At 40.1% G+C, this 70,917-nt stretch overlaps 9 protein-coding genes across 9 annotated transcripts in view; 7 read left to right on the forward strand and 2 right to left on the reverse strand.

The window, feature by feature from the left end:
* Positions 1-8,559: 8,559 nt before the first annotated feature.
* LOC128741261 (nidogen) lies at positions 8,560-20,498 on the forward strand. The gene is made up of 10 exons (XM_053836940.1): positions 8,560-8,994; positions 16,019-16,498; positions 16,555-17,034; positions 17,094-17,606; positions 17,669-17,968; positions 18,029-18,176; positions 18,244-18,922; positions 18,985-19,142; positions 19,194-19,908; positions 19,968-20,498. The coding sequence occupies exons 1-10, from the start codon at positions 8,803-8,805 to the stop codon at positions 20,218-20,220; spliced, it is 3,918 nt and encodes a 1,305-aa protein (XP_053692915.1). The 5' UTR covers positions 8,560-8,802; the 3' UTR covers positions 20,221-20,498.
* A 2,323-nt stretch (positions 20,499-22,821) lies between these two features.
* Positions 22,822-34,092, forward strand: LOC128741797 (mitochondrial uncoupling protein 4). The gene is made up of 5 exons (XM_053837848.1): positions 22,822-23,658; positions 31,169-31,416; positions 31,701-31,810; positions 31,878-32,363; positions 32,420-34,092. Exons 2-5 carry the CDS (start codon positions 31,225-31,227, stop codon positions 32,592-32,594), a joined length of 963 nt encoding a protein of 320 aa, XP_053693823.1. The 5' UTR covers positions 22,822-23,658; positions 31,169-31,224; the 3' UTR covers positions 32,595-34,092.
* A 3,429-nt stretch (positions 34,093-37,521) lies between these two features.
* LOC128741507 (C3 and PZP-like alpha-2-macroglobulin domain-containing protein 8) lies at positions 37,522-44,659 on the forward strand. The gene is made up of 3 exons (XM_053837377.1): positions 37,522-37,685; positions 43,421-43,695; positions 43,756-44,659. The coding sequence occupies exons 1-3, from the start codon at positions 37,673-37,675 to the stop codon at positions 44,350-44,352; spliced, it is 885 nt and encodes a 294-aa protein (XP_053693352.1). The 5' UTR covers positions 37,522-37,672; the 3' UTR covers positions 44,353-44,659.
* A 2,513-nt stretch (positions 44,660-47,172) lies between these two features.
* Positions 47,173-48,435, forward strand: LOC128743274 (uncharacterized). Its single transcript, XM_053839819.1, has 2 exons — positions 47,173-47,353; positions 47,414-48,435. Exons 1-2 carry the CDS (start codon positions 47,341-47,343, stop codon positions 48,415-48,417), a joined length of 1,017 nt encoding a protein of 338 aa, XP_053695794.1. The 5' UTR covers positions 47,173-47,340; the 3' UTR covers positions 48,418-48,435.
* Positions 48,436-48,671: 236 nt separating this feature from the next.
* LOC128743413 (uncharacterized) lies at positions 48,672-50,039 on the forward strand. The gene is made up of 2 exons (XM_053839976.1): positions 48,672-48,756; positions 48,819-50,039. The coding sequence occupies exons 1-2, from the start codon at positions 48,744-48,746 to the stop codon at positions 49,361-49,363; spliced, it is 558 nt and encodes a 185-aa protein (XP_053695951.1). The 5' UTR covers positions 48,672-48,743; the 3' UTR covers positions 49,364-50,039.
* A 996-nt stretch (positions 50,040-51,035) lies between these two features.
* Positions 51,036-53,989, forward strand: LOC128741882 (cysteine protease ATG4B). Its single transcript, XM_053837984.1, has 5 exons — positions 51,036-51,428; positions 52,163-52,508; positions 52,568-52,647; positions 52,709-53,269; positions 53,333-53,989. Exons 1-5 carry the CDS (start codon positions 51,308-51,310, stop codon positions 53,395-53,397), a joined length of 1,173 nt encoding a protein of 390 aa, XP_053693959.1. The 5' UTR covers positions 51,036-51,307; the 3' UTR covers positions 53,398-53,989.
* Positions 53,990-57,649: 3,660 nt separating this feature from the next.
* On the reverse strand, positions 57,650-60,279 carry LOC128742840 (protein asteroid). The gene is made up of 2 exons (XM_053839318.1): positions 59,025-60,279; positions 57,650-58,966 (listed from the first exon to the last, which is right to left on the reverse strand). Exons 1-2 carry the CDS (start codon positions 60,183-60,185, stop codon positions 57,650-57,652), a joined length of 2,478 nt encoding a protein of 825 aa, XP_053695293.1. The 5' UTR covers positions 60,186-60,279.
* An 814-nt stretch (positions 60,280-61,093) lies between these two features.
* LOC128743423 (mediator of RNA polymerase II transcription subunit 30) lies at positions 61,094-62,232 on the forward strand. Its single transcript, XM_053839997.1, has 2 exons — positions 61,094-61,247; positions 61,305-62,232. Exons 1-2 carry the CDS (start codon positions 61,127-61,129, stop codon positions 62,120-62,122), a joined length of 939 nt encoding a protein of 312 aa, XP_053695972.1. The 5' UTR covers positions 61,094-61,126; the 3' UTR covers positions 62,123-62,232.
* Positions 62,233-62,605: 373 nt separating this feature from the next.
* LOC128740875 (uncharacterized) overlaps positions 62,606-70,917 on the reverse strand; it is a 10,264-nt gene continuing 1,952 nt past the window's right edge. Inside the window, 4 exon segments of the mRNA XM_053836448.1 lie at positions 62,606-63,080; positions 63,374-63,461; positions 67,478-67,576; positions 68,638-68,718. Coding sequence (XP_053692423.1) covers positions 62,606-63,080; positions 63,374-63,461; positions 67,478-67,576; positions 68,638-68,718 — 743 coding nt within the window.

A 70,917-nucleotide genomic window follows, 5' to 3' on the forward strand; every position in this document is an offset into this window, starting at 1 on the left:
GTTTACTGGTTCCTTGCTTCTCGGTATTTGGCCAAGTTCTCTCTACTGGCAATGTTCAGATAATTTTTTCTAGCATTTTTTTTCTCTTTACCGGCCGATGTGTTTCACCTAGTGCCGCAGTAGCGGCTTTTCCAAAGGCCGAGTGTATTCTGCCTCAACCGGCTTCGAGGTTTGAAGCTCTCCTCGGAAGAAAGCAGTGCCTAATCCAGTACTCGCCCGTAATTCTTCGCGAGATTGTGGCTTATCTTAGTGCCTGATGTTCAACAGAGAAGGACGGCTCTTACGTGTCTGCTATACGGTTGACACTTTGAAGCACACATATACTGCTACTAGGTGATGTTCAGCGATAATATTCGCACCCCGTAGGGAACGTATGTTCGTGATGTTAGAGAAGAACCGGCCATCTATGAGAACGTGGTTAATTTGGTCCATTGTACGTTAGTCAGCTGATCTCTAGGTGGCTTTGTGCTTCGAATGACCGGGTCTCGGGAAGCTGCGAAGCTTATACAATGCGAAATTCAGCGAGCTGCAATTCCAAGTACCGAATTTCCAATCGTCGTCCTTGTTTCGCCGCCTAGGCCGTTGCCGAATATTCCGATTCGAGTTTGCTTGAATGTTCGTAGTAGTTAGGTTAAGGCAAGTTTAATCTAACTTGTTCAGATAAGCTACCTTACTAGGGCCACGCTGCCGAGTCTAGTGATGACTGATGAGGCAGCTATCTTAGCTTTAGTACAGAGGCACCACATTCTTTAATTGAGCCGCCCACTCTAGATCAGACGCTGTCGTGAGCTGCTCCAAACCTGAACTACAATTGATCATTTGCTTGAGGAATCGTTTTGCCATTAAGAACCGCCCATGACATGAGAACAGGCGCTCAAGGTTGACACGGCTTTTACTCGTTACTACAACACGACTGTAGTTTCCACCAGGGTGGGTTACTCAACCTCCGCTATGAAGACAGTTTTAGGGCCGGACGACCGGCAATATTTTAAATCTTTGTGTCGTGTAGGATACTGTCGTGAGAGAGTATCGTGAATGTTAAATCTTTACACACCACTTCATTAACCTTAGAGCGGTCGCGTTAAAAAAAGTTACATAAGCGGTCGCGTCGTGTACTGAGTACACGGCGAATAATACTGCCTATATCTCAGGACTGACATGAAATAGAAGGTTGCGGTTTTCGACAAAGTTGTTTATCAATTTAAGACGCATCTGGAAACGAACAATAAAGTTTGAAAACTGATCCGCTAGATGGCGCAAATGGCGACCAAAACAAATGATTCTAGAATCTCGATACTAGAATCTCTAATATCTCGGGACTGAGAAGAGATAGACGATTGCTGTCTTTGGCAAAGTTGTTTATCTGGACGAGATCAATCTGACTGCGGATAACAAAATTCGGAACTGATACGGTAGATGGCGCTTATAACGAGCATATTGAGTTTTTTTGGAATATCTCAGAGTCGTGACGAGATAGACTGTTATTGTGTTCTACAAAGTTATTTGTTCGAACAAGACACATTTGGAAATTCATAACAAAGTTTGAAACTGTCTCAGTAGGTGGCGCGCGTGGTCAAATTATAATCTTATGATGATATCTCATGACCATGATACGATAGAAAGTGGCGGTTTTTGACAAAGTTGTGTGTCTAGACAAGACGAATTTGAAAATGATCGGTCAAATTCAGAACTGTCCCGCTAGATGTCGCAGTTGGTAAAATCATATTTCTTTTTGCGATATCTCAGCTTATGTCGAATAAACGGTAAAATGGCTTATCTGGTCTGGAAAAGAACACCAAAATGTTTGTAAATAGTATTCTTTTGACGATTTTCCCAAAACAGAGTTTGTGAATCATCGACAATGTTGACAAACTGAATAATGCACATATCACCTAGGGATACATGATACTTATTCAACTTACCCAAGTAGCACACTTACGATACTTTTATTTAAATCAATTTATTAATGACTCACATTAGTTGTATAACAATTAGTTGTACAGTTTTATAATGAGTATGTTATTAGGGAAGCTTGCTATGGTATGTTGAGGTAATGCTTTAAACATTAGAATGTTAGAATTATGTTGACACTAAAACACCATAAAACAATACAAAACGAGCATTTGTTTGTTTTATTTCCTGCTATGATAATGAGAATGAAAAATGTACATTAGATTCCTAACAATTCTATAATATTCTTATTACGGTCACTTATATCATACAGGAAATAACACACACGTAATACAAGGAAAGAGTAAAGAATTCGAGCCCAATGAAAAAAGCAAGCTGTTTTGCAAATGAGTATCAAGAGAGTGCACTTCAGTCGTGTTGTCGCGTTAGCAAAACAAATAGCTTTGGTTTTATCATCACGCCTACGTTAATAATTGCAAGCATCAACGTTGCCATTATGCCTGTCTGCCAAGTTAACTCCGGGATACGTTGCTGGCCCAACAAGCCACTCGTCGTATGTTCGAGTCTCGACTGGGCGGTGCCGCTTCAGAGTTAATAGGATCTTTGCACTAGCCCAGTGATTTTCCTGTACTCTAATAACCGGCAGCGATATCTATCGATAAAGAAGGGTCAAGTTCTGAAGGACGTTTATATCCATGCATGGTTTTGCTTTGCTGATAAATCTAGATTTTACCAGATTTTTTATTGCATGCCAGACAAAGTTCTAAATCTTCCAGATATTTGGTAATGTCCCAGATTTTTGCCAGATTTTTGCCAGATTTTTGTTTTTCCGTTCTGCAAAGGAGTCATCGCTCCTAATTTCAGACAACATTTTGTACCGGCGTTGATCAAAACTGGCAAGACGTTTCCCGAAAAAGTCCTCCCCATCGGTCAAATTGATCGCCAAATTTTGACATTTATTCGTGTTTGCCAGGTTTTCGAATAAACCTATTAGCGACCCTGGGAAGAATAGGGACTCAAACACTCTAAAATATTTTTTTAAGAATGTGATGGAAACGCAGCACGGGTTTCCAGGAATCTTGTTCTGGTGATATTTCTATATAGACGATGTAGACGACGAAATTGCTTCGTCAAAAGCATTTTGATCAGTCTGTGCTCTTCATCTTGTCTTTTGATAAAAGTTGAAGCAATACGTATCAATTGCTTCTTTCAGGAAACCATAAAAATAGCTGTTGATTGACTGGAATTGACAACGCAATCGATGATGAAAAGGACAACGATACGTTATCTAACGTGTTTTGACTACAGAAACCACTTTGTAGCGAACAGCAGTGTTCTATGCCATCATGGTTCCGCAATATTCCGAAAATAATTTGATTTTCTCATCATCTCCACCTACTACTACTTCATTCCGAATTTAATTTACCTTCATCGGAAGCATATTGACATGATAAACAACTTTGTCGAAAACATCAACCTTCTATCTCGTCACGGTTCGGAAATATCGCCAAATGAATTAAATTTCACCGTATACTCCTTCTAGCGGACTAGTTCCAAACTTCAGAGTTCGTTACCAAATGCGTCTTGGCTTTACAAACAACTTTGTAGTAAATAGTAACCTTTTAGCTCATTACGGTTTTAAAATATTCTTAAATGAATTTAATTGCTTCATTATTAGCGCCATCTAGCGAATCAGTTCCGAATTTTGTTGTATATCACGGGATGTGTCTTAACTAGATAAGCAACTTTGTCGAAAGTCGCAACCTTCTATCTATTCACAAACTTGAGTTATTGCCCGCCGTGTACTCAGTACACGACGCGACCGCTTGCGTAACTTTTTTCATTTCAAAAAAGTTACGTTAGTGGTCGCGCTGGTGTACTGAGTACACGCCCGCGGACACACCATTTTTACAAGCATCTTTCGACCACTTTTTTTATTTCTTTTTTCTATATTTTGGCATCATTAGAAAGAGGAAGAGTAGATCTTCGAATACAACCAAAACCTGGTGTGATTTGATTAAAATTTCGATGATTTTTTCGCGTTTTTCGAAAACGCGTGTACTCAGTACACTAGCGCGACCGCTCTAGGGTTAATTTTAAAGCCACCTCGAGGAACCGTGCACTATTCTTTGGTGATCATTATCTTTGGCGGGGTATATGAGAACCGTGTGCAGGAGCCGTGGAGGAGCAGGTTGAGTCATGAGTTGACGTCACTCTACGGTGAACTTAGTACCCAAAAAGTCACTAAAGCTAAAACAATACAAACTACAGTGGTTTACCGATTTTATCTACCCATCCGAAAATTTTTGGTAGATATATTTGGAAAGTAGATAAATTTGGGGAAAAATAAATTGCTCCAAAATAATTTAAATGAACGAAAAATATTGTTAATGTTGACCATTTTCTTCAATTTTGCGCTTAGGGCTCATTTTATTCATATCAACCATTAGCCATAATGCACGTCAACTCAGCATATTACGAAAAAAGACATATCGAAATTCAAAATTGCTCCGATTTTATTGAAATTTTGTGTACTTATTCCTTTGCAGTAAATTTTAGAACCGTATTTTTATTTGGCACTTAGAGTTCTCTTTTCTGAGTCAATGTGGTCCCAAAAGTTACCACTTTTTCCACCTTTCTTTCTTTAAAAATTCATAACTTTTGATCTATTGAACCGATTTGAATGATATTAATACCAAATGGAAAGTATTTTATTTTATTTTATTTTTTCAGAAAAAAAATATTGGACTGAAGCCCAGTTTTTTTATTATCGCAAAAACATTGAAAATATTCACTTTTTGTGTTTACATGGTGTGTAGACGGCGTTACGATATAGAAAAATCACACAAAGGATCATTGTGAAATGCTAAAATTATGCGTTACAAAATAAATGGAAGTTACCGTCAAACGGGGTAACTTGCAACACTTCTCAACTATGAGTGCAAGTGAAAACTTATCTGTAGTACATTTGAGGACGTTTGATTAATACGTAGTTATTAGGTCTACCATAGAACAATTTCACATATTGAGAAAAAATATGCGATTAATATTGGCTGTTGTAGAATTTTTTAACTAATTTGTTACTAGTAACCCCTTAAACGGGGTAAGTTGCAACAAGTAATATTTTTTAAAAATTGAACGAATTTAAAGATTTGTATGAGTTTCTTTTGATTTGAATATGCAAATGATAATCCGACTTGCGATTTTTAATGCTTTTGCTATGAATATACGCATAAATGCCCTATGTCACGTTGGTAAAAACAATTTATGAGCCCCGTAACGGAAATTACAGAAATAACTTTTTATATTATTCATGCAGTTAATATTCCTTGTCTGGATACAATAGAGCTGCCTTTTTAAGGACCATTCACGTATTACGTAACGCACTTAGTGAAGTGGGAGTTGTGTAACAACGCATTACACGTCGTATATCCATTATGCAAAATCGCGTCATGAAGTGGGGCGGGAAAGTTAAAAATCATCGATATCTCGGTTACGTAATATACGATTGTTCATTACGTTACGAGTGATCGTAATTAGACACTGCCAGGGCCTTTAATTATCACCGAATTTCAAACAAAACAGAAAATCTTTTTTCTTAGCATACATTGTTTTTTATACCTCTGAGTTTCGTATGTACAACTGCACAGTGATTTTCATCATAGTATACAAGTTCAATATATCGTGAAAATAGAACAGGAGAAAGTGATTTTCAAACCCAGAAGGTGATATTCACTTCAGGAAAAAAACAATTTTAAATGCAGTAAATGAAAAGAAAAATCTTATATCCAACATCTGAACGCAATAGATGCTAAATAACAACATAAATTTTTTTTAATGATTTTCACTGCTCAAACGTGAATATCAGTTTGTTACAATATCACAGGGCGCTGATATTCTATATTCTCGTGCATGAAGTTCATGCTTGCTGTATATAGTTATTATGTACGTTTGGTCAAAGCAAGCAGATTTTCAATGCAAGGTAGACTGATAATCCAGAAGTTTGAACGTTCTGCTGATGAATATTAACAGCACTGGACACTGCCATATTGCTGGTCGATTCTCTCAGTGACCTTATTTTCGTTTTGGCCGCTTCTATGGCCATTTTCAGTATATCCAGAGAAAAACTGGCATATTTCCGACTTACCGAAAGTCTCTTACACTCTTCAGGTGTGCTTTAGTTTTGATTGATGCAAAATTAAATGATAACGCGCCTCTTGAAGGTAACGGAAAACAGCTTTTTATATCTACCAGCTGTTGCAAGTTACCCCGTTTAAGTACTTGTTTTACGAATAACGTGGTAACAAGTAAGATAAACAAAACTAGTCATCATAAATCAATTATTTTGTTTCCTTATTGTTCATTTTACTATAAAAAATGGTTGTTAGGCTTCTTTTATTTGAAGTTCCTGTTGGCGACACAAACGTTTTACTGACGAAAAATTGACGATGAATTTGACACCATCTTGTGGGATTTTTTAAAAATCATCAAAACAGCAGAAAATCAACATAACAGTGTCAATGGCTTCTTTGAAGTGTTAACAACAAGATTCAGTGACTGATATAGATTAAAAACTCAAGTAACAGATCAAAAAGTACATTAAATTGGATCGATATAGCGTTGTTGCATGTTACCCCGCTGTTGCAAGTTACCCCGTTTGACGGTACTTTGCGTATTTGACTTCAGCATTATTATACCCATTCTGTGTATAATTACACACCACAGATGCCATATAGTAAACTATAAAATACAAAAAAATATTCTCTGTTATGCATAAATCCATGAAATCTTCTTAATTTTCATGCCACACGGTTAAAATAACAATTTAAAAGAAAGGTAGATAAAACCGGGTCAAAATGGTAGACAAAATCGGGGGTACTTAAAATCGGGTGTAGATATAATCGGAATAGCACTGTATATCGAAAAAGGGGAGACAGACAACCATGGATGCACCAGTATAAGTAAGTAAGTACTAAAAATTGTTTCAAAAGCATAAAAACACACAACTTTTCAATTTTGGTATTGCTGGAAAGAGTTATTATTAACCTGCTATTAACTTGGGAAACGACGTTCAAGACTAGCTAATATATATTATATATTTCAATAATATTATTGAAAACGGATAAACAGGAATCGTAAAAATTAAGTCACATTTGATACGTTTCAACTGGGCCGAAGTGCCTTTTAAACAATGCTAATGGCGTTTAATTATATTCGGCCTCGGGACCTTGTATCATTTTTATCGTCTTCATACTTTTGGTAGGCAATTTTCTAGTGCACATTTCACGTCAGTTGTTTTGTCACTCAGGTTTCTATCAATGGTTTTTATAAATATGTAGTGTAGTGAGTGTTCTAAACTCGAAACAGAGTGTATAGTTCTACTGTTAAACTATCCAACATAAACAGGGATGCATACGTTTGCATACTATAAATAAACCCTTCCGAACGAAGGAAATTTGAGCCGCCGCCAATCTTTGACCGAGTAATTCCACAAAACAAACCCGTTAATATGCTACGGTTAACCACTAACTGATGAAGTGTATTACTAGAATTGCCCGATGCAGATTCTACACGCATTAGACATGCACCAAAGCATATATGCAGGCACGCACGCACGCACGTTCTGTGAGGCGATCGCTCGCGTAGATCAAACATAATCCCTTTTCCGACGTGGTGTACCTTCCTCCTTCCGTCTCATTCCACTACTCCGATCGTTCGAAAGCAATTTTTCCTGGGAAAAAGTGGAAAGATGAAAGAACAACGTCGGGATCGTTTGCGCATTTTCCAACTCTTCCGTGAATGAAGAAGCGAGTGTGTCTCTTTTGGTAATAAAGTCGATTGCTGGCACACCACCGCCATATGATATGTACGAGTTGCAGCTGATGCTGTTATGCTGATGATGATGATGATGACGACGCGTGTTTATGTTGGCCAGAATTAGGGATTGGAAGTAGGAGAATACTTTCGGCGACGAATAGATATAATTAAAAACATGTGCGTATCATTTTTTGCTGCCGAAGCCGAGTGCATTGGATGATGACAGTGAATGTTTGTAAATTTTATTTAACTTAATTACTGTGGACTAATGATTCAATTCATTAGGTGTATACACTGAAATTGTCTTTTGCATACGTTCTAACCATTACATTTGTGCCATGCTAAAACTTAGTCGTACCATCAAATATTTGATTTCGAGCACGCATTCATCCATGAACCTACACAAAAACCAAGAACATTAATTTGATCTAAAAATTGACATCGTTCCAGATTGCTGTCCCAAATTTCAATTATGCGTATAACAGCTGTTGAACAATGCGAACCGATATGTACGCAGATCTCCCGCCATATGTGTGTCTACAAATTAATCACAATTGATACGTTTGACACAGTCCATGTTGAAACAGCATCCAATTTCAACCAATTAAAAATTACCACCCAAAAAATGTGCTGCCAAAACATAACGAACTCGGGCGGGCGGGTGATGATACGCACGAAAATTCAAAAAGAACCGCGCTTCTATCGAGGCACGACGTCTTCACTGCTTCCTTTTGAGATGCGACGGCGAGGATCGACGCGGGCTACATCAAGCCAACAGTTGTACTTCTACGTACGTTGATTCTCAGCAGCCAGTCTTGTTCGGGATCTCGTGTTAAACGGTCGCAAAATCTTCCAGTCGTGAAGTCGGTCAGTAATACTGGAGTCGCAGCATCCTATTAATAATTTGTGCTGATAATGAGTTTTAAAAATATGGAAGTGAATTGATAAAGTGAAGTAGTGAATCTCTAGTACAAAGCTGAAAGAGCGTTACCTAATCTGGTTTAAAAGTGAAAAGAGTTTAATGAAATAGAAAAATTATAAACCAAACGATTTTTTCCGGAAGATTTTGCAAAAATGTTGCCATACAGGGCAATACTCTACGCCCTTATCGCTTGTTTTGGATTAGCTGAAGGGATCAGTTCGAGAGATTTGTATAGCTACATCAATGAACCGAGCGAAATCCTGCCACGAGGTGATGAAGAGTTTGCGGAGGTGAAGCTGCAGACACCAGTGCATTTTTACAGTGAGAAATATGATCACGTCTATGTAAGCTTATCATTCTTACTATATTATTTCTACCGGTAACAACAGTCCGTTCAGCAAACGAAAGTGAACTTATCAACATTTCGGGTCACAAAGTTCAAACAATGGCCTTGAACAATATTCAGAACAATTATAATCCGAAGGAGTCGGCAATGGTTCGGAATTAGTGAGTGGTCAGTTCACGCGCCGATGGAAGATAACACGGCCAGCCAGCCGACAGTGGTCGTTATCGCAAAATTTGTCTCAATGAGATGGAGACGCGTAGGCGTTCATACTCCATGCGTTGGGTGCAAGACAAATGAGATAAAAATATGCATTTTTTTGCATTACATAAATTATTTCAGTGGAATTTTATAGCAAAAAACTAAAACAATTTTTGCAATAGCTTTCATTTCAAGTGCACTGATTATGACCCTAGAAATGCGCCGCGAATGAAGTCAAGATTAGGGCTGGTTAAAAGCTGAACAAAGTTAACCGCATAGCAAGCCAACCTAATTAATATTAACTGAAATAAAAATTACAGGCAGGCCATCAGATTCAATTTTAACTCTAGATTATTGTAAAGACTGTTTCTCTACTAAATGTAATTGACATTTGAATGCTCTTGCTTGACAGCAACAACGCCAGATATCTTCTTAAGTTCATAACCCATCGACCCATGTTTCATTAACATACGAATTGTTGTTCAACTTTATTTCTACGCAAACGTTAGGTGGAAATTTTCAAGCTGCACGAAGAAATGTTCAACATTTCTTAACATCGACGTGCAAAACTAATTCGTACTCGGTTAATAAACGAATTTGCTGTTAGTTTTATATGTTTTATCTAGCTAATATTAATTGTATAGTCATCTCAATATGCAATTTAAGGCACAATCCTGAGTCTAGTATTCTCATGCATGATGCAGGGTCCGGCAACCTTCACCTACAATTCAAAATCATGAAGTGATGATGAAGCAGCGAAGCTTCAATTGTATTTATCCGCCAAACTTTGGTAAACAGGCTAGTAGCAACCTTGAATGTTAATAAATTTAAATTGTGTGATAATTTCTACAAGGTTACATATGTTTTTGGTAGTTCATAGTGTATTGTTTAGACTGTATTTTTATCGCTGTAATTTTTCCACTTCCAAAGTTTGTCAAGAAATACACGATTTGGCAATTTGGTCTACAAAAGCGTCTGCTTCCTCTGTTGAAGCAACACGAGGGAACAATGATCTTCTGGCCGAATCTAGTTTCGTGCCACTATTCAATGGATGTCCTGAAGTGATACAAAGCCAACGGGGCTACTTTAGTAGCCAAGAACATGAAACCAGGCACTAATAATGCAACTGTTCACGGTCACAGGAATGAAAATGATATTTACTTTTTCTGTTTTACTTGGCTTTGTCGCGGTCAAATGTAAAAATATTTACTTTGCCCTTTATTAGAAAATCTTTTCCTTGTCCACCGTTTTCCTCGCTATTTATGATCAAATCTGGAGTACCGCAAGGTATCAATAAGGGACTGTTGTTTTTCTTACTATTTTCAACGTCGTTTTTGTTTTAATGTTGGGTACCGGTTACAGGCTCGAATTTACTGATGACCTGAAACTGTTTCCGGCAATTGAAAATATAGATGATTGTCGCTGCCTACAAGCTTTACTTGATATATTTGTTGTTTGATGGAAACAAAACTGGCCTAAACAAGTGTTGCGGCATGGGAGGTGTTGCGGCTTTGCCTTGTGTTCCTTGTCGGTTCTGTAGTCTATAGTCTTTTTTTGTATGCCAGAAGGGCATTGGGTTAAAAGGTCACTGCGACAGTCTTAATGATCTGTAGTCTTGATAGGTATATGTTGTAAATACTTTATAGATGATTCGAGGCAATATGGCCCCAGGCCGTGAGTGTTGCCGGAAAAATCGCTTTCTACTTGTTAAAACTGAGTCGATTAGGCATCTTGCAAGCTAGTTGAATGGGGAAAACTCAGGGCAGATGATCACGCTAATTCTTCAAGTTTTGAAACGTACGATGGAATTCGTACGTATGGCGATCGTCCGTGTGGCAAATATATGGCTAATGGGGTGTCGTCTCTGGTCATATCATAAGAAAGCCAACTAAATGAAATAAAACGGTGCATCTATCGGAATTCTTTCATTTATCTTACTTACTTTACCAGTCGACAGCCGGGTGGCTCTTGCCGTGTCAAGAATTGCCTGGGCCTTGAAGAGAACGGATTGCACTGCACAGTCGTCCGGCATCCTTGCAGCGTGGCCGGCCAACCGTAGTCTCCAATTTTCGTCAGGTGTACGATAGGAATCTCTCCAAATAGTGCCTGCAACTCGTGGTTCATAACCCCACGCCACTCTTCGCTATCCGTTTGTACTCCGCCAAAGATAGTCCGCAATACCTTTCGTTCAAATACGGCAAGTGCACGTATGTCTTTCGTAAGCAAAGTTACTTGCTCAAGACCGTAAAGGACTGCCGGTCTGATTAGCGTTTTGTACATCGTTAGCTTTGTGCGGCGTATGCTCCTTGATCGAACCGTCTTGCGGAGCTTGAATGCGTCGTTGAATCTTCATACTCGTATTATTGTCGGCGGTGACCAGAGATCCCAAATATCCGAATTCATCAACCGTTTCTAATTCATTGCCGTCAATAGTCACTGTCCATGGGAGGCAAACGTTGCTTTCACTGTAGCCTCTTCCTACCATGTATTTGGTTTTCGACGCATTGATTTGTAGCCATATCCTCCTAGCCTCCGTTTTAAGTCTGGCGTAGATTGCTTCTGCCGTCCCAAAGTTTCCGGATCACAACTTCAATAGCGATATTGAATGACATACAGGAAAGTCCATACCCTTGCCGCAAACCTCTGCGTGATTCGAAAGGACTCGAGAGTATCCCCGAAATGCGCACGTAGCACATCACTCGCTCCAGGGTAGTTTTGATAAGCCGCGTCAGTTTATCCGGAAAACCGTACTCGTTCATTATCTGTCATAACTGTCCGCGTTCAACTGCATCGTATGCTGTTCTGAAATCCACGAAAATATGGTGCGTGGGCAAGTTGTACTCTCGACATTTCTTGTGGATTTGTGGAGTAAAAATTGGATCCGTAGTAGCAAGGGCCCCCATAAAGGCCGCCTAACTCTGCCCTACGAATTCTTTTGCTATTGACGACGCAACAAAATCTAAGACAGCACCTTGTAGGCGGTGTTGACCAGCATAATGCCGCGGTAGTTACAGCAATCTAGCCAGTCGCCCTTTTTGTAGATGGAAGAGAATACACCTCCCATCTACTCCTCCGTAAATTATCCAGTGTGTGCCGATACTAGCGGTGCTTGGCCATTTTTGTAGAATTCTGCCGGGAGTTGGTCCTTTCCGGCAGCACTATAATTCTTCAACTGGCAGATTTCTCGTCGGATCTCTTCGAGATCGTAGGCCGGCATGCTGTTGTCGTTAACTTCTATTAACCTAGATCCTAGGTTAACTTCCATTGCGTCTCCTTCTGCTACACATTCTGAGGTGCTCATCGAAAAACTGTCATCCATGTTACTGATCTTGGTATTCTAAATATTGGTAGTATTGGTTTTTAAATTTTTAAAGTAATGGTATTCTAAACCACTAATGTGAGACAAGAGAAAATTTATCCAGCTTGCTTTGAACGTCAAGATGGTATTCGATTGAGCGGAAAGCATATTGAAAGCGTGCTTGTATAGCAATCCATGGTCTTTGGTAGTATAATCAATATATATAGAATGCCAGTGTCGCTGGTGTTTCATGGATATTTTGGTGGCAAACATGTTGCTGGTTCGTGTCTTGGATACGGGAACTACATTATCAAATTGCCCAATAGAAAATTTTCCTACCGACGAAATACCCCAAAACGACCAAATCGGGTGATTCATCCTACGTGATTTACGGAGAAGCAAAAGGATTTTTTATTGGGTTGCCTTTTTAGTTTGACAATCAGTTTCCCGTTTCGAATCGATCACTCACACATATGCGCATACAGTGTAAATACGTAATTTTCAAATGTGTGATGTTTACCACGAGCACTGCAGCGACACTGGCATTCTATATATATTGATTCAACTTCTTTGGTCCACAAAGGTATGGTATCAAACCCAGCCAAAACAGCATGGAATAATTATGATGCTTCAGAAAAACCAGCAGATATTTTTCCAGTCACTTGTTTATGTAAATTTCCTGGATGACGGTTCCGACTACAATGAAAATAAGAATAGAAAAGAATATAACTGTTAATATTCGGCAGGGTAGTCTTCGGAGAAATTTATCAAGACTGAAGTTTGATGTTTTCCCGACGTTTCGACACTTTGTTGGTACAATCCAAAGAACAGAACAAAAGACTAAATGATATGTAAGCAAAGTAAAATTTATGTAAGCAACTTAAAAATAACATTAAAAATGTATTTTACCACAGTACCCCTTGAAAAAGACACCAACAAAGTGCCTTCAGTCTTCAGTCTTGATAAATTTCTCCGAAGACTGCCCTGCCGAAAATTAACAGTTACAATTGAATCCAGTCGATAAAAAACACAACCTAACCCGAAAAGAATATACTGCTTATCGAGTCGTAGGCTGCCAAACCAGATATTACCTAGCGAACTTCGAGACAGTTTCATATGTTTGAAAATATCAGCCAGCTGTCAGCTGTATCAGCTGTTCGTCATTCATCACCAGCATTGCCATATTCAGATCCCGGGATTGTATTTTGGCCGCCTTGTTTTGTTTATCCTTCATCTTAGAGAGTAATAGTCCATCCCATTGTTAAAATAAAATACCATTCAATTCGTATTACAACTATTAAAATCGCACTGACCTGAGTGGTTCAAAAGTTATGAAATTTCAAACTTTTATCGCGGAGATTCCACCTTTTTAGACTCCCACGCGAAAATTATTAGCGTGGTTATTTTCTGCGTGTCCCGCACATGTTTGCAATTTAGCAATTCGAACCATCAGTTTTTCATTCTTGCCTTCCCACTGCACCGCTCTTGCTTGACAAGTATATTTTCAATGTAATTGGTAAGTACTGGATAATTATTATTAAAATTAAAATATAAATTTACGTTGGACTCGTTAAATTGCCATTGTCGGTATTAGCTTTCATTTCTAGCGGGGCCTATAGCACCCGGCATTTTTTCGACTATTTTTAGGGGGGGCTAACTCGCTCCTAGGGGGACTTAGCCTTTAACCTCCCCTAGTTACACCAATGAAAATTGCCCCAAGGAACAATAAATTTTGAGGTTTTTCTCATAGAATTCTATCATAAATTGAAAACATATGAATATTTTAAAACATTCTACTGAATGCAACTGAAGCGGTGGAATGAACAGTTGCTAGTGTAGGTAGAATTGACAGGAAAGCGTTTATAAATAGGTTTTTTTTTCTAATTCCCGTCGTAATAAGTAAAGCCATTCTAGTTTTTATCATTTGTTGGATGGATTAAATTAATACTCCAAAAGTTTTTGTGCTGATTTGACTAAAACACACATACTTTTCGATCCTTGAACTTTGAAATCACTGAAAAGCGACTATTAAAGCATATTATTGAAATTACGCAACTGACTTTATTTCTAAAATTCGTCGTACCGTTTTAAAATCCGTCCTTCAACATTTTTCATCGTCCGAAGTAAAAATCATAACGACAATGCCTTGCGTGAGTTATTTTCATTTATGAATGACGGAAATTAGAACGATTAGTCGACATTGTCTTCTTCGTCGCACGAAAAAACGTAGGAAATTTGGCTGGTAGGACTTCTTTAATGATAAAAAGCGTTTAAATAGATCTCAGCTCACTTTGATTGATCGCATGTGATAAACAACAAACTAAAATATTAGGGAATAACTAGTTTTGCATTGTGTGTCATAAAAATTCTGATATTTTTAATAATTTGTGTTGGATAGGACGGGAATAGACAATTACGATGATGTAGCAACATACCCTATATCCCCCGAAGTCTTTTTTTACACGGTTTATTTTTACGATTTTTGAATTAATGCGGTTTTTTATGACGATTTTTGAATTAACACGGTTTTTTATGACGATTTTTGAATTAACGTGGTTTTTTTAACATCATTTTTCGAATTAACGCGGGTTTTTCAGCGGTTTTTTAATTCAAGGGGTTTTTTGGTGGTTAAGGCGGTTTTATTTTACACGGCACGTTTCCCCCGTGTAAAAGAAGACTTGAGTGTAAGCAGCTATCCCTTAAACGTGGATTTCCATCAAGCTGACTAGAGCAATACACCAATTCCACTAAAAAGTCCTATCAAAATTCAAAAATGCGCCGATTTTGTTCAAATTATGTGTATTTGACTTCTTTGGATAATATTAGACCTATTTTTTTATTTGGCGCTCAGAGTGCCCCTTTCTGAGCTTAAGCACTAACAAAAATATTTCACAACTTTCTAACCGCTGAATCGATTTCTAAAGAAAAAAAGAAAAAGATACATAATGTTTACAGGAGACGCGACGCAGGAGTATGTTCTGCATTTATACGATTTATTGATCTGAATTTAGCTTTTATAACTTATTTGAAACAAATTCTTAAAGAAAACCAATCGGGCTGAGTTAGCAAATTTCTGCACGCGCTTGACTGATTTGTGACTAATGCATTTCAGTCAATAAAACTGATTTTTCTTTACACAATATGAAAATGTCATGCATCAATTAAACCGAATTTAACACTCACAAAATTTCCACTGGCGCCGCAAAAGATCAAGCACATTTTTGACTTCAACCAGCGATCGCCGCAAATTTCTATGTATTATAAATTATCACTCTTATCAACACCGGTTTCCAGTTATTGGATGAGATTTCAAAGAACGAAAAAGTAAATAGATTCCCACTGGGTTAACATTATATAAGGCTCACTGGCATAAAAATGAAACTGCGAATCACTAAAGAAACTGAAAGCGATAACCTACTCTCTCGGAATTGCGATCGGTTGTTGCACGTTTCATGAATGAAAAATGTGTAACCATGCCTGCGAACGAACGAACGAACTGATACGAATCAGGTTCTCTGTGTTTCAGATCAACACCAATGGCATTCTTACGTTCGGTTCCGAGTTCCAGAACTACCTGAACCTACCGTTTCCGATTGAGTATCCCTCGATTGCTCCGTTTTACGCCAACGTGGACACAACACTGCCCAACGATACGGCTGCTATCGTGTACTTCCAATCGCAGGACGCCGAACTGCTGGAGCAGGTAAGCGATCTTGTGCGAAGCGCCTTCAGCGATGCGGTAGATTTCGAGGCTAACCAGGTGTTTGTCGCGACTTGGGAGCACGTTGGGCATTTCAACATGAAGAACGATATTACAAACTCCTTTCAAGTTGCCCTCATTCTGAGTGATGAGGAATCGTACGTACAGTTTTTGTACCCGGAAGGTGGTATCAACTGGGTTCAAGGAGATACCGGTGAGTCGGGTCTGCCTGATGTGCGCGCCCAAGCCGGATTTATATCTGAAGATGGGAGGTACTTTCCGCTACAGGGTTCAGGAACAGATAATGTAAGAACAAAGGTAGTGTAAGTTAAATTTCCTTCCAATAATGCGAATAATTTTAGATAAGACATCTGACTGTTTCATCCAATGCCGGTGAACCGGGTACATGGTTGTTCAAAGTGGGTCCACTGGATCAGGAACAAAATGTTCAGGAGCCAAATCTTCTAGACAACGGAGCTACACATGAGCCACGAACTTGTGCCGAGGGTGGACACTTCAAGTGCCATTCGGCAGCTACGTGCACCGACACTAGAACCGGCTACTGTTGTTCTTGCAAAAACGGATACTATGGAAATGGGTTCAGCTGCGTGAAAAATGATGTTCCGTTGCGAGTTGTCGGAGCAGTGAAAGGTACTTTAAATCACTGGACTATCGATACTCAAATGCAATCGTATGTTGTAATGTCGGATGGCCGAACGTATACTGCCTTAAGCCCACTGGAAGATGATATCGGTACGAGCTTACAGTTGGCCTACACAATTGGTTCTAGTATTGGATGGCTGTTTGCGAAACCCATCGGAAGTGTGCTGAATGGATATCAAGTAAGTCCTTTGCCGAATTCAAAAGTCAGATCTGATGTGATGATTTCATTCACTTACAGGTGACGGGTGGGAAATTCAATCAAACCACAACGATCCACTTTAAGGAAAGCGAGGATAATCTTCGGATCGACCTTCGATTCAACGGATTGAATTTGTGGGATCAGCTTTCCGTGGATATTAACGTAGAAGGGCACGTGGCTCCGATCGCATTGCGGGATAAACTGCAGATCGAAGATTACTCAGAAATCTTCCAAAAGGCCAGCCGAGATCGCTTCGAGGCGTATACCGTTCACTCGGCGTACGTTCCTTCGGAGGAGCGCGATATACCTTTTACCATCCATCAGGTCATCTCATTCGAACCCTGCAGATTCTTGGACAGTAATGAGGATGCGACGTTCCGAACCGCTACACTGAAGACCAGCAAAATCAATTTGGGCTATGAACCCAGAGAGAAGGCTATTCGTATGGGAATGTTGAGCAAAATTACGTCAGGGGAAAAATTGAATCCTTGCGACGATTCGAACTGTGGAGACAACACGGTTTGCGTACCGAATGGGGATGATTCCTACGATGTAAGAATTTTTTGTAAGTTAAATAGAAAACAATATAATGTATGGGTTGGTATGAATTTTAGTGCAATTGTAAGAACGGCTTTACGTACGTACCGTACGTGACCACTAACAATGACCGTGTTAACTGTGTCGATATTGATGAATGTTCCGGTGTCAATATTTGCGACGAAAATGCCGAATGTATCAACGAACCGGGTGGCTACAAGTGCAACTGCCACGCAGGATACGAAGGCAATGGATACCAGTGTGATGCGATTGACCTTCGATCAACGGCTCCGTCCTTTATAGTTCCCACACCGCCAAACACATATTACGAGATCGAAACACCGACCTCCGTCAAGAATGAAACTGACCAATGTGAGGCATGTATTCAAATATTATTAGTGTATTAGGAACATATGTAGATTTTGTGGTCATTTCAGCATTGCTCGGAGTATGCCGATTGCATCAACGGACAGTGCCATTGCAGACAAGGATACGCTGGAGACGGATTCGTTTGTGAAAACCCTTGCGAAGACGACGAACTGTGGAATGGAGAGGCCTGTGTGAGGCAAGGATCAACGGAAGAGTGTAAGTAATCTTTAAATGTACAAAAGAGTATTTTCCGGATTAATTAATCATGGAATTTGAACCGCAGATGAGATCGCACCATTCTGTACCGCGCAGGGATGCACATGTCCCACGGGATACACGCTAATTGAATATGCATTCGATCAGATTTGTCGCCTCATCGAGGCACAACCGGATGACCAACATTTGCCTTCATGCGATGTGGAAAATCACTGCAGTCCCTTTGCGAACTGCGAATGGAGCGAACAGCAATATCGGTATGAATGTGTCTGCAATCCCGGCTACGACGGCAATGGATACAGCTGTATCGAAAAGGAAGTGTCCTGTCTTGATGAAGAAGATATCTGCGACCAGCATGCATCTTGCAATTACATCGTGAGCTTGAAAAAGTCCCTTTGCGTGTGTAATAAGGGTTACGAGGGAGACGGACGCAGCTGTCAACTTACAGCGGAATGTAGCGCGCACGAAGACTGTGGAATGCATTCCGAATGCGTTGACGGAGTCTGCGTTTGTCAGGAAGGGTTCGAGCGGGATATTTCAGACTTCTGCGTACGGGCAGGATCTTGTGGTGGAGCTTACTGCGCAGAGAATGCCATCTGCAAGTGGGATCACCAGCAAGGAATCCCCTATTGTCATTGTCCGGAAGGACATGTTGGGGACGGAGTTATGCAGTGCAAATCGATTCCTCCACCCTGTAACATACGCAATAACTGCGGCTTGCATGCCACTTGTGGACCTAATTTCAGGTATTATAGCTATCATACTTACAGCAGCTAATTACTTCATTTGGCCTTATTAAATCACGCAGAGAACCATCCAAGTATGAGTGCTCATGCAATCCAGGATTCTTTGGGGATGGATTCGTTTGTACCCCCGAGCGTAACTGCGCCAACATACCTAGCTTGTGTGACCCAAGTGCCAGGTGTGTCTCGACGACTATTGGATATCAGTGCATATGCAATGAAGGTAAGTGACAACTCCCGTGCCCTAAATGAACTACATTGGAACTTTTTGCAGGCTTCATCGGAAACGGAACGGTCTGTAAAACTGCACCGCGCTTGGATTCCGGTTTCCTTCTAATCAGTCAAGGGGTAGCCACTGTAAAGCTGCCTTTCTCCGGCATGCGTGGTGTTCCGGTTACTATGGCTTATATGGTAATCGGTGTTGATAAAGACTGTGCAGAAGGTCGGATATATTGGAGTGATATTTCAGCCAAACAGATCTTTAGCTGCAAATACGACGGCACGGATCGTAAACCATTCATCACAAAGGATATAATCTCCCCGGAAGGTGTAGCCGTCGATTGGATATCTCGCCGGCTCTACTGGACTGATTCGGCCAAGGATACTATTGAAGTTGCTAGCTTGGAGAATCCCGACTTGAGAGCAATAATTGTTTCAAAATATTTAGTCAACCCTAGAGGCATAGCTGTCGATCCTCATCAAAGCAAGTTATACTGGTCGGATTGGAATCGTGAGGGCCCAAAAATTGAGTGGTCCAATCTGGACGGCACTGAGCGACAAGTGCTGGTTAGTGGACCACAGGTTGCATTGCCGAATAGCATCCAAGTGGCCCCAGGATCAGGTGAATTATGCTACGCAGATGCGGGAACCAAAAAAGTCGAGTGTGTTGACACCTACACCAAGCAGATTCGAACAGTAGCCAGCAACTTGTCGTATCCGTTCGGTTTGGCCGTCACTGATGACCATTTCTACTGGACAGACTGGACCACGTAAGACAAAGACAAATTGTGTTGTAGTAAACTTTGCAATGTACTTTTTATTTCAACAGGAAAAAGGTAGAATCCATCAATGCTTATGGTGAACGTCAGAAGGGAATTCCGTCACCGGTTTTTGGCAGCCATAAAATGTACGGTATGACAGCGGTCACCGATAAGTGTCCCTTATTCCACAGTCCATGCGTGATTAACAATGGCGACTGTCCGGAGAAAAGAATTTGCCTGACGAATCCGAGAGCACCCTCCGGAAGAGGCTGTAAGTGTGCCGACGATAACAATTGTAACGACGTAATTTTAGATTATTAGACTTAACGGTAGGTTCTTTAAGAATCAATCAGCCATATGTCATAGCTGATAAAAACAAGCCTACAAGCCACAAGCCGCTACAGGTGGTTAAAGCATTTACATGATCATTTAAATCATTTAAATATGTTTACTCCCCGTCAAAGTTGATTATGTAATTTTCAATACATATGCAAACTACATTTTGCATCACGAAAGTTGGTTTCTGCGTAAGTGATAAAAGCTTTGGAAGTAGAATTAAGACATTTTGCTGCATGACAACAATAAAATAAACGTATTGATTTAGGATGTGAATTGCTTGTTTCATTATTCATTCTTATGTACCCAAGCTTAGCTTTACGATGACTTTGAAAAATCGTTTGACCGCCTCAACCATAAAAAATCTGGGGTGCACTTAGCCGTAGAGGAGTTCCATATAAGCTAGTCCATCTCATCAAGGTTCAGTACGAGGCATTCTCGCAAAGCGTTACACATCTTGTTCAATCTTGTAAGGGTTGGCTGAATTTTTTGGAGCGTTTTAGTAGAATACCAAACAGACGCGAAAACAGACACTGATGAAGCCTGCAAGTCCTAGGCGAAATACGTATCTGTCAAGAATAAACATACATAGTAGAATGTAATTGGAAAGTTTTCTTTTTAATTTAATTTCAGGCTTCTAAGGTTTACTTCTGGTGTGAGATTGGGCTGCATCTTATCATCGCTGCTGTTCTTTATCGTTACTTACGGAGTCCATTGCTTTGATTTCTTAGTGGTTCAGGCTTGCAAAACCCGCAACCATCCCCACAGTATCGCCGGAGGGCCAACGAAGCTCGAAGAAGCCCTCCTCCCCTGTCAGCATACGACCTTGGCTTCCACCGGGGTTGTTTACCCGATCTGCACCGAGGTTGCTCGTATCCCGGCTGGTACCACGAGGTGGTAGGGGTAGGAGTTGCTGGGTAAGAGGCTGTGGACCACTGTGGGGTCTATTTTATGCCCAATGCGCAAAGCACCGATGGTACGCATTACCCAGCCGTTCCTCATCGTTATGGATGCGATATTAGTTGAAGTGACTAACAGTAGACCAAATGGAAGATTGCCTGGAATCCTTTAACGATGGGCCATGGCCATGGCTAAATGGCCTCGACCAAGCTGACGACATTGTCTAGCTTGCACAACGCCGAATCGATACACAGAGCAAGTTAGATGACCTCTCCGAGAACTCATAGGCAACAGATCTCCCAATTAATGAAGCAAGAACTACGTCTATGTCAGTGAATGCTTCCGTCCACAACACCAAGATCAAGGAGCACACCCCGCCGCATAAAGCTGACGATATACAAAGCGCTAAGCAGACCGGTAGTTCTCTACGGACTTAAAACTGTAATTTTGCTTACTTCAGACATAATACACTTGCCGTATTTGAAAGTTGAAAGGTGTTGCGGACTATTTTTGGCGGAGTACAAACGGAAAGCGAAAAGAGGCGTAGGCGTAAAACGACGAGCTACAGGGACTATCCATCGATTCCCATCCGTATACCTGGCACCAGTTGGGACGACTGCAATGAAAGCCGTTCCCTTCAAGAACCTCACCAGCATCAGGAATAGAGGGACCCAACGTACTAGATGGCTCAACCAGGTTGAAGCCAACTTGCGTGTGTAGAGATGCTCAACGACGGGTTGCCCGACAGGACCGAGTACAGTGGAAAGGAATTCTTGATACGGCCAGAGACACCCCACCTCTATGCGACTTAGAGATTGTAGCTCCTGGCTCTCAGGAGTTGTTATGAATGTCAGATCAACTCAAAATTTTTGACCATTAAACCATGATTAATAAATTTTTTCTATGAAACTACAGTTTCCACGTTGATCGAATGTGTATTTTTTGGTCTACTTAATACAGTAATACTGCAGATAATTGTTAAGTCTACAAGTGTCCCATCTCCCATGTATAACATAACAGCTTGTGGGAAAATTTCCGGTTACCGGCAGTTGTTTTTATCTGCCACACCTCTGTATATCTCATTGGCTATGAAGTAATTTGCGGTTTCGTCACTAACCAGAATGACATTAGTTGAGGATCGGTTATGTAGGAGTGAGAGGGGAGCGAAGAGTGGAGGAGAGGATCCGGGAGTTTGATATTTGATGTTTTTGATATTATTCCTACTGCAAACAGCCTCAGCGAGGGCCTCAGCTAATGTCAAAAAATCCTTATATGTGTGCGTGGTGGAATACTTCATGGCTCTGTCTTCTTTCAGCCGTCATTCTTGTCATTCTTTTGTCGCTCAGCTGCCAGATTTACAGTTTTTACAACATTCAAACGATTCTAAAAAAATTATTTAATAATAATTGCTATAAATTTTAATAATAAGTTTTGCCAAAAATAATAAGCACACATCTTCCTTGTTGTCAAAGTAAAAGAGTAAAGCTACTTAATCAAAGCTGCTCACCTTTTTCTCCATTTAAAGGTAGGAGGTAACGTAGGTATTCACTTAATAAATACCATATTCTTTACAAAGTAAAACATTTTAGCGAAAACAGCCTGGCAACTCTGCTTCCACCAGGGCCGCTCGCGCCTAGCAAGGGGCTGCCGTAGCAGTTCGTCGGCAGAAGTACACAAAGTCGGATCGTTGTTTGTTTTGTCTGTGCACCGCCATGTCTGGCTCCGTCTAGTCGGACACAAAGTGGAAACAGCAAACAGGAAAACCTCCCAGTAACCCGTTTCAGTTCCAAAATAGTGGAAATTTTTACTGTGAACACCAAAATTTAGTGCAACGTTGGACCACCTAAAATGGCAAAAAGCAAACAATACGTGCTAATTATAAATCTAAGAAAAAGTTTTTTAATAGAAAATTTATAAGGCTCTGCATCGGGCCTAATTCGGGAAGAAGTAGTTTTAGTTTTCTGTTATTGGTTACATCCGTTATTTCGATCACTGCTTGTTTCACGGTATTCATGTATGTGGCAAATATTTTGTAGTAAATATTAAGTTATTTGCTAGAGCAGATTGTTGCTTACGGTTTGGATTAAATCGGCCATCAGGAAAAAAATCACCGATTCACTCTATCCTACGCATCAAATTCACGACGACGCAGAAGGGGCAATACGTCGGCCTAAGTTACATAATAATGTTTGGTGGCCTCATTGCATAAATGCAAAGGAATAACCGTTTTAGCACTCTGCGAAGCCATATACTACACACTCACACTACATCCGTCAAGGCAGAGAGCGTGCAATAGTTGCGCTACTATCACCCATTGCAACGCGCCACTATATCTCACCAACCAAAAGACAAACTTCGAGTCCTGCTTGTGTACGCGGAAAGTGACCCCGTTTCATTATTTTGACTGGTTAGCTTTATCTATGCCATTAGTGGTGATAGCTAAGAAAAGCCTGCTGGCTACTGCAGAGCCACGCGAGGATAAAAAACCAAATTCAGGTGAAGACCACCAAATTCCCTTTTAAGGTACGTATACTTCTGTTCTCACAGTATTTATGATAAAACATTGAAACATGCTCAACCTTACATAATGCTTGAAGACAACAGCTATGAAAGACTATCGAATGCTACTAGCACAGCTTCACTAGTACTTATAGTGTGTAGTGCTGAAGGTGAAGGTCCTTTTTATTTATAAACAAGTTCGGCTCAATATGTTCATTGCATCTCTGATGCAAGCGACTGGCTGATTTCCACCTCTGCTGATGTTTGCAACTAAATCAGTTACATACCAGATTAAGATCGGTTAACAGCTTACCTCTATCGACTGCCATAGTGCCATACTTAGTGATATCCGCCAGTATTCAGCAGTGCTATCAAGCATACATCCTCGTAACGCGCTAAAGCATAACACATACTTATCCAGGAGTGGTGGCAGAGCCGGTGTGAACATTATTTTGTGATTAGTTGTGGTGTACCATTCGAAAGGAGTGTCGGTTATGGAGACAAACCAGACGTGTGAGTTTATTTTTCATTCGTCGAAGCTTTGTTACGATTTAGTGACACGGACATAACTGTTGTAGAACCAGTTGTTCGCGACACAGCGTAATGCACATGTATGACAAAAAGTAAAAGGCATTTTGTTAACTATTTTTAGAAGCAATTTCTGGCAACAGAACAGCGCAATACAAAAAAAATGGCAAGCACTCAATTACAGAATTGCACTTACTCTGATGAGCATGATATGATATGGCATCGAAACACGTGTTTGTATACAAAGTTTGCTCGAATTACTTGTGAATGAATAGCTGCACTAGCAGTGGAATATAGTGAATTGTCATTGTAACTATGTTACAAAGGATGCACCTTGTTTAGGTACTATTTGGTAGAATTTTCTTATCACGTAAAATTTACGTAATAGAATACTTTTTTCTCCGTCCTTTCTGTTACGAATTTTGCGGCTCAAAAGTTAGAACGAAATTCAGTTTGTGGGTTTGGCTTATGAACTCTATAAATAGCTCAACAATATGATATTTATATTATTTGTAACAACGATATAAATACAATTTCGGTAGACAGCTTTTGTGGCTGTGCATCCAAATCCTAGATGCTATAAAGGCTTATGTGCTAGAATGATATAATACTTGTTTGATGCGAAATATAAAAATGTAGGCATAAATTCGATACTCAATAGTGGAGTATTGGCGAGATATTGCATTCTAAGTTAATCTTCCCAGTGACTTATAAATCATTATCAGTTTGTGTAGACCGCAACCGCAACAATGGATAAGTTCTAAGTGGAATAATAAGACCTTACAATAACAAGTTCCGTGATTGGCGTGTGCTAATAATGGCCAAACCGTGCTATTTGTATTGGCAAAATGTTGCTTTATATCGATATACATTGACGCAAATCAGACGCAGACATTGAATGCGCGACGTAGGTGCTATGTATGCATAGCGGTAAAAAAGAGGCTCGTCACTGTACTGGGACTGAAACCGGTTCAGCAATTGACAGTGTGCGTCACGGAAGCAGTTTGTCTACATAATATTTTGAAATTTTATTTACAGGGATACCTCGATATAAGACAATTAATTTTTTCAAAAAGTTGTCTTATATAGAAATTGTCTTATATCGAAACATGATTTTTTCAAACAGTTTTTGCATTAGCAGTCGCCAATTTCACTCTGTGTTGTGTGTTTACGTGTTTTGAACTATTTATTATTGTTTAATTAGCTATTCGCTTTTTACAATTTTTTGGGTTATTTTGAAAAAATGAACATCTCCATGGCGCCGATTTTGGAATGCAAAATTAGCTCTGGTATCGTTACCAACTAGGGCACGGGAGGGTAGGGTATTTTCAGCCCATTAAGCGATGGCATCTATTTTTTCGGCCCGTGGCCTAGTTCTGGTGGAAGAACAGGTGGTTTTGACGTTCTTTCAATAGAAAATAGTAGATTACTTACAGTCATGGGAAAAAGTTATAACATATTAAAATTGTATGTCGGCAGTATTTTTATTGGCGAAAGAAAAGGCAAATAGGCTGAATTTAGAAACCTGCTGAAAATACCCTCCCGTACCCTATGTTAAAGGGATTTGTCTTATATCGATGTAAAAATTGTCTTATATCGAATTGTCTTATATCGAGGTTATTTTATAACGAGGTTGTCTTATATCGAGGTATCCCTGTATCTCATTAATATTATCTTGAAGCTACAAGCTAATATGTATTTGTTTTACTCGATTTTTTGTAAAATGTGTATGATCTGTAAATTCGACTACAAAGTTGTTGTTGCCAATAAAAAAAGTAAACAATCTTCAGTTTTGTTAATATCATTTCATTATCATTTACATCATTTACATTATCATCATTTACACACTCACATTCGATTTCACACATATTTTGTTATTTTTAATTTACATCAATTACTTTTATAATGACAGCATCGCGACAATCAATTCCAGATCTCATTATTTTTTAGTATAAGAGTGAAATTTTTCCCAAAAGAGTTTGCTGATCGCTCTATAGTTGACAAAAACTAAATTGAAGAAAAAAAAAACATTAGAATGACTGTTTTTTTTTTGTTTCTGAAATCGTATGGCTCATCAAGAATATTGTTCATGTCTTGTGATAGTGATTTTCCGTAAGATAACGGAAACAGTTATTTACTATGTAGCAATAATGATCCTCATTCAGCACATTTTACCTGACATGTTTAGGAAATTCTAGTAGAACAAATCAACCTGCCTGGGTCAACATGGCGAATTTCCCAAGATTGTAAATGAACGAAAACCAGACCTACTTAGCGAAAGAAAGCAAGTGGGTGAATGGAAAATTTTGATAGTGGCTGTCCTATGCTATACAAATAAGACGTACCTGCCTTGTGTATTATTTCGTTTGAACTATTTGTCAGGTTACTTGACAGCGTTAATTTTAATAGGACTCCACACGAACCGTTGCTTTTCAAGAGAAGGCGCGTTTGTAATGGTAGTAAAATCGATACTTCTCACTCATCTATGTTTACCTACCTAAATAACAATCACTAATCACATTTTATTTGTGGTACAGTTACTCTGTTATACTTAATTTTCATGTCTTCGGCCTAATTTTGATAAAAACAAACTTTTCCTATACCTCTCCATAGCGTCTTGCTACCTTTCGTCCGTGAGCCCGAAAAGTGATTTGATACCGTACGAGAGCCGGGAGCTGAATATGTTTGCGACATTTCAATTCAAAAAAATTAAATTTCGCAACATAAACGTAATAAATAAAAACAATGTTTACCAACTATTTATTGGTTCAGGTGTCAAACGTCATTTACTGCGATTAGCAATAAACACAAAAGAAACTGAAATGCATGAGAGAGTAATGTTGCTGCTCTGAGTAAATTTATTGTCACGCAAAATTGAGATGTTTCCAATATGTGCTCAATATGCGTTACAAAGTAACGATATTGAGCACATATAGTCCGTGACACCAGGACTCGTTTGTTTATCTTAGGGAAAAATTTCTTAAAACTTAGGTACTTGTCGAGTTACTGAAGTTGTTGAAGTTGTAAAATCCATGAAACTCCTTCACAACTTTTTACTCCCCTCTTTTCTCCCAATCATGGATGTAAATTTTGAATGAGTTGTGAGTCAAACAACCTGCCTGTATGTGGTCAAAGCATGGTTTTATGTACCACAATAACGCCGGAATGGCTGAACGATGGAAAGAGCAATACAAAACTAAACTCAATTCATTTGCTGAGGAGATTCTATTTAACATTTAATATATAGTAATTGCACTCATAAAACTGGGAGGTAGTCTCGTGATACAACAGAGGTCTTACAAACCAGTCAGCCACCTGATCGGAGTCATCACGCTTCACAAAGTAGCTCAAAAAACAAAACAAATTCCGCGTCGTTTTCCATTCAACACACACCTGCTGGTTCTTGTTTTTCGAAGCAAAACAATTCTATTTGAACATACCGGCTTCTTCTATTAAACGTTTGATAAGGAATACCAACATGGCGTAGAGAAGAAAATATTAAAAGCATACGTGCCTGCAAAGCGAAATCTACAAACAACCGTGAGATGGTCGATAGATGGTACTGGTTTCGTGAAGCACCCTAGGAATAAAGACAACAGCCTTTTAGCTCTTGATCTTTTATTGATCAAAGCTTAAGATATAGGTATTAACATAATTATACCACTCGAGAGAGGATCATATTATCGTTTATTTAAAAACAGCATAAGATACGCTGGATTAACATCGCTCTAAACAGAAACAAGACAGGATATTTAACAAAGGCAATTGAAACTAGACTAGGTACAAATGCGAGCTAGCAGAATTGAGCTGAGGGTCAATGCATCGAAAGTCAAATTTATGATAAGCAGACGCTCAAACATTTACCTCCGACAAATGGTGATCGTTGGCGGTGATGTCTATTTGGGATTACTGACCAACAATAACAATGTAATAAGAACAAACGACGTACTGAAACTGAAAATCGAGCCTGCCTCTCAGCTAGGGGGAGCTGCTAGATAGAGTCAGTAGGATTGTCACACTAGCCCCGTAACTGTCCTGTACTCTTATAGGCGGCTGTAAAGTCTATCGAAAGAATCGTCAAGGCGTTTAAGTCAAAGGTTTTTTCATGTAGTTACATGAACTTCCAATTTTTTCTGTATGGACATCACAATCCGTATTTTTATCTATTGCTATCTGTAAAAAACTATCGTGCGATCAGCGTTCCCAGGGCCACCTACAAAGTGCTGCAGCTACTCCAAATAACTATCACCAGTTGCGAACAAAAAAGCTATTGTCTTGAACGTCATTAAAGGATGATCAACGTCAGATCAAGTATTTACACTGCGGCGGATCTTCCAAAAGCGCCGTAAATGGAGAGTTCCAACACAATATTTCTTCATTGGCTTTAAAGCTGCATATGATAACATCGATCGAACACCGCTGTGGAACATCATGAACGCGAAAAGCTTCTCTGGGAAGTGCTGCGCTCGGATTTCAAGTAGATTGTCAAGTTTATTCGAAACTGACAGGTTCATGTGGTTCTGATAATCTGTCATGCCTATTGTTCAACATAGACATTATGAACCGAGCGGGTATTAATATGCGGGGCACGGTCTTCAACACATCTAGCCAATTCGTCTGCTTCGCCGACGACATAGACATTGTCGGCAGAACTTCTGTGACGGTGGCTGAACAGTACACCAGACTAAAGCGGCAAAGGGATTCAGTATGCTAAAATCAAGCCCATGGCAGACAACCATGTTCTCGCCGCTAACATCTCGTGTGTGCGAAAATGAAATAGCAATTCAGTACTGCGTTTCACTCAACTGCCAGCAGTCTGATTTGGGCCCGCTGTCAAATTTTGAGCCCCGGACATGCTGTCGCTGACGTTTACTGCAGCTCGATATAGAGATGTCGATGGGGTGGCTAAAATACACTTTTTTTTCTGAACATTGTTTGTCGCTAGGACGCAATAAGTTAATTTAATTTACAGTTACAGAATAATAAGTTTCAGAGTATATTTCAAAAACAAATCGCACTGCTCAAAACAAAGATTTTAAACTGTTCAGCCTTTCAAAAGCGCAGAGTAACTAAAGCATGCCATCAACAAAAGCGGTCCTACGTAACTGCCTTGAAGTATAACAGAGGATCCCTATTCGCACAGTCACCTGATCTGAATTTTCAGGTGAGAACTGAGAACACAATCTGCGATTCTGTGAGTCACCTGGCCGACTCTGGTTATCTAAATGAGTGTAGTATAGATCAAATGGTGAGGCCCTATTCTCACAGTTTCGAAGTGCATGGTCATCCAGATGTATTTGTAAATCCAGACTATCTAAGTTCCACTTAGACGAATCAATCAAGCAAATACAAACGTAGCCATGTGACGAACTTTTTCGAAGCGCCCAGTCATATTTTTTTTCAATCAGTGCCTATTGAGTGGTTGATTTGATTGGAAGCAGTTTTCATGCCAGTGCATAACGTCCACTGTTGGACCTTACGTTCTCTTTCAATGATGCAACTGGAAGTGGAGTCTATAAAAGATGTGACGGAGCGGCCTGCTATCAAACTATTAACTATTACACAAATCTTGTATTTTTTAGTGAATTAACTGTAAAACCGGTAGAAATGGTGATGTAAAACTGGCCGAACACTAACGATGGCGCATGACCAGCCATTAGTTTCTGGACCATAACACTGTAACAACAATAAATACTATCGTAATATTTTTGTCAATAAATTGGTCAACAAGAAATAAATTTAAAAGTTTTGCATAAGGTAGAAGAAAGTTTTTCTGAAAAAAAATAATAAAAGAATGTTTGTTCGACGAGGCTTGATTCAAGAGTTATGAATTTTGGAAGTAAGGGATGTCCGAGATAATCGGACAATTATCATTAGAAGTTTCTGGGATAAGCCGTTAATAAGTCTATGTACAAAACTTAATAAAATTCTAGGCCCAAGCCTGTACGATAATTTAAAAAAGCTCCAATAATCCTCAATAAGCTCAATAATCCGAATTAAAATTTTAGTCGTTCTAAATGTCGTAATAGGTAGCTGGACTATTTATGCCCGTATTATAGCGCAATACAGTTGGATTTCGAATTTGGCATGGTTCAATTGACATGCATGCTTCGATTTTGACAACAAAAGTATCCGTTTTTGGCAACACAAGATATTTCTCTTCCAAAAATATGCTTAAATATCAATTAGTTTCCGCATACATGCTTTAAATGACGAAAAAATGATGCCCTGAGTATGTTCATGAAAAAAAGTTATGTGGGTTCGAACAATATTTTTATTGCCGTAGGACTACGTCTTACCGCAGGGTGTCAATAACTTATTTGCACCGGACGGATAGCTCTTGTCGGACATTTTAAACATAAAATGGTTGCAATCGGTGATTAATGATATTTAGTCATCTTCTAAAGCATTTACGTTAAATTTTTTTAAATCGAAAAAAGGTCTCGATTTTGGCACGGTTTCGATTTTGGCAACATTGGCGACACGCATTTGTTGCTAAATTCGAAATCCTACTGTACGTTAAAAAATCAAGGCTCAGCTGATTTCATTCCCATTTTACGACTACCGCTTGAAACGGACTCTAAACATTCTCTGACTTTGCATTCCAAAATTCTTCACCCGATAAACACAATACATACTCCTCCCGTCTCAGACGCGTCTTATCAGGGATTCGAAACCAAATTAAAATCAATCTACTCGTGCGACTAAACAGGCTCATGTCAGTTCACTTTCAGCCATGCTCTGTTCGGCAATGCGATCGTCATCAACAGGTTTCGTTCGCCAACGACGTTATTCATTACGTTTTTTCGCCTGATTCGATTAACGCCGGGCCCATCAGCAGTTAGTGGTATCAGCAGCAGTCGCACAGTTGTGATAATGAACTTCACCAGTAAAGGTTACAGAGCTGCTTATTCATTATATTTTATAACATAACAAGTGCCTATCGCAAATTTTAACATGATAGCAGTGCGTTAATTTTACGAATTTGTGATTCATTTGGTTTCAGCCGACAAACCGACAGCTCCGGAAGCCGGTGGTGGACCCACCACAGCCGCCAGCGCAATGCAGCAGACTACAACCCGGACCGAGATGCGTCCGGTGAAGTACCACTATGCCGATTCCTTTTGGTGCACCTATCTGATATCGGTTTTTGCTGCCAGTATTGCCGAAACGGTAACCTATCCACTGGATCTGACCAAAACGAGACTTCAAATTCAGGGTGAGGCAGCTGCAGTGACCGGTACTATTAAAAAGGTATGTTAAAAATAAGTTTGATGATTTTGCTGTCGAACCAAAAATTAAAAGACAAGTCTGATTACGACAAAAAGGATATGCAAAACTGTTGTGCTATTTCAAAACAATAATAGCGTGATTTATTATCTACTGTGGATTACCAACATCGGCACATGCTTCGGTTATCTAATCTATAGATTTTTTACAGTACTGACCGTCAGACAGTCAGACACATGAACCCAGTGGGGGAGTTGTACACCGGAAAAAATACTGGTAAAAAAACTGATTTCTTATTCTTATTCCAGTTAAAATATAGAGGCATGCTTGCGACCGCTAGTGGCATCATTCGCGAGGAAGGAACACTTAAGCTGTGGCAGGGCGTAACGCCAGCACTCTATAGGCATGTTGTTTACAGGTACAATTACCAAACCAAACATCACATGAGTCGCTTGTACCAATCTTGTTTTTCTCACCTTACTTAGCGGAGTCCGCATCGTAACGTACGATGGCCTGAGAAAGAAACTTCGCAACCACAACAACGATTTTGCGCTGTGGAAATCTGCACTAGCCGGAGTTGGTGCCGGGGCTCTAGCTCAGTGGCTTGCTTCGCCGGCAGATCTAGTCAAGGTGCACATCCAGATGGAAGGGAAACGGCGATTGCTGGGACTGGAACCAAGGGTACATGGGGCGGCACACGCCTTCCGTGAGATTGTCAGTCGTGGCGGCATCGCCGGCCTGTGGAAGGGTAGTGTTCCGAATGTACAACGCGCGGCATTGGTCAATCTGGGCGATTTGACAACTTACGATACGGTTAAACGATTTGTTATGAAAAAGACCGGCCTACCGGATTGTCACTTGGTGCATATTATGTCCTCGATCTGTGCCGGGTTGGTTGCAGCAACGATGGGTACTCCAGCAGACGTAGTTAAAACTAGAGTGATGAACCAGCCTACCGATTTGAATGGAAAGTGAGTATAATTTTAACACCCACTGATTTCAATTGGATATATTTTCGGTTTTTCAGGGGCCTTCTCTACAAGGGATCTCTGGATTGCCTACAGCAAACCATTGCTAAAGAGGGCTTCTTTGCCCTTTACAAAGGATTTTTACCGGTTTGGATTCGTATGGCACCGTGGTCTCTTACATTTTGGCTTTCATTCGAACAGATTCGAACTAGCCTTGGTGCTGGTGGTTATTGAAACGGAAACGCTTTTGTTAGACTTTTAGTGTGCGTTTTTTTTTCGGAGTCGGAAGTTTTGTTTTGTGGGATTCTAGAACAACTAAAGCCACCGTGTTTACTAGCGTTCGGTAGAAAACTTTTGCAATAGAAGGCACAAAAACAGACAGTTCAAGCACAATAGCCGATTCACAGAAACATGAATTACAATGACCTTGGCACAAGAGGAATCGAACTGTTGAGTCATACGCGAGTGTGCCATCTGACTTTCTATTGTAAGTTTATTATTTTACTTCGTAGTATGTTCTTTCTTCAACAGCTTAAATCACGTCAAATACAGTTGATCCATTCTAACACATATCATTTACGAAAAAATGCTTATTGGAAACTTTTGGTTGGAGAAGAACTATAATTTTGATCTGTGATTTAGTCTGTAGGTATACTAGAATTAAGCGTGTTAAGCCAATTTCGATAGGCTAATTAATATATCGAACAGTACGGTCTGAGCGGTCACAGTATTATAAGAAACTCACTCAAAAAAAAACTTAATCCTAGCAGCGTCAAAGGTTTTCATAAATAAACACATTCGACTTTCACATCCACAATCATTTGACGCAATTCCTCAGGGAACTAATTTTTCACCACTGAAATCCCTTCAGGGGTTATTGAACTATTCCTGAGTGCCATTGTACGATCATAGTAATTTTAACCAAACATGATCTATACAGATTATTTGTTGCTCAATTTAAGCAGAAAACATATTCACGCTGGGAGACAACTTACCGTTGCCTAAATGATCTACAATGAGACTTGTCACTCAGCATTGCAGCATTACATGTGTAAAATCCACGAATTCACATGTAACGCACGTATGAGCGGGCTGCCTTGTACTATACCATTATCTTTACATACTACATTAAAAATCTAACTCGTGACAATACCGCATTATATCAGAATACTAATAGAAAATATCTGTTCTTACTATCCGAGACTAAGTTTTGAGCATGTACCCATAGGAACATAATTGCGAATGTAACGCTGCTATTTAAAACGTCCCTTCATCTGCCAGGAAACCCAAATAAGTGACCGCATGCTCCGACCACTGACTGGGGAGAAGTGCAGTACTGTTTTAGTAATACCTACCCAACCTCCTAATATGTATGTAGTTATACAAATGAAAAAAAATACACACACACACACACCCTAGCATGTAGTGTCATACCAAAATGAGCAGAGACAATAGTCTTAATGAGAACAAACTGAAATAAACTGACTTACTGATGGGATTACATTGTTTTTAATGTAAACCGAAATCCAGTTAACAGTTATTTCTTTGTCTGGGTCTGGTTTGTCTCATCATCGAACGAGCTAAATATGCTAAAAATCAAATAGACGACTGACTGTAAATTACAATAAAACGTATTTCATTAAAAAAGTATTTTAGTCTGATTTACCTGAGACTTAAAAGTCTAAACTTTTGTTGGGATCATCATAAAATAGATTATAGATGCGCACCACTTAGGCAGGTATATAAAAAATTTTTAATTATGCGCTAAAAAATTCCGAAAAATCCAAATTATCTAGCTACCTACATCAAGTTTGGGCCGACCATCGATTGACCACCGTTGCCGATTGACTAGAAATTCAAAACTAGCTTATTCTTCACTAGATTTTGGAGAACTAAAAGGTAAAATCGTTCATCAATTAGTTTTTAATTACATTTTTAAGGCAGAAGTAACACACTAGAGAGAGAAAAAAGATGAAATTTTCAATGAGAGTGCGTACCTCATTAGTAGCTGAGTGAACGTTCACTTAGCTACTAATGAGCTACTAGCATTGTAACGCTATAAATACAAAAGATACAGCAAAACTTGTACAAAATAGTTCTATGAATGTCCCATACATAACTTTTTCAAATTTTGCTCGGCTGGGAAGTACCGTCCCCGTCAAATGAGCCAAAATTGAGTCAATGTGATCGAACCATCAATGACAAAGCAGGTGACGTGAAAGAGGAATTCTATGAGCTTGTAGAAACAACGTATGAATAGTGCCAAAGATATGCCGTGAAGAACGTTATCCAAAATGCGGATCTCCATGTAGGCCGCGAGGAGTTCTTTTATTCGTTATTGTTAGAGAAAGCCTTCACACTACCACAAACGACCACGGCCTCAGGTTGATCAACTTTATCTCATCCAGAGGATTGGTCATCTGTAGGATCTATTTGGCACGAAGAAACATTCGGAAGCATAACTGGAAATGGCTGAATGAAGGGCTGTTACAGCGACCACGATTGATAATCAGCACTTTTCTGATGTAGATGTCCGATCTTTTCGGGGAAAAAACCTTGACTCGGACTACTAGCTTGTAGTAAGGAAGATATGCGCCCGGCAGTTTATGTAGGGTACAAACCTTACCGACATAATTTCCTAAATAAAAAAGCTCAAAAGAGGCTCAGCCGTCAGGTTTAAGGCTCGATTATTCTGCGGTGAACATTCTTAACCTGGTCGAACACGGATAGTTCCTCTTTTGTTTTTTTCGCTCGTTCGCTCGAGGATTCATTCATGCCCCGTGGTAAACAAAAGTTGGTTAAGCAGAGAACGTCGCTCGCAATCTCTTCGCATACCTTGCGCGCGCTTGCCTTCGAAACCTCTGGTCTCGCCGATGCGGCTAGCTCTAGAAACGGCCGTGATCCTTTCTGCAAACCAAGCGGATTTGTTAATATGTTTATTTCGTTCTCTGAACCATAAGGCGCGAAAGAAGTTTTTTAACTAAAGTTTTTTTACTATCAATTTTTGTGCGCGCATCCTTGGAGAAACTGGGCCGCACATTCTTAAGGTGTTTCACTATTCCAATTTAATTTCATTCGTCGATCCCTCGCAGAATTGGGGTGGGTCCTGGATAGTTTCTAAATTCGTAAAATAGAGAGTAGGGTCGTTACATTCAAATCAAAGCCAAAACCTACGAGCAACCGTTACGGTTGAAGATTTGGTGGTTATCAGCGAATATATTTCCTGCAAAGTACTCTCGAAAAGCGGAGGAGCGGATCGATGAACGAGCTGGAGAGAATCTAAACGAAGGGTGAAAGTGGAAGCACATTCGCGATACAATCAGTCATACAGCGCGGCAGGCATTAGCCGAGAAGGGACTCCATCATTATAAAGGTGAACACTGCGATTATATTCATGCGGAGTCATTGAATTGCTTTAGAAAACACGATACGATAAACTTTAGTCGTACCTTCCTTCCTGTTATGTGTACTTCCTGTTATGTGCAATGACAAACGAAAAAGCTTGATTACAAACGAAAAGGCTGTTGGAATCAATAGCATCGCAGCAACTGGCCCTGCAATTGTCCTGTATTCGAACAGCTGGCTGCGAAGTCTCTCGTATAAAAACAGAAGGTCAAGTTTCGATAACGGAATGTAGCACCTAGGCTTTGCTTTGGTTTGCTAGCAATCATCGAGACATAACTATCGTCCATTCTGCAATCAAAATTTTCTCCCACATCCATTTCCATAGACTGAAGCCGTTGCAGCAAATCCGTAGCCGGCGAACATTAGTGCGATTCTCAAACAGCACGCTCCAAATGTACACCTTGCGACAGATTCTCCTCGATAAACTTCGAGAATTCGTCTTGCAGACTCACCATTCATCCATAAACTTCAAGGCGACGTACAATTCAGTTAATCGAAAATGCTTGAGCATAGTTTTTCAACAAAACTGATATGTGCTATTCTAGATGATTTGAAGTCATTTTGACCTGTGGAATAGTGAATATATCCAGTACAAAGTTTTTTTAATATGTTTAATATATTAAAAATTCCGCTGGTTCGGACCCCTGCTTTTGTTGCTGAAGTAACTGCTGTCGTCCCTTGATCTCAATTTATATTAACACTGCCACTGGATTGTAAAAAGCTCCATTAAAATTGAACACACAAATCATGTGAGATTCCTTTTCAACAATGCTGATGTCGTTGAAAATGTCAGGCTCGTTTCCTCAGTACCTCATTTCGTTTATGATAAAATGGTCCTTTCCCAAGGAATTAACGAGTCCGCCGTTAATTCATATAAAGGGCAGATCCAGATCATCTGACTTTTAATTAATACTCAAGAATAAAATTATTTATAGATAATCCTTACGAATTGATTTGCAGATCACCTGAACATGATTGATTTACTGAAAGTCGCCTGAAAATAATGTCAATAGAATTTACTACCCCCTAAAAATAATTTTTGATGAAAAGTATATAAACAAAATTAACAAATTACTACATCACGTGATGTAAGTTCACAAACTTCACTTCACGCCACTAAATAAAAAATCACTTCTTCAAATTTGCCGGATGATCAAAGATGAAAGAGTAGTCCTGTCCGAAGACGAACACGTGAATTCGGCATTGATGAAGACATTGAGTACAATTTTCTCGTTTAAATTATTTTCAATTCAATTATTCACACTTAACCTCCTATTGTTTGTAATTCCAGAGGAAAACTTTCTGCAGTATAAAAATCTCCGCCTGAAGAGTTAACAGTAGGTTTGAGAAAACTTTTGTATGATTAGATTTAAGAAAGATCAACAATTTTGATGCCACTGAAAATGGAAAATGGGACTGTTACACGAGTAGCGGCAGTATTCTCACTGCAACCTCAAAGAAAAGCTCAACAAAGCTGCATTTGATGTTCAACATATTTAACAGTTTTGATAGGCAAGTCTGGAAAGCTTTATTTCTTTACCCCTGTTGAAATACAAACGTTGCGGAGACTCTTGAACTGACGTGGCTTCTTTCACCCTGTGGTTTCTTTTAACGGTAGATTGTATTAGTCAGCTAGCAAATCCCACGTTGGATTGATTCTCTGGCGTACAGAGCTTCGCTCAAATATATTCGATTGTGCGGTCTCTCCTCATACCCGCAGTAGATTATAATAACAGAGTAGAGAAGCCGGCATTATTTTAGTCTGAGTTTGTGCGCGTTTTGAGTTGGATGTTAGTGCTGGTTGGTCGTTGAAAGTACACACAAGGGATAGTTTTTGTGACAGTTATAATAATAAGTGTTAAAAGAAGTTAATAGAAAGTTGCTGAACCGTCACACAATCCGTCACGATGGCCGACATTCGTAAGTATCTGCGGTCATTTCGGTACAATCACCTTCATCCGGTGTGCTTCATTAGCAGTTTTACTGTTTGCCCAAATTTCTTGACGTTCGATTCGATGGTGGTAACTTTACCGGTTTATGCATAGGAATAATGCAAACAGAAGCAGTGAGAAGTCGAGTTGGCGGAAATCGAATAACTTCTTTCAACCAACGAAAACGAGAAAAGTACAAGAAATTTACAATCTAAAAATAGAGTGGAACTTTACAATGTGCAAAATAATCTGTTTTTTCATGTAAAATCAAACCCATTTTATGTAGTTTTCGTCCATAATAGACAACATTTATGCAATACGACCTCATAGGTCGTTCAGCAGTTTCTCGAAGAAAATCGATAACAATAGCTAGATTTGAATAAATGACACAAGTACCCTGTTAACATATAACTGCTAAAAAGCCGTCCTACATTCGAACTAATATAGTTAACAATTACTTGTGGAAAAAAACCTTCCGATTAGTATGATGTTTGAACAAATTGTGCTGAAAGGAAAAAGTTACAATGGTCGTATTTCGCATTGAAGACGGCAGTGAGGTTTAAAAACAACATCAACTAAATAGGTACACAGTCTCCTATTTCACGAACGCATCTGATCTCGCCGCGATTTGTCGTTCTTTGAGGATGACATCATCGCTCGCTACGCTACTCGCTGAAGCAAAGCATCAGCAGCCGTGCGTCTTTTCGGTAGCACGTTCAGACAGCCCCACCGCAATCCAGCTCCGATGTCATCAATTGAACAGCGAGCTGGAAAGGAGGGGACCTACCGAGTGGTTCAATCCGTAATTTTGTAGAGTTTAAAAAAGTAGATTAAAATTATGAAAAATAAGAGGTAAATTTTAAATTTGGCATTTCATTTTGACTAAATTTTTTGGCATACAGTTTTGTTTAGATTTTATTATAAATTTTAGGTTGAAAATTTAAAATAAGTTCTTGATTCAGTACTCACAACTAGTAAAAAATATGCTATGACCAGATGAAAAGAAGCTGCTCTAAATCGACAGCTTATTTTCTATGATTTTTTTGAAAGACTACGCGGTGAATAGAAAATTGCATAATTTGGAATAATAATAGAAAATAACTTAGAAGTAACAAATATATTTACTTTAAGCCTGAGTGAATAAAAAACTAGCTAAAATTATGGTGGATAAAACCCGGAGTAGACATAATGGCTGATAGAAGGAAAAATAGTATACGTCCATGCATGAACCCCTCGCTTCGTTATTTTATACTACTGCAATGTACTTGGGTCGACCTCGTTGGAGGGTGATATAGCACTAGGTGTATTGAATTGTTCATTCTACAATGTAGAACAAATACGATAATCACACCCAACTACCTATAGAATGTTTTAAAACAATTTTTTTTTGTGTAGTGGCGTCGCACACAAATAAAAAATGTAAACACAAATGACAGCCGGACAGAAAACTAAACAACAGATGTGAATCTTTTAACGTATTTACCTCAATAAATTCAATTAACATGTTTCAATGACTAATGCTTCTCTACACGAAGTTTAGGAAGACAAATAAAAATAAAATAAAATAGAAACCACAGCAAACGACCATGCAGTTAAGCCTACGCAAAATCAGTCAGGTAATGTCATCATCACGTGAAACCGGTGAAACTAAACACCGCTGTGGAAAACAATAAAAATGCACAGAGCGTCATCGTCAATTTACGCATTGAAAAATGTTAATGTGCATTCTCAATGAAAGCTTGCATTTCACACATGCAGTGACATGCGACATGGGCGACATGTCTTCAAAAACCGTCCAGATTTTGTAGCAGTATTTTTGACTGGGGAGTCTGGCCGCAGCACATAGAAGTATTTGATTTAAAAACTTGGCCATAAGTTCAAAATATGAAGTGCATGATTTTTATTATTTCATGGCAATTTCAGTTGCAACATATCATACCAGTTTCATTTTGGATCAGAATAATGTTTGTTTATATACGCCCGACTATCATCATTTTGTATAAAACACAACATTTTACCGCTTGTACGGCAGAAAATGTTTAAAATTTAATGCAATAGGAGTAAGGAAGGGTATTTAAGGAAGGGGCCTGTTTCTAAATTCGGCATATTTTCTCTTTCTTTCGTTAAAAAATACTTTGCCGACATACAACTTTAACATGTTATAACTATTTTCACAAGAATATAAGTAATCTACTGTTTTTTATTAAAAGTACGCCAAGACCACCTGTTCTTCTACAAGAATTATATCTAGGCCGCAAAAATAGAAGCAATCGCTGAATGGGCCGAAAATACCCTCCCGTGCCCTATTTATTAAACATGAGTGAGTATTTCCCGAAAGAGTAAAACTTTAAGTAAAAGATTAACGTTTTAAAGAAGAGTTAGAAATTAACTTATCGTCGGAGAGCTCGGAATCTAATGAATTTAGTGACAACTGAAAATCTTCCTCCTGGTTCCTTTTTTCATCCTTATCTATAATTTTGAAAATTAATTTTCAGGCTAATTTTACACCCAATTTACATATTTTAACGTCAGCAAAATTAATGTTTGAATACGAGGGAAGCGATAATTTAAATGTTTCATACCAACGAAGTAAAAGAATTTTTCCAGTAAAGTATGATACCGTGAACGTAGGTAATTCCGATCAGTTCCTAATTCCGATCACTCAACCAAAGCAGCCGATTTTTGAAAGATTAAATTAAAATTCATAGTTCAATGGCAAACTTTGATCCTGAGATTCAACCTTCTAAAAATCGACTACTTGAGTTGAGTTACCGGAGTCACCGCGTTCACGGTACATAAAATATTTAAAAAAAGTGCGAATCGCACGTTACATCAGATTGAACTAACCAACATATTTTTTTGACCATTTAGGAGCCATTCGGCTTTAGGTTTCAGAAGGTCGCAAAATCAACCTTTTCACATAGCTTATGCGACCTTTTGAAGACTGATACCCGATATGTTTCTGTCAATCTCAAATGTCAATCAAAGTTCTTTCAATACGATCACAATCAGACCAAACGATGTCGAATTTTGGCCAGTGTTTTGGGCCAAACATCCCCATGTGTGCAGTCTGGTTAGTTATGCGAAACGCGATTGCAATTCTTTCTCTTTTTTTGGAATAAATGTGTTAACGCTCGGAACACCTGCATCCGCGAAGCATGGATCAAAATGGTGTTTCCATAACGGCATCATCGCTGGACTTAACTGTATGCTTTAGGGGTTCAATGAATTGATTTTCAATTGCATTTAAATTTTAAAAATGTTTGTCAGGGTTCAGGGAATAACAACCACAAACTGATTTTGTGATGTTTTTCGTCCAATTTTTGACCAAATCTTACATATCTTATTTAAAACTACACTTATTTTTATTTTTCATTTATCATCCCTATAACTTAGAATTAAAAGCGTTTCATGAATACCGAAATACACTCAGATATTCAACGAATGTTAGCATACAAATTGATATGAAAAAGTTTGTACCTATCGAATAAACATAATTCGATCATAATCTGTGAAAACTGTTCAAGCGGCCACCTAGTGGCTAAAAACATAGTCAAAGGTGTTCTGTCCTTGTTGAATTTATTTGAGAATTGATTCAATTGATTTGATTGGAAAACTATTAAAACGTTGCAAATGAGTAAAAAACCTGAAACAAAATTAAAATCTGATGCTGTGCTCTACAGGTCGAAATCGATTATCCGGAGTTTTTACCCCTAATAATCGCATTTTCCGAACAAAAAAGTCTATTTTTATTTTGATTTATATTTTGTATGTAATTTTTTAATTTCTTGATACCATAAAATGCTCACAATTATTGATTACCTTCTCTTTCTTACGAATTTTTACACTGTAGTACTGCAGATGATCGAAACTGATTTTCTCGGACGTCGCCTATTTAAAAAATTCAGAACGTTTGAACTATGCGTCGTAGAACAACAATTTCTTTATGAAAATGGAAGCGGAAAACTAGTATTTCACAAAACTTTTACGGAGGTGGAAAACTCTTAAGAAAGGTTAAAAAATCTGTGTTTTACGTCAATGTTTTTTGTTATTTCTCCATTCATTCATGAATTATGGACGAAAAACTAGAGTTTTCTGAACATTTATTTTCTTAAAAAAAATTGACATGTTAGGATCCAAACATGGTGGAGCAAAACAATTGGTATAAAAACGTAAGCAAATTTTCCTAGCTATTCAGAATAAATATATGGATTTATTTTCACAAAATCATTCACATTATTTGTGGAATTTTAAAATTTTTAAAATATTTTTTTCTTGCTCATCAAAGTCACGACCGAAAAGTTATGTGGAAAAAATAAAAAAATGTAAATTAGCAGAAGTGAAAGTCCTGTGAAAGACGAAAAATACCAAAATATTGGAGTTCAATACAGCAGTAGGTTTATACTAGCTAGGAATTTTTCGTTGCTACTTCATGTTCCATGCACTGAATCCTAGCTTGCAACACCAACCAGCAATCGTCATCACCTTACAGTTCAGTCTAAAAATAAAAATTGACTCAAGTCGCAACGGCTGACCGAATAAACCGACCGTACAAGGCTCAACATGCATTTCCAACCTTCTCGGTGGAAGAGAATACATAATGATCGATGGAAAGGAAACAATTGTGATATAAATCACACACAACCTACATAGAATACCGCATGCTGATCAATTTTTAATGTCATTTCTGTTTGAACAAATGAATAGAGCATGCACGTGTTTAACAAACATTTTAAGAAAATACTGATTTTAATCATCATTTAATCACACTCATTGATTAGAAGGGCTGAATGCGGTGTATCAATAAACAAACATTAGATTTTAAATACAATTCTTATACACTTTCCTACTAGTACTTTATGGACTAGTTGAAAATCAAGTCAAGTCAACTATTAAATTTAATGCATGCAATGGCATTTAGTTAGTACTCAATTAACATTGATCGAACAACGAATTTGCACAATCGGAGCACCCGAAAGAGCAAACAACGCAATTACTTCTAGTAGTACCTGTCACGCTTCACCACTAACCAGCACCACCCACAGGTCTCGCTTCTCATCGTAAACTTAAGGAAAAGAAATATCCAAATTCGATCACTCCGGCTTGCTCTGAAACAAGTCCGGTCGAGGCAACCTTGCCCGAACCGGCATCAGCAAGTAATCAGAAGGAAGAGCTTGATGTTGTTATGCATTCTGCTACTGATGCCGTCGGTGCTCAAGCCTCGGGCGATAGTAGAGAACTGGTTAAAGCCATCAGGTATGAAGGTAAGTAAATTCGGCTGTGACGTGTTGCTTGACCATGAGAATATGCGAATTTCTAATGCTGTGACGAGCCAATCATGAGATTTTAACTATTGGAATTTCAGTCGCTGAGATGCTACACCACGCCTTAACGAACGCTAAGCATGTAGCGATCGGAGAGACTGATCAGATCTTTCAGCGATGCTGTTTATACACTAGCTTAGGTATATGTTATTTATGTGGGATGACGAGGCCGTTTGGTCACGATAGCGTCAATCATTCCAAGTACAAATGGTAATTAGTATATGTTGATGCATCTTGATGATCTAATTTAGAACTTCGCGAGTTTGAAACAATTGAAAAATTTATACAGAATGTGGAGAACTCATGTAGGAAATTCATAACCCATTTAAAACATCTTATTTTTTTGTGTGGATTATACTCATCACATTGGTACAATAATTTCTGTCATTTATTTCCGCAGAGCTCGACACTGAGGACAAGTTGGAGTACACATTTTATCCAGCCACGAATGGTGAGGTAAACTTTAAAGTTCGAGCTCCAAACGATGCTCACCTGGCCCTGACCAGTGGACCGGCCGAATCGGAACCCATGCTGGAGGTGTTCATTGGTGGATGGAAGAACACTAAATCCGTTATTCGGAAAAATCGCGCCAAGCCCGATGTATGCGAGGTGGACACTCCAGATATTCTGAACGGTGGCGAGTTTCGTGGATTCTGGATTAAGTGGATAGATGATGTGAGCGAATCATTAGTGTGTGACTTGAATACTATAACAATTTGTCCGTTTTCAATTAAGGTCATCACCGTTGGTATGGAAGGAGCCGCGGCAGCATTTTTGTCCTATGAAAATCCGGAACCGTTTCCAATCAACTTTGTTGGTGTCTGCACTGGCTGGGGAGCTTCTGGATCATGGATTATCCAGCAGAATGAACCGAAACCATCGGCTCCGGCTGCTCTCGTCTCCGGAGCTGCGCCTTGTTGGGTTCCAACGTCAGGAGGGGAAATTCCTCCAAATGCTGTAGTTGGTGGATCTGATGGAGAAGATTTGTACATCGGTCGTGCCCAGCATGAGGGTGCCGTTATACCTGGTAAAGTTGTAGCATCTCACGGGTCGTGCTACGTTGCGTGGGGTGGAGCAGAAAACTCTAAATCAGAGTTCGAAGTTCTATGTGACAGCAACGGAGAATTCGTACCAACGTCCGGTGGCGAAATTCCGCCAAATGCACTTCCTGCAGGCGAATCCGAGGATGGTGAACCATTGTTTATTGGTCGAGTGCCCCATGAAGGTACGATGACTATTGGAAAAGTCCAGCAGTCTCATGGTGTTTGCTACATTCCCTATGGTGGACAAGAGCTAGCATTTGCTGACTATGAAATTTATGTAGTTCAATAGAGACGTCCGTCAGCTCGTCGAGTAGAGAAACCATGTCAGCCTTAAAGTACAGCACTCAGCTTATTGCACAAATCTCTATGAATCTCGAATGTTATATATTCTATGAAAAGCGATATTGAATCCTGCAATAAATATGTTATGAATACCAGTAACAATAAAATATGCTTCCACAAATGCCATGCAAATATTTTTTTTATTCGAGCCGTTGAAACTTTTAAATTAAAAAAAACTCAAAAACACCTGCCAAAGTAAAGAGTTTTTCGGAAAACAAAGCAGTTCAGTTAGTAACAGTCATCATACCAGCGACTAAAATATACGTAGGTATATTTAATTCGTGATCATACAGTTTAAAATTTTGCAGGCTATACCTAGCTAGTGATACTGTTGAAAAATATCCGGGATCCTTTGCTCTATCAAGTTCAGGAGCTTCGTTTGCAGCCAGTGAAACGATAATCAATTCATGGTTGATGATGATGAAAGTTCTTTGAATAGACTGCTTTCGATAATTCATTCGTTCCAAAGAACATGAACTTCCTTGATCACATACGTGCAAATTCTACCATTTGAAGACATTGACTGAAGGCACACCACTCTTTTCAACAGAAATCATTCAACAATTTGAGAAAGACTGCAATGAAGTATCGCTAAGAAGTTTCCGCTGAACCTCATAAAGAACCTTCGCAATAAGGTGCATACAATCAATAGACAAAGTTTTTTATGTGTTCATGTCCGCCGATCCGGTAGAACAAAGGGATGAAATCAGAGATCTCCACTGCTGACGGTTACCCGCCATGGCTTTTACCTGTCGCCAGGACACGTTCTCGTCTACAGCCCGTATGTCGTTGGCTAAGCTCCGTCGCCATGAGCCTCTGGGTCTGCCTCTTCTATGTTGTCCTTGTGAATTTTCCAGTCGAGTGCTTCTCTGTAGATCTCGTTCGCTCCTTTCCTCAAGGTGTGTCCGATCCACTTCCACCTACGTTCACGAATTTCTGTTGCTATCGGCCATTGATGACATAGACGATGGAGTTCCTCGTTGAATATCCAGTCGTCAGGCCACCAGACATGAATGATATAACGCGGGCACCGGCTAATGAATACCTGCTGTTTTTGCGTTGTTTCCACTGGAACGCACCACGTTTCGCAGGCATACAGCCGTACGCATTTAATGTTAGAATTAAAGATTCGGGGTTTCGTACGTAGAGTGATCTGGTTTGAGCGCCAAATGTTTCGCAGACCTGCAAAGGCACCCCTGGTCTTCCTGATCCGTGTGGCTATTTCAGTCTTGGTACCACCAACGGGCGTCTGGTTACCAAGATACGGAAAGGCGTCTACCTTCTTAACTTGTTGTCCCGCTACTGTGAAGTTGGTGGAATTGTCAGTGTTCACTACCATAGATTTAGTTTTTGCTACATTGACTGTGAGATCTGCTGCCAGGGAGTTCTCGGAGAGGTCATCTAACTAATCTAAAGTCTGTTCCAGTTATTATTTGGTTGCTTCTTTCTAGTTACTGCGGCGCCTTTAGGTCTAGTGCCAAGAAACTAATGACAGCATTTTAATCTGGAATGACTGTTTTCCTAATGCTAAAAATTGAAAACGATGAAAGTTATTCAGCGAAAAGTTCAAAAGTTTATCAGAAAAGATTAAAAATATCTCTTTGCAATTTTTTTAAAGATTAATAAAAAAAATTTGCAAAAAGATATATTGTGCGGCCAAATTATAAATGGAACAGACTAACAGAAATTGAGAACACTAACTTGTTGTACTTTTTTTTTTTTTCCTTGTTGGGGACCTTGGACCACTGCGACCAGTTCTTTGATCTATTGTGGTGTGTCCTCTTTTGCTGTATGTCTTTACAGCTACTATATTGTTTAGTAATTGTTATTTTAATTGAAGGCATCATCCCAACACGGTAATATGTTGAGAATAAATTGTATTACTTTCTGAGGAGAACTAGCCCATATTTCCGAAGGCTCCAACAGTCCTTTATCAAGAAATTTGCGCCTTTTATTGAATAATGCCGTGCATTCGCACAGTATATGATGAGCACTTTCACACTCTAGATTGCAGAAACGACATCTATCATCATTAAGCTTTCCTATTACTTTCAGATGATATTTGCTTGGACAATGACCAGTAACCACTCCGCTAAAAGTACTCAAATCTTTTTTTGAAAGATTCAATAGCTTTTGCGTGATTGAGGCATTTGGCTTAATAAACCGTTTTGCATGACGAGCTGATAGAGTTGTACTTACTAATCATATTTTATCAACATAGGTATTTAATAAAAATTTATTATATGAAATTTTTGTTTTTTTTTTTAATTTTACTAAAAACTGGGTGGCATCCACTCTATTTGGGACAGTCTTAAGATGGTTAAAATAATTCACACGTCCTTGCTACGTAAACTTATCTGCGGGTGTTATTCATTTAACTTTTCCTATAATTTCAACGTAAAAATTATTTTGAATATTGTTTTTGGCATAAATTACTATATTGAACAAACAGTTCAAACAATTCTGGCTTTAGTTTTCTGAAGGTCGCATAGTGAATGCAAAAGGGTTGATTATGCGACCTTCTGAAAACTGAAAAGCCAGAATTCAGGAATAAACTATTAAAATGTTACTAAAACTACGCTTGAAACGCCCAAATTTAAGCGTGCACAAAATCCGTCCGTTTGACATTATTGTTAATTTTTGAGCAACATTTAGAGAGAAAGAGCAGCAATGAGAGAAAATTGAGCATCAATTGAGCGGCGAGACTGCAAGCCGAGTTGAATCTAATTGGAATCGGAATGCAGAGCAGCAAATTCAAAACAAACTGAGCGCATCCAGTGCATTGGGTATGGAAATTGGAAAGTATTAAAGAAATTAATCACTGACTCTTTTATAGGCAGTCTATCAAAACGAAAGGATCTCCGTGTCTTATTACGTACATCTGGTGTGAAAAATCTTCTATAAAACATTGCAGTTATAAGAAAATTATACCAAAATGGTGAATTTAGGTAAGTAGCATTGTTTTTAGCATATCGTCGGCACCAAAATTCACAGAGACTGCTTTCTAGTTTCTCCTTTGTCAGTATCTCAAATGGCAGTCTGGCGAGGGTTGTGGGCTTACGAAGATGAACCACGGCTGAATCGGCAAGCTCGTATGCGTGTGTTGGACAGGCGAGATTTTCTAGCCCGTATGAAATGGGTTTGGGCCTGCAACGGGGCGGTGCCGTCATCTGCGGTGGCCACCGGTGAAATTGATGGCCAGAAGTATTACATCGGCAGAGCGCACCACCAGGGTTCAGTGACACCTGGTATGGTTATACCCGAGCGAAAGGCTTGCATCATTGCTTGGGGTGGAGATGAACACGAAAAAGATATTTACGAGGTACTGTGCAGCGAGGGCATGTTTGTACCTGTGTCGGAGCGGTGTACCGAAAGTCTGCTGAACGCAAGTTTTGCCGGGATATCCGAGAATGGAGAACCTTTGTTCATTGGATTAGTTCAACACGAAGGAAAGCTAATTTGCGGCAAGGTTCAGCGATCTCATGGTGTTTGCTATATTGGTTACAAAGGACGAGAAATGGGCTTCAGCGAATATCAAGTCTTTGTATGCAACACACCTGGTCCACTCGATTATCATTACTGGTATATGAGCGAGGAAGATAATAATCACATTCCTGAGGGTGCCACTGTTGGAGGATCTGATAATAATGGTTCTTTATTTATTGGTCGAGCAGCTCATCGAGGGTCTAGCACTCCAGGATTTATAAGCCCAATGACGCAGAGATGTCACATTGCCTGGGGATCTCTCGAGCATAGAAAAAATAGGTTCGAATTCCTTTGCAATTGCAAGGGAAAATTCGTGCCAGGTCGAGAACATTTTATTCCGATTGGAGCTATTAGAGGAGGACAATCGGAGTTTGGAGAGCCACTTTTCATAGGGCGCGTAAAAATTAAAAATCAATATATTTTGGGCAAAGTTCAACCCACGCATAAAGTGTGCTACATTCCGTACGAAGGCAACGAAGTAGCGCACAATAAATATGAAATACTGGTATTAGATGAGTTCGCATAAAATAAAAAAAAATATATAAGCTGGTTAAAATCTGTTTATTTTAATTTCACGAGATGTGATTCTATGCCGAACTCCCTTGCACAGAACAAGTAAAAAATTGGTTACCAAAAAGGAAAACCACGACTGCATCTTTGCACAAGAAGAAAGATTAAATAACAGTTAAGTAGATTTATCAGTTTATGCATCACAAATGAAAACATCTCCGTGCTCTACTAGTGATAAGTAAAGAAAACGAAACAGTCACTCGAATGCTGGTTGTAAACCAAATAACAATACATTGAGCGCAACACTGAATAACAAAGCATTAGTCATCAGCAATTGACATCATGGTTCAATATGGTGAGGCAATTTCTTGAGTACGAATTTTCGATCCGCTAGCGTTTATCTTATTGCTATTTTAGCTTCTCTGTACGATGACTATGTTCCCTTTCAACTGGAGCGGCCATACAAGGAGAGCAATTGGAATTTTCTTCGGCGCTGGGATAAATTGAACGGAATGAAATGGATTGCTGCTTCAAATGGTGAAATACCTGCCGATGCTGTCGTGGCAGGGCGGAAAGGAAAACAGAAACTGTACGTTGGCCGAGCGGAAGTGATGGGTTCTGTTGCCCCGGGAGCAGTAATACCGGAGAAAAAGGCCTGCTTCGTTCCTTGGGGTGGTAAAAGCTACGAACGCAAACAATATGAAGTACTGTGCAGCAGTGGTAGATTCGTTCCAGTAGAAAGCTACAATATACTGCTGAATGGCACACCGGCAGGCATTAGCGAACAGGGTGAACCGCTCTATATAGGTCGAGCGAAGCACCGCGGAGCTTTGATTAACGGCAAAATACAGCGTTCGTATGATACGTTTTATGTGCCGTACAAGGGCAAGGAGGTAGAATTGAAAATTTCAGAAAGTGAAATCTTCATCAAGGGGAAAGCTGAGTGTAAACGATCTGATTAGTTATCATTGTAAAGAAATAGTATTATTTGCGACGTCGTGTGTATTTACAGATTGCATATTTTGTATTATTGTATTTTAGGACTTTATATAAATTGTAAATTTACTGTTTTATTTAAAATTTTATTAGCAATTTTATTTAAAAAAAGCAGAGTTGAATAGAAAAACACCACTGCCTAGCACACTCGCTGATGGAGGTGCAACTCGATTGGTCCTTAGCTTTGAAAATGTCCCATGGCGTAGAAAATAATTTTTCTAACATAATTTGGAGTCTTGCACTACCGAAGAAAATTTTGTAGAAAACTTTTTTAAGAGCATAGTTTTACTGGATGATTGAACAAACTTGCTTACAGTTAGCATTAGCATTAGCATATGAGTTTGAACATATCGTAGCTATAGATAGCTTTATAATCGCATTATATACCTAGCTACGTCCAAACAAGTCCAGGGACTGAGCAAATTTGCTTACAGTTTCATAAAAAAAACTAGCGTACTCCAAAGGTAACTGAGTCAGCTGCCGCATACATGCACGTACACGACCGAATTTGTTGGGCTTAAAATTAACAAGAGGGTTGGCCGGGTCATTCGAGCCGAGCGCCATGGTCAACATCTTCTACCAACTTGGTTCGCGGCGTTCACACAGGGGTAAACATGTCAACTGAATTTAAATTCATCAACATGCTCAGCCAACATGTTCGCAGATGCATATGAGATTAAACATTTTCCATAAGGTAAAGAATAGTTTAGAGGTGAAGTTTACGTTAGAGTTTTCTGCTGCCATAAAAAATTTGTAAAAAACTTGTTTTCAAATAATAATTTTCGTTGGTTGTTGAGAAAACTTTCTTACGTTGGTGCTTCCGCATCTGTGGCACGAGCAACACTTTCCTCACAATCATGTTACATTGATCTTGATACTTGATTCCAGACTTATGAAATTTTTTTTAGTGATGTCTAAGAAAACCGAAAAATTTCGATGTTTATTGAGAATTAATGAGTCTATTAACTGTGCCCGTGCACAAAAGTTTGGAATTTGGAACCATTCGACCCAAAGCTGTGCGAACATATTATAACTAAATAAAGGAAATAAAAGAACATTTTCATATTTCTCAACAATTTTCCTGCTAAAAAAAGTTAGCGGTTTATTAAGCGATACATAAATTTAGCGGAATCTAACAAAAACACTAACGGTTATAAAAATTAGCGAACCCACTAACCGCTAACCAAAATATTAACTGAGCTAATTAGCTGTTAGCGAACCAGCGGAATTTAGCCCGCTTCTTTCGGTATTCGCGTTGACGAACGTAAGCTGCTGCCATCTCCAAAAGTTTACTATAGGGGTGTAGCCGAATAGGAATTTCTTAAAGAGCGCAAGAGATCAAAACATTTTGGCAGATTTTCACCCACACGTACATACGGGCATTTCTATGAGTGTGCAAGAGATCGTTTAATGCCGTCAACGTGAATAGAGCTTTCGGTAAACCAGTGCCAGGTAATGGATATTTTCCAGGCAGACTGAAAAAAGAAAACTAAATTCTAGCGCACATGCAGAATTGTTCCAGTGCGTTAGCAATCTTGCAAACGAAGCTACATACTGTGATCTTAGAATTTACACCAAGTTTGACTAAACATAAACCGTCGTGTGCAGTATCAAGAAACCAGCTGTGCAGCGAAGATGCGTCAAAATATGGTCAAAAATAACAACAATACTGAACAAAAGACATTCTAAATTTGCAGTTTCATTCGAGTCCTTCAATGAACAGAGGAAGTTCTAGTGATTTATAATTGAACTTTTTAGTGCCTGGAAGTTACATTGTAGAAAAGTAACAAAACAGTGACTACCGTTGGAACTTGTGCTAGTGGAAAAAGTTTACTAGAGAGCTGAACTGTCCCATACTGTTGGCTAGTAATAGTGTCAATGTTATCTGAAAACTGCAAAGCCTAGCAATTATGGAATACATGCTGGACACGTACGTGAATTACGACATCGGAGGATCCGTGGAGCCGGATGACATACCGAAAGCGGATGTCGTGGTTTGGATTCTAGGCAAGCAGTACAATGCGATTGCAGGTAAAATTAGGAGGCGTCCATTTTATCCTTGTAATACGTCTATTTTCTACTTTGTTTTACTACCCTGTCAGTTTTTTGCTTTGTCGCTTTCACCAGGAAGGCCATCCTACCTGGCTCCCCTATATGTATCTGCTTAATCAAAGCACAGAAATTCTTGAGACGAATGACTGAATGAATGAATGGGTGCGATGACCGATGATGATGATGTTGATGACGAAGACAATATTGCGTTTCAAAATTTTTGCTATTGTATTTTGAGTGCAATTCAATAGTTGATTGTGTTGCAACTTTCGATTGCTTGCTCCAAGGAACGGTTACGAATTTCTTTCAAAACATAGAATTTAAATTTCAGAGTCTGCTGATAAGAAACATGTTTACACTGTCTACAGACATTCCAATGTAACTGCATCGAAATAATTTGCCGTTTCCTTGTGCTACTTTCTTTCGCAGTCCATAAAGTGAATATAATTTACTGTTTTGTGGTGTTAGTATGATACAGCTGATTCGACAAGAAACGATTTTGCGGCAACTAAAAATACACCAATTTGTTCCTATTATTGTGAAATTATTACTAGCGCTTGGAGTGTGCATGAAACTAATTGTGCTCTGTCAGAAGGTCAAAATCAATCTGTACGAAGCAATTTTTTTATATTAGATTTTTAAATACATTTGATTCGATATCATAAAAAGTGTTGTGTAAATACAGGAAACGTTATTAATTTCTATTGTTACAGATGTAGACGCAGTGCGACAGGACGTCCAGAGCCGTCTGTGGTGCACATACCGGCGCGGATTTGTCCCCATCGGAGGATCGTTACTCACTACCGACAAGGGATGGGGCTGCATGCTGCGCTGTGGTCAGATGGTGCTCGCACAAGCATTAACTCAGCTCCATCTGGGTCGAGAGTGGCAGTGGACGCCAGAGACAAAAGATCCGAGCTACCTGCGAATCATCAACCGATTCGAGGACAACAAGCAGGCGCCCTTTTCACTGCACCAGATTGCGCTGACCGGAGAGTCATCCGAGGAGAAACGCGTTGGCGAGTGGTTCGGTCCAAATACAGTCGCACAAGTGCTGAAGTAAGTTCTCTGCGATAATCGTTGAAAGCAATCATTTTTTATTATTGGAAAAATTGCAGGAAGCTAGTAAAATTTGACGATTGGTGCAACCTGGTTATACACGTTGCTCTTGATAACACGCTGGCTACCGAAGAAGTTTGTGAGTATCCCGAAAATAACGCTTTTAGTTCGCCAGTAAAAGAAACTATTATTTTTTTCAGTGGAGCTTTGCATGGACAAAAACGATGGTGAAAGGTGGAAGCCTTTACTTCTGATAATACCCCTTCGATTGGGTTTAAGCGAAGTCAACCCGATCTACATCGAAGGACTGAAAAAATGCTTCGAGTTGAGTGGAAGTTGTGGAATGATCGGTGGGCGCCCAAATCAAGCGCTCTACTTTATTGGTTACGTAGGCGATGAAGCGCTCTTTCTGGATCCGCACACCGTCCAACGAAGCGGCACGATCGGAAACAAGGCCGAACCGGAGGAACTAGAACTGGACGAAACTTTCCACCAAAGGTTTGCCAGGAGGATTAACTTTCAAGCTATGGACCCGTCGTTGGCGGTATGCTTCATGTGCGCAACCAAGCAAGAATTTGAGGATTTAGTACGACAGTTCAACGAGGAGCTGAACAGCGGAAGCTGCCAGGCGTTGTTTGAGGTTACCAAGACACGTCAAGCGCCGTGGACACCCACAACCGTTTCGTCGGCATCGTCGAGGAAAAACAGCGAACCAAATGAGGCATTCAATGAGATCTCTGCTACGGAAATCGTAACTGAAGGTACTGATATTGATTAAAGTTGATTTCGTTTTTTCCTAATTTAGAACGTTGCATTTTTTACAGAGTTTGAGGAAGTAGAAACCCGCTTGCTAGACGACTCTGATGACGAGTTCGAAATCATTGTGTAACAGATAACTCGATAACGGAAAAGGTGGCAATGTTCAGATCGTGTATAGAGACGTGTGTCAGCTCTCTGCACTTCGGCGCAGGGGAGGACCGCACACTTGACCCTGTATAAAATAAGAAAAACAAATGCTTACGAGAATCTATCAATGCTCCGCAGTGCGTAGCATAACCATGTAAAAGTGCTTTACAGAATCAATCCAACTCAGCTTCTTACTAGCTCTCACCGCCGTCGATCGAAATGGTTTTTATTTCTTCGTAGCGCTAAGCGTATTTTTAACCTTTAATTAACGTCATACTCCCCGAGAGAATGTTCATACGAAAAAATGAAGTTGAGCGTGTGTGATTGGAGGATTTGATATTAAGTTTAAAAATTTGCAACAGTAAGAGGAACGAACCACGCTATCGTTCAATTTATAAGATTAATTCACTCTATAATGATATCATTTTACTACAACTGTGCCGCATTATGAAGAATGAAGCAAAACAGAACGACACAAGTAATAACCGTGTTTTCAAAATTTGAGAATATTTTTTAAATTTAATTTAACAGAGCAGTCATTGTGAGTGAAAGTGCGAAATTAATAACGAATAAAGTATCATCTTGTTTCGCTTATCTAAAAACAACATTGTATTTGTCTTACCACGGTGTCTTCAGCTATGAGTAACTAATGGAAGATCTAGTGAACAATTCCGATGAGAACTTAGTCGTATGCTAACAGGGAAGTCGAGCATCTGGCTATCTGTTCTCTATTTTGGGAGCGGCTCAAAACGGCGTCCGAACACCATCATCCTCGTGTCAACGTGGAATTCTAATTCTAACTATACACCAGCGGTTACGTATTTGATTTTCTCCAGCACAATGCATGTGCATATCGATTGAAATGCAGTCTATCTTCGTGCTTTGCTAGACTTCATACGTTTGATTGTTGCACCTCAGAGTTAACGCGATTGATGCGACATACTGTGGACGTCACGTGTTACTGGTTTGCCTACTCAGAGATGATGCTAGGGACCACCAGACCTGCGGTACATACGATTCAGACATAGCTTTTATATTGATGGGTAAGATGCGGAAACGGGTTATTGGGTGCTGGCCAATCTGCCCTACAATGTACAGGCGGAGAATCGATTCTTCAACATACCTAAGCATCATCAAGGTGCACAGCCCTCACTTAGGTTCCGATCACGACAAGGAGGATTTCTACGCGTAGATGGAACTTCAATTCCGCATGGAGGAAAAATAGAAACAGCTCATTAGAGAATTCAGCTCATTCAGCTGATTAACGAAATGAACCTAAACTCGTTGACCTTACCACCTCCAAGGACAGGGCTATACGTGCTACTTTTTTCCAACATAAACTCCACAATACACCACCAGTCACCACATTAAACAGAAATACAGATCGACTAAGTTATGATTGACCATCGAAGCGCTACTCGTTGACTCGAACCACCAACCAACTGATAGTGATTAAAATGTGCCCGTAAGCCGTCCTTTGTGAAAAGCATTCGGTACCAACACCAGCCTCGTTTGAATTTCGCACGTCCAAATCAGCCTGAGGTCGCCGAAAATTACGCGCATTCGCTGAAAGCTACGCTGGCAGAACAAGATGAGCTGGACAAAGCCCCTCTCGAGGATTGTTGAAACACCATCAAGAAACAACCTTCAAAAAACAACCAATCTAAAAACAACCTTCAAGAGCGTAGCAATACACAAAGACGCATTATGGCAGGAAATCGTGCCTACTTTGGACTCCGTAGGACGCTGCGATCGAACAAAATTCGCCACCGCACGAAGTTAACAATCTACAAGACGCTGATTAGACCGGTAGTCCTTTACGGCCATGAGACATGGACTATGCTCGTGGAGGACCAATGCGCCCTTAGTGCTTTCGAATGGAAGGTGTTGGGCACCATCTACGGCGGAGTGCAGATGTAAGACGGAACGTGGAGGAGGCGAATGAACCATGAATTGCATCAGCTGCTTAGGGAACCACCCATCGCTCACACCGCAAAAATCGGTCGCCTGCGATGGGCTAGGGATGTCGGACGATTGCCCGGTTAAAAAAGTTCTCAATAACGACTGGAACGAGGCGGCGGGGCGCGCAGCGAGCAAGATGGATCGTGGAAGGCGACCTGCTGACCCTACGTAGACTACATGGCTGGCGAATTGCGGCCATGGACCGAGTGGAATGGAGACGACTTTTTCGTACAGCAGAGGAAACCACGGCCTGGAGCTGATTAAGTAAGTAAGTAAGAGCGTAGCAGAGAACGCCGTACGGTACGTGGAATGGAATCAGCAGAACGACTGGTCGTATAACGATGAATGTAGGAGGGTGATGGACGTTTAGAACGGAGATACAAATGCGCAGTTCGAGGAGAAATTCTTTTCCCCTGTCATTAGAAAACCTAGCCTTCATGTTTCCACCAATGATAATAATCTAAGGATCGCACACTTTGCCTCGGTTACAGGAATGACCACGTTAGAATATTCGGAAACAAAGCATCGAAATAGAAACTCTAGCTCCTAGACCGATCATTTCCTGATCGGCGATTGACACTTTACGGATGTACTGGATCCCTTTCGTATCCATGATAACTCTAGTCGGTTTCCCCTGAAAACCGTATTCTTCCAGAATTTATATATCTCTGGTCGATTTACACTAGCACATGCGTCTTTGCCATCCTTTCCTGCTTAATACCCGCCCTACTTTTGTCTCATCCAATGTCTGCTAGCATTTCTGGTCGAACTATTCGTTACATCGATTTGAAACCACACAGTCGAAAACGTTCTCCGCTAATGACTATTTAATGGTACTCCAGTAGGCCTTTAGACGGGCTTCATCGCGCTCGCCCCCTACCGATAGCATGACTTCAAGTGACAACGCAAAGCTTTCAGCGACATCTGGTTCCTTCTGTCGCGTTAGATCATTTCGATAACTGTCACTAGGTAGTGATCCGCATCAATGTTAGCGCCTGGACAGTTGCTGACGTCGATCTATCAAAACATAGTTGAATTGGGATTCTGTCTGGTTGGGTGTATCGAAGGCGGAGGTAATGCTGGAAAAAAGTACTACGTATGGTCATGTTCTTGGAGGCGGCGAAGCCGATAACCCTTTTTTTTCGTCGGAAGGTTAGACCACTGCGACCATTATTTTGATCTATTTTGGTAGACTTGTTCCTTTGTCAAGGTATTTGTTGCCGACATAATACTATTGAAGGAAGTGTTCATCATTGTCAATTCATACCTTTTCTCTCAGTCCGACATTGCACTTCTTACAAAGTTCATTACCTGATTGGGATTTACAGACCAGATATCGAAGGGCTCCATTGTTCTTTTACCGAGGGTTCATAATCTGTGAAGAGTGTGCACTGCACTGGCAGAGCAGGTGTTCTGCGGTTTCGCTGTCCAGCCAATCAATCAGTGACCAGACCAGACAGTGACCGGTAAATAGTCCTATTATTATACTCAGTATTGTGGATTTTTGGCTTTCCAGTCAGTTTTATATCGAAAACGCATTTTTTATATTGCCAAGTTCAGCGAGCACCAAGTTGGTTTTCGTGAGGATCGCCCCACGGCAGATCAGATATGTTGATTTTAAGGCGGCGTACGATTTAGTCAAACGAAATAAGCTGTGGGAGATAAAACACGGTTTATCACTGACTAACCGAGTTAAGCAGACCTGTGCGACGCTGGATGGGATAGAATCATGCATCAGAATGACGAGGAAAGCCTCAGCCGTTTCCGTGACGTTGGAAAGACAATATAAGACGCAAAGGTAAACGACGAGTTGCAGCTGCGCATAAGGCCTTCTATGGTAAGTTAGAAGGTACTCTTTCCTCAGATATCAAAGCGTTGAATGAAATCACCTTATACGATACCTTTTTTGTTCCCACTTCATTCTTTGAAGAAAATTTTGAAAAGAATTGAATGCGATTAAAAAGAAAAATTATAGATCATGTAATCATTATTTGTAGGATGCTTTTTAGATTATGCCGTGTTATTATAAGATTACATAGATCAGATTATGTCGTGAAACGACATCAATCAAATAAAAATATTTATAATTTGTTTCACATTAAATGCCATTTGCGTATCACAAGTCCCCCATCCCGTGCAGATTTTGCATGCGACAATCCTAATACATCTCATCAGAGACTTGATCAGCAAAAGTATTTCGAAGAAAATAAACTGAGCATACGATTTAACATTTCTAAAACAAATCATTTATAAACATAAGCTTACCCTTAGTTTTATTCTGCGCAGATGAGCAGCTGATTGAACATATTGTTCATATCACTAAACTCGTCCTGTTCACTGCCGGAATGAACGGCAACTTGGTCTGTTTCCGTATCCTGCTGTTTTCGACTTCCGTTGCTTCGATTTTTCGAAACTTTACTTTTTTTCTTCGGCTTCACCTTTACACTTGAGCTACTGTCATTCGCAATAGTATTCAGTTTGGGTACCAAATCTAGCACAAAGTGGTACAACATTGAATGTAGTGCAAACAGGGCTGGTGAATAACGAAAAATCGTTCTTCGGATGTATTCTAACGGATCTGAACGGCCTCTCAACGTTTGGTAGACATTGTGTATGAACAAGCCGTTGTAGAATTCATGCACCCGCAGTGGTTCGAACGGATGGCGCAGCAAAGCATTCAACGTGAAAAGGTTCAGCATAACGGCTTGCAACTCGGCAAATGTATGCGCAACTTGGCGGTCGAACTCCGCATGTCTTCGATGCTGGCGTTCGTTAACAGTGAAGTGTGGCAGTAGAATTTCGTACGTTAGAGTCGCTTCCGGTTTTTTAACTGTCGACGTAAGCCTTTTGATGCTTTGCATGGCAGTTTCCGCTGTGTGTGCTTGCAGGTCAAGCTTCGTGTCATTTTTTGAGAAGGCTGTTTTCTGTGCTTCCAGGTATGTTTTAAGATTCGTTTGGAAAACCTTCTGATCTCGCGATTTGTTTGTTAAATGTTTGTCTACGTATTGCAGCTGTATTAAGCACAGTATTAAAGTGTGAATATGAACATGACTAACATCACTGCTCTTAAAAGCCCAATTTGTTACGCACAAAAAGTATAACCTGTAATTGACGGGAAAGTTTTGCAATCTCAAGAATACTTCATCACAATTTGGTAATTCTTCAAATATCGCTTTTAAAAGAGGTAAATTCTTTTTTCTGTTAGGGTCAAAAGTAACTGATTCGGGTAGCTGTACATCTTGAAACCGTTCCCAGCGATATTGTGCTACGTTTTGACATCTAGTAAGATACCGAAAGTTTCGTCCCCGCTTTGAACTTTTCAACAAAGCGAAAATATATCGTAAAATGTCATAGCAAATCTGGTTGCTATCTGGTTTGGCAATATTCTCCACTTGAGGATAATTGATGTACTGACTTGAATGGTAAAGGTCAATCACAAAACGTGGAGTTAAACCAGCCTGATAAATTTCCAATAGCCATGGTTCCCAAATAAAAAACTGCTCTTCACGATCTCTTTCCTCTTCCTCATCTTTTACCGATTCAGCTTCCTCTTCTACAATTTCTGGTTCGTTCTGTTCATCCAGTGACTCCTATGAAGAAAACATTACTATTGATATATTATATTACTATTACATTTACCATAATTACCGTTTCACTTATCGGTTCTGCTTCCTGTGTTTGTTCTTCATCCACTAAATCTGGCTCGTCCATGGTCTCCGAACTCTCTTCTTGCAAATTATCCAAAAAATCATCTGTTGCACATTCAGTATCCTCATTTTTGAAACCAAAATATTCATAGGAAACGCATTCTTCACAGTTGTACCCGTACATGGCACTTTGCAGCTGCCGCGTCAGAGCAGTCCGACGCCTATCGTTGACCTGATTGAGAATTGCTCTTGTAGCCGAATGGACTGAATGGTGCTTCAACCATTTCAGTATCGCAACAATGCGCCGCTGTTGTGGGGCTACTTTTCGACTGACTTTGCCTACCTTCATGGTAGAATGAAACCGGGCAAGAACACGCCGCTCGATGTAGTCGTTTCCCAGCAGCGTCGCAAGCAGGGGTAGCATTTCAGGTTTAAGACACTGCTCTGAGCCAACCAGTTGTTCAATTGTGTACAGAGAGCAGTCCAGATAACAGTAAGACTCCCTAATCTGATCAGGCTGAATGTCTCCGTCACCCTGTCGGGCCAGTAATCTATCTCTTCCTTTATTCTTGCGGTCCACCAATTCAATTGTATATTTCTGCTCACTTTCCGTTACCCTTCTGTATATTTTGTGGGTTACTGTAACGTACGGTATATACTTCACGTTATGAATATAAAAGTCACTATCATAGCTCAGCACCGGACAGTCGAGTTTTCTTGCCAAAATTGCAATTTCATTGTCCGCTTCGAATAGGCAACGCATAAAGGGAACCCTCATCGCCCGCAATGCATCAACAAAGACTTCTCGAATTAGAAGTGGAATAATTGGCCGATTTGAAATGGTTTTGACGTGTTTAATTATTTGAATTCGTCCCAGCATCCGACTGCATACCGTTTTCAACTTATTCTTTTCGTAGCCTCCGTCTAGTAGCACATATGGTTGAACGTTGCATTTGGCGAGAAGTTCGAAAAATGCCACAACCGAACGAAAGTAGTGATCGTAGTTTCCACCAAACGCACCAAATTGTTCCTCTGAGCGAACGAATAATTGAATGCATAAGTTATCACCGTCGATTACCAACGAGCAATCGTGTAGTTCGAAAGGCTCCAGAAATCTCTCTGCATTTGCCGCAATATAAGTGGTCAGTCCTCGTACACCCATCTCTGCTAAACTGAGGCTAAGCTCTGGTTAACACGGAAATCGCCGGTATCCAATTAGTTTATTTGGCCACAACACAAGATAACCAGTTCTTAAATAAATACGATTCAAAATTCAAATGTCCTGGCCGACATCCGGCACAGCGCGATACAAAAAAGCACAAAACAAAACAAAACTTCCGCGAACCCGAGCACATGCCTACATGCTAAAATGAAACGACTAATATTCGCTAAGTAAGCACAAATCGATCTCTTGTACTCTCATGGAACTGCCCTATGGAAAGTTTGTGAAGATTTGGTGCAAAGTTTTGTCTATCCTTTTCACTCTTTAACAAACCTGTGCACAGACTTCACAAATAGAACAAACTTGGGAAGGTGGCAGCACCGTCCGTGAAAATCGTAAAAATGCACAGGAAAAATTACAGTCGGGAATTTTAAAAAAAAAAGTTTTTAATTTTTTATTTTTATTTTGATGTGGTTAATGTGGCTGTGTGGTCATTCACCACACAAATATTGTTTTTGTAACCATATAACCATACATGGCCCAAAATGGCCCAAACTTGTACGATAATTTTGAAAAATGCCTATAGAATTATCGATATACGTTCTATGGCTATTATGAACTTAACGTCGAAATAATCCTACAAATATGAACAAATTGACAAACAAATATAAAACATAACAAATATTGCAAGAAATTAATAATATTTCGAAGTATCTAACAAAGTCTATATAAATTAGAAATAAACTAATATGTATTTAGCAACATGAAATTAGCGTGTTTATTCATCTTTTATATATGTATTTATCTTGGGAAAGAAAATTTTGGCAGCTGTCAAATTCCGGCGATTTTTTGTTTACAACAAGTTTGAAGTTTTACGATCGGAATCGAAACGGCTCGATAAGTTTTTGTTCGCTTTTAGCTTGATATTTTCTTGGGAAAGTATGTCCGGGCAGTTTCCTAGTGGATACCAGAGCCCCAGTGGGCAGCGTGGTAATTTTAGCAGTCCTATGATGCAACAGCAGCTAGGCCAAATGGGGGTTCCCAATCCAATGGGAATGATGGGTTAGTATCCTTTATTGTATCGCGTTTGGAGCATGAAATAATATTTCATTTTTTCAGGTTTTAATCAAAACAACGTAATGTCCAACCAGCAACAGATGCAAGCATCCGGTGGTCAAAGTAATCAAGAGATGAGCATGAATCAAAACTTGCAACAACAGCAACAGCTAGCCAACCAGCAGCAAGCAAATACCGGTCAATCTGCTGGTCAGGGTTCGCAACAGGTACAAAATCAACCACAGAATCCATCACAGCAACAGCAAGCTGCCCAGCAATCACCTCAGATAGGAATGTCGACAAGCGCTCAAAATGCTCCCGCTCCTAACGTAGCAGGCAACATGATGGCAAATGCCCCGGCAGTTGGTCAACCAGGACCGGGACCGGTTTCTAATCCTCAAGCACCTTCGAACATGCAGCAAAAGGAACTGAACCTGCTTACGCTTTGCCGAATTGGGCAGGAAACGGTACAGGATATCGTTAGTCGGTTTCAGGAGGTTTTCGGCATTCTCCGTGTGATTCAACCTCCCAATGGAACTAATCAAGGTTTAAGTTCGAGCAACGATAAAAAGGCAAAAGTACAGGAGCAATTCCGCACAATAAGGCTACTGTTTAAAAGGTTGCGACTACTGTACGACAAGTGTAACGATAACTGTCAGCAGGGTATGGAATTTACCCACGTAGAAAGTTTGATTCCATTAAAAGGGGAGCCGGAGCGAGCTGAGCCCGTTCATACCGAAGAGTACAAAAAAGCACTTCAGGAAAACCGAGAGTTAATCGAGATAGTGATGCTGAAAAATAAGCAGCTTAGAGAAATTATAGACAAAATTCGGTTAACTATATGGGAGATAAACACGATGCTGAGCATGAGACGGTGCTGAAGTGTGGAAGATTTTTTTTTGCATTTATCCGCTTTTATTTTTTTTATAATGGAATAGTTTTATAAAGTAATGGTATTACGTATATATTATTGAGTTGCAAATATATACAGTGACAGCAGTTTTGGTTTTTATTTTTTCTTCGTATTTTACGCTAAAATATTAATGATAGGTATCAAACTATTTGTCTTCCTTTTTCGAAATTTAAAACAACTAAGTTTATTGTTTCATTGCACCATGTTTTTTTATTTCGTTTTGTTTTACTTAACCGAAATAAATAGTCTTCGTCCACACATGTCCATCTGTACTCGTAGAATAAATAGTCAGTATCACATCCTAAACACCAATATTTACAATTATCTCTTGTATTGCTCCCATGTTTTCATCTTCCGTCCCGAAAGTGAATCTGTAGAAAAGTTCATGCACCCGATATTCCACGCCGTTCACCCAAGAAAATGTCCTCTCTCAATGCACACCCATTCCATTTTACTCCAGTGTCACATCCGCTAGGTCGGCTGATATTTTATCCTTTTCCCGATTAATGATACCATTGGAAGGTTTCGATCGTCTCCTTACTGTTTTCCTAGCCGCTGCATTTAAGGACAATTTTTCACTCTTCGCAGCGGATGTTGCTGGTGGCATCGGTTTGAATGCGACAACAGCATTCGGATCCACATCGTTGATAGCGTCTCCCGCACTCGTCGGAATTGGCTTGAATGGGATCTGCTTGAGGGCCTCTTCCAGATCCGTTACCGGAATGGTGCCTATTGCTTCCTCTTTCGGTTTGTTCTTATCGAACAGCTGCTGCAACTGGTTGTAAGCCGTCTCGGAAATCATCGGTGACGCTGGAATTTCCGGTTTGCTTGCGTCTCTGTGCTTGTCCTTGTTGAACTGTTGCTTCTGCTTGGTTTCCTTGGACCAAGCTTGCAGCCAGGACTTGCCCGAATGGTGACTTGAATTGCTCTGAGATTTCTAAAATTTAAGCAAGAAATTACCAAAATATCGGTTGAATATCGCTTCACGTGGACTTTTATTGAATCTATTGAATAACGAACAAAGCACGTGTTTCTGATTAGCCATATTCCAACATTTGTGCTGAATAAACGCTTATTAAGCGCATGTTTTTTATTATTATTATTGACTCTTTGTAAAGCAGTTAAATAAGCGATCATTCAAATAAATGTTTATTGGTAGTTGTATGCTTTTTACATAATAATCTATTTTGTTAAATTCACGTGAAGCAAAATCTGGAACAATATTGACAAAATAAAAAGAATTTATCTTACGAGTTGCTGGAAGTCTTCAGAGTCTACATTTCGCTTGCTGCTGCCAGAATTTGAACCTAAAATGGAACATATGTATAAGTAGAGGTATTTTGGTAATAAAGATGCTAAATTGTAATTGCTAATTTGCAGATATTTATGGATTATTCTGTGAGGCCTTCGACATGATGTAACAACAAAACCTCGACGCTTTCATTTCAATCGCCTGGCTTAGTGCGGATGGAAAAGTAAAAAAATGATGAAGACGGAAGGAATCGGATGCTCCAGACATCGAAGAGATTGCAACTAGGCACTAGCTGCAGATATTCAACCCGTAACCGAGTCCTCTGATAAAGAATGTCTGTCAGCATTGAGCTGAGAAAACACCTGAGGATTAAGTGAAAATACATTTTTATTGCTCGTCAAAATCCGATTCTGCCCAAAAGGTTATGGGCCCAGCATCACTTGAGCGGAAAGTTCACTCGCGAAAGTTTTCGTGTCGGGACAACGGTCCAGAAAAATTGAAAAAACAAAAACGCATAGTTTTTTTGTGGACTAACTGACCTGAAGTTTTCGCTGCACAAGTTTGAACAATTTCAACAATGAAATCACGTAATTTAACCTAGATCTGACCGTGGAGGGAAGTACCACTCTCGCCAAAGATTCACGTCTTGCGGAGACTTTGTCGGAAGCTCATCCGGCTGCAGTTGCCATAATACGGAAACATGGTTGAAAATTTCGCAGAAATTAACTCAGCTATCGAGGCGTCTCTCAACTATGGGTGAAGGGCTATTGGCTGGTGACGACTATTTTGTCCAGCCTGCACAAATCCTAGGATAGATTGATAACCGCCGACCGAAAGCCGACGATAACTTTAATTTAAAGTTTGTCAAAGGAAAACTACAGAACGAGTTAAGAAAGCATGTAAAAGATGCAAGTTAAGGCGGAGACGGAAAACAAGCGTTTAAGAATGAAGTGCGGCCAAACTAATCGAAGAAGAAAAAGTAGGAAAAGATTTTCCGCTACTGCGTGGCATTTCCAGAACGGTTGCCACAAGTTGGAACGTGTTTAGCAAGTGAAGCAAAAGTGATAGCAAAGCGGCGAGCAAATTTTCCAATTAAAACCGCGGCACTAAATGATTGCGGAGGGCAAGGAAGAAGCGAAAAGATCCGTTACATATTACCAGCAACGCATCCCTGGTAACAATGCTGGTTTTACTACACACTTATGACGGTTCTGGTGACCAAAATTGGTCCTTAAAACCGCAATAAGAGTGCAATAAAACTCAAATTGTTACTTGGGATCGATCCTGAAAAAAATCTACCGACAACTACGAGCATTGCACTCGTGGAACGAGAAGCAACGAGGCTTAGTTGTTGCAATCGTTGAATTAGCTGCATTGCCATGTGCCTCTGAACCTGTCTCTTCTTGGTTGTCCTTCTCTGCAAGTCTCGTCCGCTCCTCTCCTCAAATGGAGGTAGAATCGGCCATTGGACGAAATGATGCAATAGCTCTTATCCAAGTCGGGGTTAGCTAAGCAGTGTTGACGTGAAGTGGCGTCCACAGCCAATTTTTTCCAAAATGTTCTTCCTGCGTCGACGATTGATGTTACACCATTTGACGCTTTACCGGACAAGAAATGGCGGATGCACGACCAGTAGGCTAGGATACTTTGCGAAGCGATTTGTATCAAAACGTACGTCAAGTTAGTTGATGGGATTAAAATTGACTTGAAGCAGCGACACGGTCAACATCGATCGTGCGTAAGTGCGGTTTTGAAGCACGAGTTCGATATTATCGAGTTAGGAGAACCGGCCTCAGATAACGCGAAAGTTCTACCAGGAACTGAACGAATCCCGCAGCGGTTTTGTGCTGCGAGCCGCAACATGCCGAGATAAGAATGGCAGTATTTTGACGGACGATCTTGAGATGACCGAAAGGTGGATGTACACCTGAATGGAGTCCAGGCGCAGAACCACGACGGCGGAGAAAGCAACTTTGACGGTCCAACAAACTGGAAAAAAGTGCCAGCCCCAACGATGGGCGAAAAAGGTCATCTTGCTACTAGCTAACCCAGGACACATTTCTGTTGAGTAGTAGTTTATTCAACAGTTGTATAGCTAATTATCGGGTAACAAGAGTTTAATAAGCTATTATACAAAAAAATACTTGTTGGGAAACGACAATAAATTATTAAATGTGTCGGCATAAGGCAGGCAGTATTCTGATGGACGATCTGGGTGAGGTGACCAATTAGTGGAAGCAGCACTTCGATGAACACCTGAATGGCACCCTGGCGGAGACTTCCGCTGACTATCACCAATTGCGAACAGCTTTGTAGGAATTTGTCAAGCCAGCTTCGTCGAAGGACGGTCTTGAACGGATCAAATATTTACATTGCGGCAGATCCTCCAAAACGGTTGTGAATACAGAATTTCCATGCGCCATTTGTTTGTTGACTTCAAAGCCGTATATGATACCATCGACCGGAAAGAGCTATGGAAAATCATGGACAATAACAGCTTCCCCAGGAAGCTCAGCAAATTGATTTAAACTACGATGGATGATACTCAGTGCTGTGTTCGGATTTCGGATGGATTGTCAAGTTCATTCGAATCACATAGAGGACTTCGTCAAGGTAATGGTCTCTCATGCCCGCTGTTCAACATAGCGCTACAAGGTGTTATGAACTGAGCGGATATCAACACGCGAGGCACAGTTTTCAACAAATCCAGTCAATTCGTCTGCTTTCCCGATGTCATAGATATTATCGACAGAAGATCTGCAGCAGTGACTGAACAGTACACCAGACTAAAGCGCGAAGCAGTAAAGATCGGGTAAAAGGTAAATACGCCTAAAACAAAGCACATGCTAGCCAGCGGGACCGTTGCCGACCGACGCAGCTTGGACAGTAGCATCGACAACGATGAGTTTGAGGTAGTTGACAAATTTGTCTACCTTGGCTCACTGGTAACGACGGACATTGATTCGGAGGCGTATTATCAGCGGGACTCGCACTTACTATGGGGTTCACAAGCAATTGCGGTTGAGCAGACTAAGCTCCCGTGCAAAGAGTACCCTGTATAAGACGCTCATTAGACCGGTTGTTCTCTACAGTCATGAAACATGGACAATGCTCGAGGAGGACCGGCGAGTCCTCGGAGGATTTTCGGCGCTGTACGGGAGAACGGAGTATGGAGGCGGAGGATGAACCATAAACTCGCACTGCTATATGGCGAACCCAGTATCCAAAAAGTGGCTAAAGCTGGACGGATAGGAAGGCAGGCATGTTGCCAGAATGCCGGACAACTACCCTGTAAATATGGTGTTTGCATCAAATCTGGAACAAGACGACCAGGGACGTTATGGGACACGTGGCCGTCGTCGGGGAGAAGTCAGTCAGAAAGTTGTGTGGTTAGGATTGGGAGATCTTGGATGGCCCAATCGCCATTATGATGAACAACGAGTCTTTCATCCACATCATACAACTGATTTTACCCAAAGACACAAGGACGAATGGTAACTCGACGTATAGAATTGAAGACCGCTATGGGCTATGTGCTAAGTGTTACTAGCTACTACTTGCGCAGTTCAAAAACACTCCCGGGTTCTTTTGAAATGAAAGCAGCTCTACTGAATTAAAACTAAATGAGCTAAATGCAAATTACTTCCTTCAAGGCTATTGGACATGGTTCAACAATCAAATATTTTGCAAACGCAAAAAAGAAATCTTTTTGAATCACTGTCGTAATGACGCCAGCAGCACCAAATAAACTTCTATCTGCCAAGTTCCATGTATCGGAAAATGCAACCATAAACAAGTAAATAAACGACACAGAAAACAAAACCGATGTCGTATAACTGCCTCATTAACATATGCTCCATAGATGGAACTATTGAATAATGCACACCGAAATACTGTGAGGGACCATTGCAAAATGTAGAGCGAAGCGAAGAACAAATCTTGCAATCTTATTTCCATCTACTAAAAGAAAGAAAATAAAGCTTTGCTTGTGAACGGTTTAAGAATGCAGACAAAAGGCAAGCTGCTAGATGAACTAAAACAATTTTTTTCACAATCTGCAATGAAACTCACCTATTGGTCTAGTTCTTTGCTGTGGTCCAATTTCAAACTGCACCTGGAAATCAGCATGGTCTCCCAGTCGGAATCCGAATCCAAGTCGGGAATCCGTTCCTAAAATTATACAAATAATTAATCAAACAAATAAATAATGACGAAATAAAACAGATAGTCGTAAATCAGTGTAACGTGACTAATGGCATTCAGACGGTCAGTGAATGAATCGGAAACGGAGCCACCGTCATCATTCATCGATTTCTTAAGCGGTACAGACAGGGCACCGTATGCAACATTACGATTAGCCGGGTTCACTTTCGATTTCCTTGGCATAGGCCGTCTAGCCGCTGCTGCTGCGCTGAGTCCATCGTTACTGTGCAGCCTCAATGACCGGTTTCGGCCTTGTCAGGCCTAAGTCAAGATGAGATAATAGGCGTGCTCGACCGTGTGACATCATATCGTGGCACAGCAAAGGAGAAATGCGGAAACCGGGTGCAGCTCGGCAACCGGTTCCAAGATGCACCTTTCCTATCTCACTGACTGCAACTGAGTTGGAACCTATCGGAACCACTGATGCGCGTAATCGTCGTGCGGATCGTTTCTTGTGTAATTTGCAAAATTTCATTCATTTATATAGCATCATTAGATTCAATTGGCGGAATGATGAAACAAGCAAATGACAAGCCAAATTCAAAGGGCAATTCGCACATAATTGTTTCATATTTGCACTACTCGTCGATTCCGTAGGTGTTTATGTCCAATCTAGGTGATCTCATAAGCTGCTACGAAAACGATTTAATTAGAGCAATTATTTACCGGTCGATCGTTGCGCGCCGCATGCTTACAGCCTCCAATTTGAAGCGTCAAGTGTTTGTCTCCGGCTGATCGATGAGTTGGCTGGCTGCGGATTTATTGACCGGCCGCTCGTTTGAAATCGAGGTCTCAATATTTGGCGCAATTAGATTATGAGCAAACTATTTTCGATGACTGCAGGCGCGTGCTGGTGCTGCCTGCCTGCCAGCCTGCGTGCCTCTTGGACTTGGACCAGTCGATTTCCATCGCCTTGCGTAATCGTGATGTTTGCCGCTCAGTACACTTTTTCTTATTGACAATTGCTATTGCACATACCTATACATAATTCGTTTTCAGGGCAAACGGTTTGTTTGTCTTTGGCTTACCTTTCCGTATTGGTGGGATGTTGGAGTAGACTAGAGAAAGAATGGACGGCAATTCCTCAGGTATGATGAATGCATTTGAATCTGAAAGTGGAAGAGCAATTATGGAAAATTATTTCAGGGGTGATTTTATGAGTTTTTTTTTATTTTACAACGTAGTCTCCTTCGTTAGTCAAAATTGTCGCGATCAAGTTTATGTGTGCACTGTGCAGTGTAGGTATATTTACATCCTGTTTTTGATGTTTATTAGCCCGGACACGAAGCACATTATAAGTCAGTCATAAATGTGTATTTTAGTACGATTGTCATGCAAAAGCTAAAACCGCACTAGGCTAAGGCAGAAAATTTATAAAAATTGTGTAGGTAATTATTTCTAACAGAAGTTCTTCAATATGGCAATATGAACATATTTCTTTTGACTCGTTCGAATCTACTGCCAGTTTCTGTATTGCATCAAAAAAATTTCGTACTTAAATCTAATTCTTAAGTTGCAATATAAAATATAGCTACAACCAATCGTTCTGTCACTCAATAAAACGACCAGACATTCAAATGCATTAAAAACTGTATGGGAACTATTTTTTCTAAGCCACTTAATGAATCGACACGAGGCCACCTATACCGGTTGCAGACTAAATATTGGAGGTGTTCAAATGATTCAAAATCTTTTTTCACGCTCCGACCAATCAGACCTTGTGGCGTTGGGCGCTCCACCTAGAAGCACGAGTATCATAGCATTCATAGCATAGCTGACAAAGCTTATAAACACTAAACAGCCGAACCGGAAAGCTTTGAAAAATAATCATAATGCCATAAACGATTAAGTCGGACGAAGGTCAACTATTAAATAATGAAACATAACCGAGAATTATCATTATCGTTTTGATTGCTCAGCGTCGTATTATTCGATTTTTGTTGGATTTATGTAATATGCGCTAGGTTATAGCCGCGTGCAGGATTACTTTTGTTGTGTCTTTCAGAATGTGAAAAATTCGGGTCACATTAACATAATATCAGTGCGACATAACAAAAGGGTAATTCGTAATTATAAAAAAAAATAAATAAAAAGGCAATAATTTTGACTGAATTATTCTAATTCTATAATTTTATGATATTCTGAAGCGAGGAGAACGCCTGACCATTGATAGGAAACCAGGAAGCGGCAAAAAAATTCTGCTCGGAACATTCGGAATGGACAAAGGCGACGAAATAACGACATGGAATGGAAACTTGGTACCTGAAACTGGTACTGTTGGTGGTGACAGGGTGTTGCTCGATCAGTTAGAACCCCGAAAGTTCGGCATCGTGGCACTGCAGGAGATCTGTCGCAAAGGTGAGAAGATGTGGAGAATCCGTGGTGGCAAAACCCAATTTTACCAGAGCGGTGGAATGGCCAACGAGCTGGGAACGGGCTTCGTAGTGATGGACCAAATGCAGGATAGCGTAATGGACTAGAAGACGATCAACGAGAGGATGTGCTTGTTGATGATAAAAGGTCGTTTTTACAACTACACAATCATAAACGTGCATTGTCAACACGAAGGTAGATTCGACGGCGAGAAGGTAGCGTTCTATGCGGAGCTGGAGGCAACGTACGACAGCCGCTCACCACGGGACATCAAGTTCATCAACGGGGAAATGAACGCCTAGGTCAGCAGGAAGCAATGTATAGACCGGTGATCGGGTCCCCTAGCCTGCAAACCGACACGAACGATAACGGCCAGCGGTGCATCAACTTTGCAGCTTCCCGAGGCTTAGTGATCAGAAGCACTTTCTTTCCCCGCGAAGATATCCACAAAGCCACCAGGAGGTCACCTGACCAACGAACCTCGAACCAAATCGACCATATTCTCATCGAGGGCCGGTTTTTCTCGAACATCACCAACGTACGCTCCCTACGGAGTGCGGATATTGACTCGGACCACTACCTAGTAGCAGTACATGTGCGCTCAAAACTATCGACGGTTTATACCTCGCGACAAAGTCGCCCTCCTCGGCTAAACATTCGGCAACTAGACAACTCGCGAACTGCCGAAAACTAGGCGCGCGTACTGGGTGAAGCTCTGCCTTCTTCTGTGGAGCTAGATGCTTCGACCCTCGAAAACGGATGGAGTAGGATACGCTCGGCCGTCAACGAGGCCGCAACCGCGGTGCTAGGTGTGGAAACCTCGAGTGCACGAAATGATTGGTTTGACGGGGAATGCCAAGAAGCGATAGAGAGGAAAAAAGAGCTTGGGAAAACTATCTGAGCATATCTACGAGAGAGAATTTGGCCAAGTATCG

The sequence above is a fragment of the Sabethes cyaneus genome, chromosome 3, assembly GCF_943734655.1.
Source record: "Sabethes cyaneus chromosome 3, idSabCyanKW18_F2, whole genome shotgun sequence".
Taxonomy (NCBI): domain Eukaryota; kingdom Metazoa; phylum Arthropoda; class Insecta; order Diptera; family Culicidae; genus Sabethes; species Sabethes cyaneus.

Bases quoted from the DNA above. Each gene is read 5' to 3' on its own strand.
- LOC128741261 (XM_053836940.1), top strand. From the start codon at position 8,803: ATGTTGCCATACAGGGCAATACTCTACGCCCTTATCGCTTGTTTTGGA. The intron at 17,607-17,668 runs GTAAGAATTTTT...TATGAATTTTAG, and splicing joins ATGGGGATGATTCCTACGAT to TGCAATTGTAAGAACGGCTT. The intron at 17,969-18,028 runs GCATGTATTCAA...TGGTCATTTCAG, and splicing joins ATGAAACTGACCAATGTGAG to CATTGCTCGGAGTATGCCGA.
- LOC128741797 (XM_053837848.1), top strand. From the start codon at position 31,225: ATGCAGCAGACTACAACCCGGACCGAGATGCGTCCGGTGAAGTACCAC. The intron at 31,811-31,877 runs GTACAATTACCA...CACCTTACTTAG, and splicing joins TATAGGCATGTTGTTTACAG to CGGAGTCCGCATCGTAACGT. The intron at 32,364-32,419 runs GTGAGTATAATT...TCGGTTTTTCAG, and splicing joins CCTACCGATTTGAATGGAAA to GGGCCTTCTCTACAAGGGAT.
- LOC128741507 (XM_053837377.1), top strand. The intron at 43,696-43,755 runs GTGAGCGAATCA...TTTTCAATTAAG, and splicing joins GGATTAAGTGGATAGATGAT to GTCATCACCGTTGGTATGGA.
- LOC128741882 (XM_053837984.1), top strand. From the start codon at position 51,308: ATGGAATACATGCTGGACACGTACGTGAATTACGACATCGGAGGATCC. The intron at 52,648-52,708 runs GTGAGTATCCCG...TATTTTTTTCAG, and splicing joins GCTGGCTACCGAAGAAGTTT to TGGAGCTTTGCATGGACAAA. The intron at 53,270-53,332 runs GTACTGATATTG...CATTTTTTACAG, and splicing joins TACGGAAATCGTAACTGAAG to AGTTTGAGGAAGTAGAAACC.
- LOC128742840 (XM_053839318.1), bottom strand. From the start codon at position 60,185: ATGGGTGTACGAGGACTGACCACTTATATTGCGGCAAATGCAGAGAGA. The intron at 58,967-59,024 runs GTAATTATGGTA...TTTTCTTCATAG, and splicing joins CAGAACCGATAAGTGAAACG to GAGTCACTGGATGAACAGAA.
- LOC128743423 (XM_053839997.1), top strand. From the start codon at position 61,127: ATGTCCGGGCAGTTTCCTAGTGGATACCAGAGCCCCAGTGGGCAGCGT. The intron at 61,248-61,304 runs GTTAGTATCCTT...TCATTTTTTCAG, and splicing joins CAATCCAATGGGAATGATGG to GTTTTAATCAAAACAACGTA.